The 72,089-nt window shown below is 35.3% G+C and overlaps 2 protein-coding genes and 1 non-coding gene across 4 annotated transcripts; 2 read left to right on the top strand and 1 right to left on the bottom strand.

Moving 5' to 3' along the window:
- Positions 1 to 17,747: 17,747 nt before the first annotated feature.
- LOC120087408 lies at positions 17,748 to 17,854 on the top strand. Its single transcript, XR_005484548.1, has one exon. It is a non-coding gene; the product is annotated as a small nucleolar RNA R71 (small nucleolar RNA).
- Positions 17,855 to 32,476: 14,622 nt separating this feature from the next.
- Positions 32,477 to 50,232, top strand: LOC120085567. Of its 2 annotated transcripts, none has more exons than XM_039041610.1 (15): positions 32,477 to 32,720; positions 32,808 to 32,885; positions 33,003 to 33,086; positions 33,181 to 33,351; positions 33,447 to 33,515; positions 33,606 to 33,732; positions 40,440 to 40,512; positions 40,797 to 40,913; positions 45,359 to 45,478; positions 45,590 to 45,608; positions 47,856 to 47,934; positions 48,014 to 48,303; positions 48,577 to 48,692; positions 48,792 to 48,885; positions 49,929 to 50,232. In XM_039041610.1, the coding sequence occupies exons 1-15, from the start codon at positions 32,631 to 32,633 to the stop codon at positions 49,992 to 49,994; spliced, it is 1,593 nt and encodes a 530-aa protein (XP_038897538.1). In that variant the 5' UTR covers positions 32,477 to 32,630; the 3' UTR covers positions 49,995 to 50,232. The 2 variants fall into 2 exon arrangements, with proteins under 2 accessions (XP_038897538.1, XP_038897539.1); XM_039041611.1 differs by having other exon boundaries at positions 32,657 to 32,720; positions 33,013 to 33,086.
- Positions 50,233 to 55,824: 5,592 nt separating this feature from the next.
- Positions 55,825 to 59,753, bottom strand: LOC120085568 (zinc finger protein GAI-ASSOCIATED FACTOR 1-like). Its single transcript, XM_039041612.1, has 3 exons — positions 58,912 to 59,753; positions 58,353 to 58,749; positions 55,825 to 56,908 (listed from the first exon to the last, which is right to left on the bottom strand). Exons 1-3 carry the CDS (start codon positions 59,084 to 59,086, stop codon positions 55,963 to 55,965), a joined length of 1,518 nt encoding a protein of 505 aa, XP_038897540.1. The 5' UTR covers positions 59,087 to 59,753; the 3' UTR covers positions 55,825 to 55,962.
- Between the last annotated feature and the right edge of the window lie 12,336 nt (positions 59,754 to 72,089).

Raw genomic sequence — 72,089 nt, 5'->3', positions numbered from 1 at the left:
AACAGGTTAATAGGTGTTAAGAATACAGGTTTTCAAGAGTATGTTGGACAGTGGTTGTCATAATAGGGTTGGCAATTATTGTCTTCACATCTCTTCTCAAATTAAGAGGGTAATCTGAGGAGTGTGATATATGTCCTAAAGTCTTGTAGTTAATATGTCATTTTAAACAATAGTGGATTATTTTATATATACAATTATCCACTAAAGAAAAATCCAAGGTTATTTTATGAAACTTGAATAGCATATGGTAGATATACAGGTGAATCATGTTCAAGTAATAACTGAAACGCATACAAAAAGTGTGTTTTCTAAGCTTAGAATTTAGTTCATTTTATGCTTAAATTGAGATCTTTGATGCTTTTATTGTTTGATTGTAGGAAATTGAGCAATTGGATGAGAATAAGCAATTTTGGAAGATTAATGACCAAAATACCCCCAATAAAGTCAATTTTTTTTCTTAGGGTAATGATCAATGGAGAAAAAGGAAAGAAAATTCAAAAATCGGTGGCAGGGTAGTGTTAAACAAACATTGCAATGTTGCCCCGTGACACTGCAAGGCAGAGCGCTCATGGAAATAGGGCAGTGTCGTAATGCTGCTTGCAACGTTGTGACGCTATGATTAGTAATGTTGAAATTACCGTCAGCGTTGCAACGCTAAATTGAAGTGCTGCAACGCTGCGACTGTTGTCTATATAAGCAATTTTTGGTCGATTTGATTTAGAGAAGTACTTTTAAGGCTATTTTGAGAGCATAAAGCAATATTTTTATGAGGCTTCCCTAGGGAGTGTAATTTTGGACAGAGGCGGCATCTCGGAGCTTCAAAGGATCAAAGATTTGAAGAGTTTGTTGGGTTGCGATTCCAAATTCGAGGATGAGAGTTAAGAACATGGCTTGCAATTTCTTCCCTCTTTTATTTTCTGTCCTTTTTGTATGGGAACCTCATGAATGGTCTATGCTTGTGTTGTAACCATGAGTGACTGATTTTTGTTTCTAGGGTCTTGATTTAGTTTTTATGGATTGTGAAAGTTGAATTAGTTGCTTCTTGGATTGAATTTATGCATAATTATTTTAGCATGTTTGTACTTAATGCTTTTGATTAACTGATCACTAATTGAATTTTCTTTACTTAATGTCTGTCTCAAGAGAGAAGGTGAAGTCGGATCTAGCATAATAAACTGTTAATCGAGTATGCACTAGAGTGATAGGAGATTAATAGAGATTGTTGACGGAGGAACTTAATGTTGTGGCTAGTCAAACAATAAAAGAGACTCGGGTCGATGGTTAGTCATTAGAAAGGGCTGAGCTCGAGAAAGGATACCTGGATAAAAGACTCCTAGTTCTATAATTTGCATGAATCAATCTAAGGTCAAAATAATTAATTTGGTTAATCCGTTTAACGAAATCATACCTTAGAATGTGTCTTTGTTTAGTTTCACCCCAGTTTTATTTTTTCTTGCTTTTTAGGATTAGATTAGTTAGGTTCTCATCATAGTCCGGTCCCTTAAATAAAATTAGAAGAATCTCTAAATAGCTAAAAGAGTCAAACCAATTCCTTAAAGGACAATACTCGTTCTCTTGACCGTTTTACTATATTATAATTTGACGCGTGCGCTTGCGTTACCATCAATAACCTAAGTGGTCTGTAGTATATAGATAATTTGAATCTCATTCAAATAAACTTTATAATAAATCATGTAATTAATTGTATCAAATACAATTAATATTTTCCCTCATATATTTGAACAATTCAAATTTTCTTTCAACGTAGTTGATCCTTGTTGGTTTGTGGTGAGCTAGCAAGGGGACCTTATAGACCTACAGATTATAAGCTCCAATGATACAAGATTAATTAATTAAACTATTTAATTAAATTAACCTTCATTCTTTAACTACAGGGCAAACCAGTATAGACCCATTGTTGAACTCTAATCTGCTGTAGGACAAGTTATGTCCATGGATATAATCAATATAAGCAAGTTGATCATTCATAAATTGTTCATAATTACAACTAGGCTGCATGTTCATTTTACCCCTGTAATTATCTCTTTTTCTTAAGTACCATTAATTTCTCTAATGAACAAGTTGTTTATGATCAAATCATAAACTAAGTCCCTCTCAAGCCAGTAAGAGGGTGAACCCCCTTATTCAAGACCCAAAATCAACAGTTAAGTAGAAGACTCATCTGCTTACCCTATGTGGGAAGTGAATTTCATCTTGTAAAGTTATGTTCTCAGCTCCTCACTTAGTCAACCAAAATGGTAGACTTATTGAGTCGACAATTTGGGTTATTCTCACCCATGCAAATCAAAGGATCGATTTCACAGATAGAAGTTCATAAATCACTTAGGATTAAGATCGAGTCACACGTGATCATCCTTTAAAATATTAATGTCATCAATTAACGGATTTACAAAGAGAGATTAAATATTTTGCAGTCCAGTCTTATACAAACTCTTTGTATAGGATACTTCCACTCACATGTCTCCACATGAACGATTTAGATCAAACCATTTGTAACTATTACAAAGTGGATTGTATCCATAGTGTTACCAGGATAAAGTGCCCAACCTTATCCATATACTATATGTTAGGATTGGTGTCCTAATTCTCCCGGAGTCTCGTTGTTTTGTAAAGATATACATTGTTTAATGAATAAAATAAGTGTTATTTAATTTTGGCATTTACTCATATCCAATAAACAAAGCTCCTTAGTTATCTCATGCGAACTTAAGCATGTATATGTGATATACAAGTGGATCATGCCTTAAGTGATAACCTAAATCGGTCTGTAGTATAAGGATTAAGGTGGGATACCTGATCCTAGTGACATTACGGATACGGTCCGCTTTGTAAAGGTTTACAAGTGTTGTGAATTACTACAAATGGTAGATCCTGACCATTCGTGTGGAGACATGGAGTGGGGGTGTCCTATACAAAAGGTTTGTATAAGACCTGGACCACAGATGACTAGACTCTGTATATAACGTCGTTGATACTAGAGACTTGCTTCTCACCTAAACGACCATAGGTGACACGACCTCCACCCTAAGTGTTTTGTGAACTTTTGCCTTTGAGGGCGGTCCTTTGATTAGTAGTGAGAGTGGCCAGATTGCCAACTTAACATGCCGACCTTTTTGGAGACTTGTCTAATCTGGGAGCTGGGAACTTAATCCATAATATGGAATTCACTTCTTTCCCAAAGCAGGATTAAGTAGAAAGATTGCTCCCTTAAGGGCTGATTCCGGGACTTGAACATAGTGGCCACAACTTCTCTTTGGAAGAGAAGACTCAGTCATAGTATGACTATGATTTATGTTCATTAGAGAATCAGTGGTACTTAAGAAGACAGATGTAATTATAGGGGCATAACGGTTATTGGCCCAGCTGTACTTACGAGCGATCTGTGAAGGGTTGTTACCCTGCTGATTGGTTAAGATAGACATATAATATATCTGTAGTGAGGAGAGTTCAGTTGTCGGTCTTTAATGGAGTGCCTGGCAGTTAATAGATGGTGAATCCCGTGACTAAAGAGTTTAGTCAATTATTCACGTACCGTTGGAGCTTCAGATCTACAGGTCCATGAGGTCCCCTTGGTAGCTTGGATTCATGTTGAAGGATCAATTCTTGGTGTTAATTTGAAATGTTCAAATTGACAAGAGGTATTTTGATTATATGTGATATAATCGGTATGACGTATGAGATACATCTAGTGGAGGATTGATGTAAATGAGATTTACATTAAGTACCATGGAATAGGAAAAGAACTATGGTTTATATGTTTCATGAAATGAAATATTAAAACTATAGGTTATAAATATAGTATGATAAGTTGGTTATCATTTATGTTTATAATAATATTAATTATTAGATAATTAATATTTTTTCTTTTAAATAACCAAATGTAATGGGTGGTTATTGATCATGGTAACCGTGAGTTTAAAAGGAAATCGGTTTCCTATTTCGAAAACAACAAGTTTTTTACTAAAGATTGAAAAATAATTTGAGTTTTTTTTCGGTGAAAAGAAACTCACGAAAGTCGTCAAGTAAATACAGATTTACTAAATGACGGTTGGGCTAGGTAAACGATCGTGCAGGTGCTAGCTAAACGATCACATAGCTTAGCTAGATGATCGCTGGCCCAAGGTAAACGATCGTGTAGAATTGACCGAGCTAAACGATTGCATAGCTTTTGTTAGACGATCGCATAGCTTTATCTAAACGATTGGGCATCGACCTGTACGATAGGTCTCCGACTTCTCCCACTTGCCCAGTCGTGTACGTTCCTTCGTTCGTCTGCCTCACACCAAGTCCGAATAGAGCCCACCCTCTGAATTCTCACACCGAGAATACCAAGGTTGCCTGGTTGGTGGTGTCAGACTCAACTCAACACCATCGAGGTTTTCTAGAGGCTATTCGTGGTGATGCGGAGGCCGTTCGCTGTTACGGAGGAGATCGTGACCGAGGAGACATTGAGGACGAGCACGAAGTGTTCATGCTATGTTCGTGTGGTGTTGCGCTCGTGTATATCGAGCGTTCATGGTTGATGTTATTCGATCAGAGTGCGCATCGGATTGTGGAGACCCTTCTGCCGTTGTTAGTGCAGTTTTTCCTTCTGTACATTTGATGTTCATGCTGTAATTTCTCTGTACATTGTATAACCGCTTGTTTTGAAATCGACTGTAAATGATTTGTTGATATGATTGTAATTTGGAATAGTCTTGCTTCCGCTGCTCACAGAAATAATCGTTCTGATTTCCTTCAATTGGTATCAGAGCCAGGTTCTCTGATATTCCAAATTACAGATCTGAATCGAACGGTTTTTACAATCGCGGTGGGTTTCTACATTTGTAGTTAACAGTTTTCTGCATTTGTGGATGAATGTGATGAATGTTTCGGGTTTAAATTTTCTTTTTGTTAAAGTTTTCGATATTACAAAGTGTTAATTGTAAAGGCCCCTACGTTTTTGGGCGACATTAACTTTGCAATCAAGTCTGTAATTCGAAAAGTTTAAGTTCGTCAAGTCGTTTGTGATGAAGCTTCAGCGCATGGCGATGCAGTTCTCAACGAAGAAGAAGATCAATCGTTAATCAGATCGTGTAGCCTCAGGTAAACGATCATAGGGATTTTACTAAGTGATCGTTTAGAAATTTTTCTAGAAGATTGTGTAGTATTTTCTAATCGACCATTTAGCTAATGCTAAGTGATGCTTAATTTTATGAAGTGGAAATGTGGATGATATGCATTGATGAAATTGCGTTGTGTACTCAAGTTTCCTCAGTGGAATCCAAGTGTAAATTCCTCTGAGTTTCCTGGTAAGTCTAGGGTCGAACACAGGGACTTATGAAAACAGATTGCGTTGGTAATTTTTATGAAAGCCTTGTGGTAACAAAATAAATAAATTGCTGGTTTGTTGTTGATTGCGTTAATGAAGAAAATAAACAAAATACGACGGATTTGAGAAAAGTCAGTTGGCAATGCGTCAGATTATGCGATCATACTACCACCATGCACAGCAAGTCATTTTCCAATGAAAATGTGATGCTCCTAAGTCTAAGACACATGTGTTGAATGCAAAAGTATCCATAGAGCTTATCCCTAAGCCTTTACTCTTGTCCTATGCGATAATGCAAGATGCATAAAAGCAAGGTGACCGCATACAATCATATCCTATCTCTAGGATGCATGTGATGCATTGATAACAAATAGTGCTCATTCCTAAGCTCCTATCTCTTAATTATGCGTTCTAATTTGACTTTCCCGAGCCTAGATTCTAACCTGACCTTCCCAAGTCTAGATCTTGTCCTTAGACTACCCTCTCAAGTATCTCTAATGGACGAAAGAAGCATATATAATACAAGATAATCGTATAGCATAAAGATTCCCTAGTTGTGCTAGCTAAATGCTTCACAACCCATTCAACTAATTTAGCTACTCATACGTAAATAACAAAGAGTGAATAGATATAGAGAAATAGATTCCATTTTGATAAATGAGTGGAGTACAAAATGACAATGGAAGTTAAAGATAGAGAGCCTGGTAGCAATTCCTTGCTGACCGAGGCTTTTACACTGTAATCTCTATTCGGGTTCTAAAGATGTTCCCGCTTCCGTAGGCGTCGACCCTCTCTTTGTCCTTGAAGCTTCTGGCACTCTCCCAAGATTACCGGAACGATCTATCAGCACAACCTTCTCTCTCGCATCTGCCTTAAAATGAAAGAAAACTATGAACAAGGGCGTGCGAACTTATGGAACAAAGAATAGTGAACTGGTGAACCCTTTTTTCGAAGGATGCCTCTGGTATTTATAGAACATCTAAGGTGAACGGCGTTTTCTGTCTCATGATTGTACAGATGGGACGTCTTTAATTACTAACTGATGCGCCGAATATTTGTCACCGAAAAGCTAAATGTACTTGTGATCGTTATCGGCTATCAACTTAATTCGGATTCAACTGTCATCAGCTTTCTGTCCCATTGTGATTAATTAGCCTTTCACCCAAATGCGCCCACCAAGTTGCACTGACCAGGTTGCAGCGATCCTTCTTGAGTGAATTTTTACGAGCACAATCATCGTAAAGCTTTGCGGTGAAGTTGCGCTCGATCGATGATTTCCTATGATCGCAATTCTTGCATTGCGTCAACGTATATTCTGAACAAAAATACAAAAATAAATTGTTCTAATGCGATGAACATATGCAACTGCAATATTATGAAATTGATGCTTAATGGATACAAATTAACATATTTCATCAACGCAATCCAACATTGTTTAAAAACTTAGCACTATGATAACGTGCATTTCTGCCCGTTATCATACCCCCAAATTTAAACAATGTTTGTCCTCAAGCATAAGCTAAAGATTCTTTTAGCAAGTCAACCACAATGTTCTTTTCCTAGATTTCTCAAGGATACTTCGTTCAAATCCTATATACCAAAATTTTCGTAAGTCTTATTCAAGTCTCTTCTTAAAATATTTCTAAGACCTAGGGACTGCAAGCTTAACCTTTAAAAGGACTTTACTAATTTCCAGAACATCGCATGATTTATTTCAAAAAGAAAAATTTTCCATCGGGGTGTCAAATGATTTTATCCTTGCATATTTCATGATATTATTATTTTTTCTGACCTTGCACTAATCCAAGTGTCTTGCCTTCGTTTTGGCTTGCCCCCACGAGTGTCATGTAGACATCCAATTACGAGCAATGCACTCTTTCTCAAACTAAACTCATACCTAGTTGGCAGTGGAGTTGCGGTCATTGATCTGTCTCTTATACACATCTAGATGTGTATAAGAGACAGGCACTTATGCGTTGATCCTGGTGACTTACATTCGTTTTGGCTTGCCCCCACGTATGTCATGCGGACATCCAACTACGGGTAAGTATCTTTCACAACTTAACTCTTATCAACATGGGTTTCCCATTGCATTGACAGTGGAGTTGTTATTCTCAAATTTATTTTTTTTTAGAAAATAGCAAGGTCGAAAATAAATACCTCACCCCCAAATTTAAAATGTTGCAATGTCCTCATTGCCAAAATATTGAAATGAATCATGCGATGTTCTTAAAATGCATTATAAAGAGAGTTTGAAAGAAAGCTAACAAACCCATAACTTCTAGAAATATTTTATGAGGTGACTATCTTAAAGTTAAGTTGACTCTAGTATATATGAAAGACATAGAAGCATACTTTTCATCATTGAAATCGTACTTGGCAAAGAAACAATATGCGATGATTCACTAAATTTATCTATGTCATATGATTACGGTAATCAAAGAGAATGCGGTGATAAAAATTGTAAAGACTAACATGTGATGCGATAGAGCAAAATTTGAAATAAGGATAAGGAAAAATACACCCCCAAATTTGCGTTGTTGCCCACATTGTGTATTGACGCATCCATCTTTGCGGCGATCTCTCTTCTTTGGATTGCGGTGATGGAGGGAGATAATTTGTTGCTTCATGTAGCATCTCCACAATCCTGTGCTTTAATCGTTATAAACAAACAAAGAGAGGGTCAAATGATTTTAAACAAAACAACAAGTTTTTTTTTTTTTTTTTGAATAAAAACAGTGTAGATAGATAGTCAGTAAAACAAAGTAATTGCGATAATAGATAATAACGAGTAAGATAAACGTTCATGAAGTATTTGATGCAAGAAAAGGATATTCAAAAGGATTGTGTGTCTGATGAGGTTGAATCATATAATACTCAAAGACCATTTATTCCAGGCTGGTTTGTTCATGTCCATGGTGGCTTTTCTCTCTTTTCTTTGTCCTCTGGGATCTTTACTGCCTTAATTCGGAGTTTTTCCCCATGAATGCTCATTACAATTTCCCCATTGCATACATCAATTTGAGTACAACCAGTTAAAAGGAATGGTCGTCCCAATATGATGGGCGCATCTTCGTCCGCTTTATAATCCAAAACGAGGAAGTCTGCCGGTAAGATGAATTTATCGATTGAAATTGCGACATTTTTCAACTCTTCTTCAGGGTGTATTCGGGATCTGTTAGTGAGCAGGAGAGTTTCCTTTGTGGGCGTAAGTGTGCTGGCATTCAATTGTTTGAAGATTGATAGTGGCATTATGTTTATACTTGCCCCAAGATCGCATAGTGCTTGGCCACTGTAGGTCCCTTCGATAGAGCATCGAATCGTGAAGATTCTTGGGTCGCCCATTTTAGGTGTGGATCATATATTTGCGTTGTAGTCACTATTGCGATCTTTCCTTTCTCATTTTATTCCCTTTCAGTTTTTGCGGAGTTGCTGATGGTTGGACTTCTTCTGTTTCAAGATCTAGAGGCTTAAAGGTGGACGCAACTTTAGGGTCTATTTTCTTGGGCTTCTCCAAACTATAGGTCAACGGGTCTTCGGTTATCACCGCATTCAAGTTGGTCGCGATGGGCTTCTTCCCTACTTTCGCAATCATGTTGTCACTTAGCAAGGAGACTACTAAGCATTGTTCCTTCCCGTTACCCGCAGCATTGCGGAGGGACTCAGTTGAGCTTGACAACGCTCCTTGCGGTCTACTTTTCAGCTCGCCCACAATTTGTCCCATTTGGATTTCGAGATTTCTAATGGATGTAGCTTGATTCTGAAGCACTCATTCGTTTTTCTCAATGTATTGTTTTAACAAGCTCTCTAAGGATGAAGATTGTGGTGATTGTGAGCTGCTAGCTTCGCTATGCGATGGACCGTTATTTTGCAGAAAAAATCCAAGTGGCTTTCCTTTTTGTGCCACAGGTTAAAAGTTTTGTTGTTTATTTTTCCACGCAAATTTTGGGTGGTTTCGTCACCTGGGGTTATATGTATTGGAATAGGGATTATCTCTCATGAAGCATACTGACTGCGGTTTTGTTGGGCATTCCTCCATCGGGCGAGCATCTCCGCAAATGACACCACTTGCGGTCGTTTGAGTAATTGCATTGACCTGCCCTTTCTTCGCTCTCGTATTATTAATTGCGATGCCTTGTATTAAACTCATCATCGTAGTCATTTAATTTTGCAGGGATACAATGGCCCCATTGTTTGCATCATTTTCTTTTATCCTTAATCTCTGATCGTTTTCCCGCCAATCCTCGTGATTTTTGGAAATGCGATCAAGTATACTCTTTGCCTCCTCATATGTTTTGTTGAGCAGGCCACCAGTGGCTGCCGCATTGGCAACGATCTGCGAAGAAGAATTCAGTCCTTGGTAAATCTTCATTTAAAGGCAGTCTGGTAAGCCATTGTGTGGACAGTCTCTTACCAGCCGCTTGAACCTCGTCCAAGCATCGCTGAGTGATTCATCATCTTCTTGTTCAAAATTTGTTATTAATTTCATTCTCCTAGCGTTCTCAGTTGGTGGGAAATACTTCTTCATAAACGTTTCCACCACCTCATTGGGTTTTATGTCCTAAAACTCGTAGTTTGTAAATTAATAAACATATTCTGTTTTGTTTTTCGATAAAATTGTTATTGAAATTGTAATCTTGAATCCAATAAACTAAGGTCCTGAATAAGGTTGGGCGCCTTATTCTAGGGACACTATAGATGCGGTCCACTTTATAGTTAGTACAAACGATGTGATTCTAAATCGTTTATATAGAGATATGTGAGTGGGGGCATCTTATGCAATAAGTTTGCATAAGACTGAACCATAAAATAGTCACTTTTTACGTTCTAAATGTCGTTTTATATATAAAACTGACTATTTCGTTAATTGATGACCTAGGTAACTTAATCTTAATCCTGAGCTAACTATAAACTCTTGTTCACTCAGAATTATCCTTAGATCTGCATAGGTGAGGGCAGCTCATCATCGCTGGCCCAATAAGCCTCCCATTTCAGGGGTAAGATCGGGTGGATAGCTGGGAACATAGGGTGCAAGACAGAATTCACTCCTACCCGTTATAGGGATAGTAGATAGGTTGTTCTCTTTAGTACTGAATCTAGGTCTTGAACAAGGGGCCTCACCCTCTCTTTGGCCTGAGAGGGATTCGGTTTATAGGTCGGACCTTAATCCAATTGTTCATTAGAGGATCAGTGGAACTTAAGGAACAAGATGTAATCTTGGGGGTAAAATGGTTTTTATGACCCAGTCGAGATTACGAACAACCTGTGAAGGATTAGCTTACTAATCCTGGTTATATCAAATGGACACAAATATATCTATAGTGAGGGGAGTGCAACTACGGGACTATAGTGGAATGACCCATTAGTTCACGAATGTTGATTAGCTCCGTCTAAAGAGTTTAGCTAGCTAATCTCGGATCGTTGGAGCCCATGAACTATAGGTCCATTAGGTTGCCCTACTAGCTCATATGGAATAAACTTAGAACAGTATGATAAAATAATTCGAATTGTTCGAATTAGGTGAAGAGAGAGAAATCGACAAGTATATGTGATATAGTAGTCGGGTTTTCAGTTTAGAGATACAGCTTTAACATTTAAATATGATTTAAATATCAAGAATATGAATACGTTCATATTCGGAAGCTCGGAAATAATGAAAATGGTCAAAGATGTAAAAAGTCGAAGAGTTGACTTTTTGACTTTGAAAAGTCAAACTTTGACCGACCTTATATTCAAATGTGATTTGAATTTCGAGAAAATAAATGCGGATTCATGCTCGGGAGGTAAAAATTAGTCAACATGGAAAAAATCATAAAATGTCAAAATGTTGACTTTTGGTCAAAGTTTGACTTTGACCAAATGACTATTTTGCCCTTTGACTATAGTTAGTGGGAAAATCCAAACTTTTGTTAGATAATTCCACTAACAAAATAGTGGGCTAGGTGTTGGCTTATAGTGGAGACATTAAACCTACTAAGATAGTGGATTATAGGTGTTGAGTTTTTATGGATTTGGTTCATGCAATTGTTGCATGGTTTTTTCTATAAAATGGGCTTTCATTTTGAATGAAAAGAGTTTTTCCAATTTTGCCAAATTGTTTTCTAAAATTGGGCTGAAAAAAAACCCAAACCCTACCCAAATTCCATCTTCTTTTCCATCTCTTTCTCTCTCTCAGGTTCTTTATCCACCGGGTCCCACAATCCGGTTCTGAGTCCAGAGGATAGTAGGTCAACTCTAGTGGTAATCCGGAAGAGTTCGAGTCAAGATTCAACGAGGAAAAGCGGTTTTCGGGAGCTTCAAAGGTAGTTTTTAATTACTATTTTTCCTTTAATTGCATGCATCTTTTCCTTTAAATTAAAAACAATTTGAGTGTAATTAGGTCTTTATTCCGCTGCGTATATCTCGAGTTCCATCACACCTGTTCCCATGAAGTTATCTCTCTCGGTTCGAGAGAATATGCCCATTTCCTAGCCTGATCACAGAGAGAAAATGGGAACAAAGTTAGTCTAACTTCTTCGGTAGAGATGTTCGGGAACACAAAAGTATTGCAGATTTCAATAAAGCTTCGGAGGTGGGCGTGCGGGTCTTCGCCACGCCTTCCTCCGAACTGTCCTACAGTCTGGATCATCTGCAGCATCACCGGGTTCATTTCGAATATACTTCCGTCGAGGGCAGGCCTCATGATTCACGAAGAGAAATCATAGAGATTTGGCGATGCATAGTCCCTAATGGGTCTATTGTGATCGTTTGCCAACAGGATTGGATTCGCCATGACATTGTTATCATTTGGTGCTCCATTTTCGGGCTACTCCACCATCTCTTCTTTATCTGATTGTGGTTGTTGTTGGCGGTCTCTCAGTCTCTGTCTAAATGTCCTCTCAATCTCCAAGTCGTAATTCGCCAGAGATTGAGAGTCTGCAAAGAAATTAGAAAAATTATCGTTAGCACTCTATTTTGCCGAAGTCCCCGGTAACGGCGCAAAAAACATGATGCTTAATTTTATGAAGTGGAATGTGGATGATATATGTTGATGAAATTGTGTTGTGCACTCAAGTTTCCTCAGCAGAATCCAAGTGTAAATTCCTCTGAGTTTCCTGGTAAGTCCAGGATCAAACACAGGGACTTGTGAAAACAGATTGCGTTGATAATTTTTATGAAAGCCTTGCGATAACCAAATAAATAAATTGTTGGTTTGTTGTTGATTGCGTTAATGAAGAAAATAAACAAAATGCGATAGATTTGAGAAAACTTAGTTGTGTGATAGATGTACTGAGTATGCGATGAACGGGTTGAGAAAATCTTTAGCTAGCGTTACTTGGGAGTTCGTCAGACTATGCGATCATGCTACCATCATGCACAGCAAGTCATTTTCCAATGCAAATGCGATGCTCCTAAGTCCAGGACACATGTGTTGAATGCAAAAGTGTCCATAGAGCTTATCCCTAAGTCTCTACTTTTGTCCTATGCGATGATGCAAGATGCATAAAAGCAAAGTGACCGCATACAATCGTATCTTATCTCTAAGATGCATGTGATGCGTTGATAACAAATAGTGCTCATTCCTAAGCTCCTATCTCTTGATTATGCGTTCTAATCTAACTCTCTCGAGCCTAGATTCTAACCTTACCTTCCCAAGTCTAGATCCTGTCCTTAGACTATCCTTCCGAGTATCTCTAATGGACGAATGAAGCATACATAATACAAGATAATCGCATAGCATAAAGATTCCCTAGTTGTGCGAGCTAAATGCTTCTCAATCCATTTAACTAATTTAGCTACTCATGCGTAAATAACAGAGAGTGAACAAATATAGAGAAATATATTCCATTTCGATAAATGAGTGGAGTACAAAATGACAATGGAAGTTAAAGGTAGAGAGCCTGGTAGCAATTCCTTGCTGACCGAGGCTTTTACACTGTAATCTCTATTCGTATCTAAAGATGTTCCCGCTTCCATAAGCGTCGACCCTCTCTCTGTCCTTGAAGCTTCCGACGCTCTCCCAAGCTTACTGGAACGATCTATCGGCATAACCTTCTCTCTCACATCCGCTTTAAAACGAAAGAAAACTATGAACAAGGGCGTGCGAACTTGTGGAACAAAGAATAGTGAACTGGTGAACCCTTTTTCCGAAGGATGCCTCTGGTATTTATAGAACATCTAAGGTAAATAGTGGCTTATCTCTCATGATTGTACAGATGGAACGTCTTTAATTACTGACTAATGTGTCGAATATTTGTCATCGAAAAGCTGAATGTACTTGTGATCGTTATTGACTATCAACTTAATTCGGATTCGACTGTTATAAACTTTCTGTCCCATCACGATTAATTAGCCTTTCACTTAGATGTGCCCATCAAGTTGTGCTGACCAGGTTGCAACGATCCTTCTCGGGCGAATGTTTGCGAGCACAATCATCGCAAAGCCTTGCAGTGAAGTTGCGCTCGACTGATGATTTTCTATGATCGCAATTCTTGCATTGCATCAACGCATATTCTACACAAAAATACAAAAATCAAGTGCTCTAATGTGATGAATGCATGCGACCGCAATATTATGAAATTGATGCTTAATGGACGCAAATTAATATATTTCATCAACGCAATCCAACATTGTTTAAGAACTTAGCACTATGATAACATGCATTTCTGCTTGTTATCACTAAGGTATGGGGTAAATCGTTTACCATATCGTGTGGCATTGGTTGCATGATCGTGTAGGCGCTAGAGGTAGGCGATCATAGTTGGAGCATACGATGATCGTTTTTTAGTTGAAGGCGCATGCTAGACGATCGCGTAGTTAGCAAGCTTCATCGCTTAGTAGTACCTATGCGATCACACGCTATGCGATACGGAGATGATAGCTAAGCGATCGCTTAGGCGATGGTGCTTCGCGGCATTGTAGTCGTTTAGACGATCATGGAAGGGGGCATCGTGCGGAGCGCGCTAAGCGATCGTGTACTTCAGGCTTCATCGCTTAGTAAAGTTACACGATCGTGTTGTAATGGCTAAACGATCGTTTGGATTTTTCTAGACGATCGTATAGTAATGCTAAACGATCGTTTAACTCTAGAAGCATTGGTAAGCAATAGAATGAAAGGTTTGTTTTATCGTGTAGACGATCGTAGGGTCTTTGTACACGATGGATGGTTGTAGAAGCGATGCTTTGTCGAGCGGTTCAAGACCCGATTCACCTGTTTGAACTGGAGACTCCTTGTCTTTGTAATAGTTAGCTTTTTCTTTTGTGTTTTAAGGCAATTTAACCCGGTTCATCAACTTTTATTGCTTATACATGTGATGTATGGTTCTTATATGTCAAAGTATTTGTCATATAGTTAAAAACCCACCTTAGTTTGTGCAATTACTCATGCATCATGTATTATAAATGTTATAATATTGTATGAAGAATTACTTGAAAGCATGCGCATGCATCATGAAATAAAAGAGTTATATTTTGCATGCATTGAGCATTATCATGCATCATCCTTTTATTATAAATGTTATAGTCTAAGGGTGAATGGAAGTATGTTTTGTTTGTTTCGTTGCGGTTTTGTATAAGTGTTATATAAAAGAAGTAACAATGAATGGATAATGCATTGAGCATGACATTTAGGCCGTTTATAAGTGTTATGAATACCTTACACGTGTTAGCTTCGTGTTGTGGTAGTTGTTTCCGTTTATAAGTGTTATAAAAGAAATTAGACCTAAAATCAATAATTCAGAGTTGCATGGAAACTTAGGGTGAACTCAAGTTTTTTAAAAGGGTTTTAAAATTGGATTGGGATAGACCTAAGTTCAAGTGGTTCTAAAGAGTTTAGTAACCTAGATTAATCTTTTAAAATCGGTTTAATGGGATTAAATTGGTTGGAATAAAAGATTAAATTTGTTCTAAACCTATCTATAAGGGATCTTTTATCTAAGGCAGGTTCTGGCTAGGCTGGGGTTCTTAAGTTGACGGAAACGTAACACCCCTATCCGGGAACCTCTCTGGAAAGGTGAATTAGATATATTTTCAACAAGCATGCGACGTTTTGGTCAAAGACTCCGTTAAAGAGTTTAATGGATGATGATCAAAAGTTGTTCAACTATCCAAAGTAAATGTTACTCTTCGGAAAATCTAAAAGTCACTTAGTTAAAATCCTTAGCCGTGTTTTTTTCTAAGTAAACTAAACCCTAGGTTATAAAATACTCAGTGAGAGGAGGAGGCGTATCAGATATATCTATGATTCCACTCACGTTTCTTCTTGTATGTTCATACCGTGAGATTAGTGCTTGGCCTCGAGATGCCCCAGGATGCATCCCCCTTCAGATGGTGTTTGCATGAGTCAATATCAAGGTGGACGGAGAGAGTATTTATAGTAAGTGGGTGAAGGGTGTGTGCCAACACGTCCTATGGTCTCTGTCATTGGTTCACACCGTGAGATCATTTTGTACGCCCTCGTGCCGCCTTCGATGTGGCCCCCTTCGGATGGGTTTTGTGCAGTTGGTCAATATCAAGGTGAACTCTAGAAATGGATAGGGTCGCTTTAGGTTTTGCCCCAATCGGATTTTTTCCCTTCAGATTGGCCTTTTGGGACGGACCTTTAGGGCTTAAAATGATGGGTCACACTTACGGGAGATTGTTAAGTAAGTAGATTCTTGGCCAAATCAATGATGGCTAGTTGTTATAGAAGCAAGAGTTGTTTTGGTATTAATGACTGGTTGAGAATTTCTCAATTCAGAGGAGGGATAACTGAACTCCCTTCGGCGGCTTTTGTCCTAAACCTTTAAAGCGTCATTGCGAAACTAGATGTCATACAGGGTTCATGTTAGTTTTGCTAAAACCTAATTGGATGTTGTTTTGTTTTACAACGGGTATTTACTTAAAACCTAACATAGGTCAATATGTTTTTCTTTTCAGCAACTCGTTAGTATTTCTGTTTAAAGCTTTTAAAAATGATCGATTTATTACAGTGGAAAGAATCGTGTGAAACAAATTTTGTGGCAAACGACCTCCATCCCACTACTCTCCAAAAGAGGAGACAAGACAGTAAATATGATTTATTGGTCTTGGAACATGTCTGGTAGAGAATGATGATTCTGCCTGGATCCTAGATTCAGGTGCTACCAATCATGTCAGTTCCTCTTACCAAGGATTTAGTTCCTGGCAAACGTTGCCATAGGGAGAGCTGACTCTTCGAGTCAGTAATGGTGAGGTTATTTCAGCTATTGTTGTAGACAGGTTGAAGTTATTCGTTGACAAGAACGTTATCTGTTACTGGATAATGTTTTTGTAGTTCCTCATATTAAAAGGAAATTAATTTCGGTTTCTTGTCTTATTGAACAAGGTTATACCGTCTCCTTTTCTGAGAATAAAGTGTTTATTTTCAAGAATGGAATGGAAATTGGTTCAGGTTCAATGGAAAATAACTTATATGTACTAAGGCCGTTAGTCATAAAAGTCTTGTTTAACACTGAAATGTTCAGTTCGACAACAACAGCTAAAAGACTAAAGGTTTCTCCAAAGAAAAACGCCCATCTTTGGCATCTATGGTTAGGTCACATCAACCTCAATAGGATTGAGAAGTTGGTGAAAAGTGGACTTCTAAAAAGTTTAGGAGAAAACTCCTTGTCGGTATGTGAATCATGCCTCGAAGGTAAGATGACCAAACGGCCTTTTACTGGAAAAGGTTACAGAGCCAAGGAAGCCTTGGAGCTTGTACATTCAGACCTCTGTGGTCCGATGAATGTTAGAGCTCGAGGTGGGTATGAATATTTCATCTATTTCATAGATAATTATTGAAGTTTTGGGTATCTCTTCCTAATGCAACGTAAGTCTGTAGCTCTTGACAAGTTCAAGGAGTATAAGGCTAAAGTTGAAAACTTGTTATGTAAGAAGATAAAACACTACGATCTGATCGTGGTGGAGAGTATATGGACCTTAAATTTTAGAACTATATGATAGAACATGGGATTGCATCCCAACTCTCGGCCCCAGGAACACCTCAGCAAAATGGTGTATCAAAAAGGAGAAATAGGACCTTGTTAGACATGGTTCGATCTATGATGAGTTATGTTCATCTTCCATCGGGTGAGCATCACCACAAATGATACAACTTACGGTCGTTTGAGTGATTACACTGACCTGCCCTTTTTTCACTCCCATATTATTAATTGCGATGTCTTGTATTAAACTCATCATCGCAGTCATTTGATTTTGCAGGGATGTGATGGCCCCATTGTTTGCGTCATTTTCTTTGATTCTTAATCTTTGATCGCTTTCCCTCTAATCCTCGTGATTTTTGGAAATGCGATCAAGTATACTCTTAGCTTTCTCATATGTTTTGTCGAGCAGACCACCAGCAGCTGCTGCATTGGCAGCGGTCTGTGAAGAGAGGTCCAATCCTTGGTAGAAAATCTTCATTTGCAGGCAATCTGGTAAGCCATTGTGTGGACAGTCTCTTACCAGCCGCTTAAACCTCGCCCAAGCATCGCTGAGCAATTCATCATCTTTTTGTTCAAAATTTGTTATTAATTTCCTTCTTCTAGTTGGTGGGAAATACTTCTTCATTTTTCACCACCTGTTCCCACGAAGTTATCTCTCCCTGTTCGAGAGAATATGCCCATTTCCTCGCCTGATCACACAAAGAAAAGGGAAACAGAGTTAGTCGAACTTCCTCGATTGAGATATTCGGGAACACAAAAGTGTTGCAGATTTCTATGAAGCTCCGGAAGTGGGCGTGGGGTTCTTCGCTACGCCTTCCTCCAAACTGCCCAGCAGCCTGGATCATCTGCAACATTACTGGCTTCATTTCAAACCTCGATCCATCTAACGTCAACCTCATGATTCCTGGAAAGAAATCGTAGAGGTTAGGTGACGCATAGTCCCGGATGGGTCTATTGCGGTCATTCGCCAAAAGGATGGGGTTGGCCATTATATTATTCGCGTTAGCGGCCCTTGCGTCCGGTTGTTTCGCCATTCTTGGTGTTCCTTCTTGTTGTTGTTGGCGGTCTCTTAATATTCTTCTAAATGTCCTCTCAATCTCTTGGTCATAATTCGCCAGAGATTGAGAGTTCTGCAAAGAAATCAAAAAAAATTGGCAAACTATCTTGCCGAAGTCTCCGGCAACAGCGCAAAAAACTTGATGCTTGTATTTATGAAGTGGAAATATAGATGATATACGTTGATGGAATTGTGTTGTGCACTCAAGTTTCCCCAGTGGAATTCAAGTGTAAATTCCTTTGAGTTTCCTGGTAAGTCTAGGGTCGAACACAGGGACTTGTGAAAATAGGTTGCGTTGGCGATTTTTATGAAGACTTTGCGGTAACCAGTTAAATAAATAAAGAGTTGGGTTTGTTGTTTGCGTTGATGAAAAGTAAATAAATGCGACGGAGTTTGAAAATAGTTGGTAAATGGGAGATGTGATGAATATACGGTGAACGGGTTGAGAAGGGTTTCGGCTAACACTCTCTAGAATACGTTCATGCTATGCGATCATGCAACATGCATACAATAGTAAACCACCTCTCGGTACGAATACCACGGCTTTTAAGGCTAGAACGCATGCGATATATGCGATAAGTCTACAGGGTCTACACATAAACCTCTATTTCTATTTATGCGATTACAACATGACATCCACACAAATATGCGACCACATAATATCATTCCCATCTCTAAAATGCATGCAATGCACAACAGAGCTTATCTCTAAGTCCCTATCTCTTGTTTATGCAGTTCTAATCTTGCTCTCTCGAGTTCAGATTCTAACCTAGCTCTCTCGAGACATTAAGTTCTTTCTTTAGACTCTCTCTCGAGTAACTCTAAAGGGTATTTTGCACAACATAAAACAAGACAATCGCAAGCAAAGGACTTCTAGGTCATGTTAGCGTAGTTCTTCTCAACCTATTCGACTAGCTTAGCTACTCATGCATATTAAGAGAGTGAACAGATGTAGAAATAGAACTTCCATTGTATAAGTATGAAGATGAAGTACAGAATAACAATGCAAGTATAGAATAAAGAGCCTGGTAGCAATCTCTTGCTGCCAGGCATTTACACTGTTTCTACTCGTGCTCAAAATATAATCTCGCTCTCGAGAGGGTCTGTCCGCTCTCTGCCCTTATGCCCCAAGGTTCTCTCTTGAGTTGCCCTAAGCGATCTCCGGCACCACCACTCTTCTCTTACTTCGCCTTAAAATGGAAAGGAAACTATGAACAGAAGCATGAACTAAACGTGAACTAATCAACTTGTTAACCTCTTCTCTAAAAATGCCTTTGGTATTTATAGAGTATCCATAGTGAAAGGTGGCTTCTCTCTCCTGGTTGTACAGATGAGACAGCTTTAATTCCTGACTGATGCGCCTGATAACTTGTAGAAATACAAGTTATTTGTGCTGTTTTATTTAGATATGGCGGCAAAAAGAGAGGAAAGTTGCGTCGATGGTGTAAGAATTGGCTAAGAAATACGAAAATTATGAAATGTCGTAAACACATCCACTAACCCCATTGCGATGGCGAAATAGAATGTTTCAGTCTCTATTTTGCAGGAAATAGGTCACCACATGCATTAATGGCTCGAAGACAAAATGTACAACGCATCTACATCACATGCGCCAATCGATCAAGAACGAAGAAACGATCAACGCAATGACGGCGCATGCGACGATCGATCATGGATTCTAGAGATCAGAGCATTTCAACCGTATATGGTAATAAAAAACAACACTGCATGCGGCAATCGATCGAAGATGTGAAGAGCAACGTATTCGCGGACGATTTTGACAAGTGTACAGCTTTTTGTTGTGCAATTTTGACAGATTAATCGTGGAGCAGAGAGGAATTTTCCATTATGCCATGGCAGAAATTATCAGAATTATACAGTGGGACCACAAATTCAAAGAGCCAAGGTCTTGTCTATAAATAGCTTCCTTTAACATACGGGAAAAGAGGTCTAGAGGCTGGTCTGAAGAGACTTTACAGAGTAAATTCGGGAGAACTACGAGACAAGGCTGAAAAGTGAGTCTCCGAGCAAGGAATTCTTGTAATTCCTGAAGCTGAAGCTCTGTGCAAAAGGTCAATTCTACTGGGAAAGCAATCCTGAAAGGGAAGCTTTCCTCTCCACTACATCCATACACCGGCAAGCACAAGTCTCCGATCGGGATCTGTGTCAAGACGTTGATCCTCTTTCCGTATTTGTTTCTATTTTTTAATTCATCTTCTGTGTTCATCTTCTCTAATCTTTCATTAACAATCATGTATCAATCGCTTATATTTAGAATTAAATGTTATCATCGTCATTATTATCATCTCTCTGTCCCTTTCCATATATTTATCATCCATTTTCTCCATGATGTGTTCTTAATCCCCTGGTAAAAAGGGAGAATTAAGCGAATGAGTTAATCTGTGTTAAGGTAATCAATTAAGTTTAGCTAAAGCATGCTCGACGACATCTTCACCTGTGAGAGCAGAAGTGAAGATGTTATTCCGCCTATCGAGAAAAGGTTGGAAGAATGAGTTAACTAAAGCGAGAAGTATTTCCAGAGATGGAAAAACCCTTGCATTCATCACGTTCATCTCTGTTTCACCATAGACGTATGAGAACGCGGCTAATCACTGAAAGGTGTACGCCAAGGGAAAGCGGAACTTTAGTTGCATCCTTAACGCGATTGACGAACTTGCGATGTTTTTACTCTTTACTCATTCTCTTTCTGCCTCATTCATAAGACTTGCCATCGCATTCATAGATTCTTTTGTACAACTTCACAGCCAGTCTTCGACCCCCTGTATCATAGTAGTTTTGGAATTTACTTTATCAACGCATTTTTATTTTCAGCGCAATTTATATTTCTGCACAAACCAAAATTCTTTATTCTTTATTATAACCGATCGCATATATCACATTAGTATCGCATTCAATGACAACAATCCTCGTGTTCGACCTCGGATCATTATGAGAAACTTGTGTTGGAATTATACTTGGTTTCAGCGTAAGGAAACTTGTGACACGTACTACTTCATCGCATACTATGAGCATATCACTATCAACGCATACACTTAGAACGTAGTATCGGATAATATCTTTATCGCAAAGCACTTGAGTACATATAGAGCACTTTCATTCATTCATCAACGCAATAGTTGAGGACATGAACTTGCATTACATTCATATTCATCTTGTCCATATGCTTAAAGATAAAGATTACTTTTTTTTATTTGTTACAAGTTTATGGCAACATGAGCTTGTATGATTCATCCATCAGTAGTGTGCATAAGAGATACAAAACATACACAACATAAAAAAAAAAATACACATATTCGTATCCGCACAAGTTTATGGCAAATAATTATCACCGATAAAGCTGAACATACTTTATGATCGTTATCGACTGTCAACTTAATTTGGATTCGACTGTCATTAGCTTTCTATCCCATCGCTCTTAATTGGCCTTTCACCCAGATGCGCCCGCCATGTTGCACTGACCAAGTGGCGGTGATTCTTCTTGGGCGAATGTTTGCAAGCACGATCAACACAAAGTCTTGCGGTGAAGTTGCGCTCGACCAGTGAATTCCTATGATCACAATCTTTGCATTGTGTTAACGCATATTCTACACAAAAATAAAAAAATCAATTGTTCTAATGCGTTGAACGCATGCGACCGTAATATCATGAAAACAATGCTTAATGGACGCAAGTTAACATATTTCATCAATGCAATCCAACATTGTTTAAGAACTTAACACTATGATAACGTGCATTTTTGCCCGTTATCAACTGCTGAGGGTTCAATAAGAGTTGTTAAACAAGCCGACAGATCAACAAGAGTTGTTGAGGTCGGGATGTTTAGTCAACTAACTCAAAAGTTGAGACTACCTTGACGTAGTGGGAGGGTTATGAACCCACCGGATTGCTACATGGGTTTAATTGACGCCCAAAATGTCATTACGAATGATGGGGTTGAGGATCCGTTGTCTTTTAAGAAAGCAATGAAAGATGTTGACAAAGATGAATAGGTTAAGGCCATGAACTAGGAAATGGAGTCTATGTATTTCAATAACGTCTGGGAGCTTGTTGATCCACCTGATGGGGTACGACCTATTGGGTGTAAGTGGATCTATAAGCGAAAGAGAGGTGTAGATGGAAAGGTGTAAACCTTTAAGGTTAGACTCGTAGAAAAGGGTCATATCCAGGTTGAGGGAGTTGACTATGAGGAAACTTTCTCACCTGTTGTCATGCTAAAGTCTATCAGGATTCTCCTGTCCATAGCCACATTTTATCATTATGAAATATGGCAAATGGACGTCAAGACTTCCTTTCTAAATGGTAATCTTGAAGAGACCGTCTATATGACTCAACCAGAGGGGTTCGTAGTTACAGATCAAGAGCAAAGAGTTTGTAAGCTTAATAGGTCCACTTATGGGCTCAAACAAGCATCTCGATCTTGGAACATCAGATTTGACACTACTATTAAGTTGTTTGGCTTTGACCAGAATGTTAATGAGCCTTGTGTTTACAAGAAGATTATCAACAGCTCAGTAGCTTTCCTAGTATTGTGTGTGGATGATATCCTACTCATTGGGAATGATGTAGGATATCTAACTGACATTAAGAGTTGGCTAGTTGCCCAGTTTCAAATGAAAGATTTGGGTGAGGCACAGTATGTTTTAGGGATCCAGATCATTCGGGATCGCAAGAACAAACGGTTAGCCTTGTCTCAGGCGTCGTACATTGATCAAATGTTGATCAGGTACAGGATGCAGGATTCCAAGAGGGGTTTGTTACCTTTCAGACATGGAATGTTGAGTTTGCCAGATTACCAACTCAACATGCCTACCTTTTTGGGGACTTGTCTGATCTGGGAGCTGGGAACTCAATCCATAATATGGAATTCACTCCTTTCCTGAAGGATAATCTCTGTCTCTTATACACATCTAGATGTGTATAAGAGACAGGTCTGGCAGTTAACGGATGGTGGATCCCGTGACTAAAGAGTTTAGTCAGTTATTCACGTATCGTTGGAATTTCAGATCTACAGGTCCATGATGTTCCCTTGGTAGCTTGGATTCATATTGATAGATCAAGTTCTTGGTGTTGATTTGAAATGTTCAAATTGACAAGAGGTATCTTGATTATATATGATATAATCGGTATGATGTATAAGATACATCTAGTGGATGATTGATGTAAATGAGATTTACATTAAGTACCATGGAATAGGAAAAGAACTATGGTTTATATGTTTCATGAGATGAAATATTAAATTATAGGTTATAAATATAGTATGATAAGTTGGTTATCATTTATGTTTATAATAATATTAATTATTAGATAATTAATCATTTTTCTTTTAAATAACCAAATGTAGTGGGTGGTTATTGGATCATGGTAACCATGAGTATAAAGGAAAATGGTTTCCTATTTTTTGAAAAAGAAGAAGTTTTACAAAAGTTTGAAAAAAAATTGAGTTTTCTCTTCAGTGAAAAGAAACTCACGGAAGTCGTCAAGTAAATATAGATTTACTAAACGACGGCTGGGCTAGGTAAACGATCATGCAGGTGCTGGCTAAACGATCGTGCAGTGTTTACTAAACGATCGCATTACATTGCTAGACGATCGCTGGCCCAAGGTACACGATTGTGTAGCATCTGTCGAGCTAAACGATCGCATAGCTTTATCTAAACGATTGGACATCGACCTATACGATAGGTCTCCGACTTCTCCCACTTGCCCAATCGTGTACGCGATCGTTCTTTTCTCCATTCATCTGCCTCACACCAAGTCCATACAGAGTCCACCCTCTGAATTCTCACACTGAGAATACCAAGATTTCCTTGTTGGTGGTGTCAGACTCAACTCGACACCGGCGAGGTTTTTCGGAGGTCGTTCATGGTGTTGCAGAGGCCATTCGCTGTTGTGGAGGAGTGACCGAGGAGATCGTTGAGAACGAGCACAGAGTGTTCATGCTGTGTTCATGCGGTGTTACGGTCGTGTAGATTGGGCGCTCGTGGTTGTTGTGATCGATCAAAGTGCGCATCAGAGCGTGGAGACGCTTCTGCCATTATTAGTACAATTTTTCCCTCTATACTTTTATTGTTTCATGCTATAATTTCTCTGTAAATTGTATAACCGCTTGTATTAAAGTCGACTGTAAATGATTTTTTGATTCATGATTGTAATTTGGAATAGTCTTGCTTCCACTGCTCACGGAAATCTCAAGTGTCAATTTCCTTCACTAACAACCATTTTTGGTGGAAGAATCTTGAATAATCTATTGGTTTCTTTCATCCAAGTGGATTTACTGATTCTGCGTATGCAAGTACAAGAGACTTAACGCTATAAAGTTGACTACAAAGAGTGAATGGTTTGATGTTTCGCTCTCTAGCTGCAACAATAGCATGAAAACACGAAATTTTTAGATAATCAAACTGTCTCCAGTTATATTCCTACGTGTTGAGACTAACAATACCATCCAACCCACTGTCCTTCACATGGAACCAATAACACTCAATTGAATTGACCTTGCACCGTCTCACTTTTGCACACTCAACTGACATTATCTTCTCCACATAATTTGAGTGTATTGATGTACTAGTCGACCAAAGATTCCATCGATCATAGAACCAATCTTGGATAAATAGTCTAATGAATTCAAGCAAAGAAACAATCGACAACTTCCTTCCTTCTATAGTAAGTGAATTGAAATATTCGGCAGCATTGCTAGTCATGTTATTGTATCAGCTCCCATATTGATAACACCGACTTCATTGTTCAATGCCAACATTTTCTAAATATCATCCAAGTCTACCATCTTCATAGTCCATTATTTGGTCCCAATATCTTTTGAATTCGAACTCTCGGAATGCTCTGGCCGCTTGATCAAACAAGTTATTCACTGTTGCGTCTTTGAAATTGGTATCAGCATTCCTTTTGAGATGGAAAGTATACAATCTATGAAATGCGTTTGGGATACAACATTAATAGCATGGGTTGTAGTGGGGACGATCTGAAACGAATACCAAATCGGGACAATCTCCAAGTGCATTTTTCAAGTTTGTCATAAACCACTTTCACGACTGGTTATCTCATTATCTACAGCTGTACAAGCCAGATGATACAATTGATTATTTTCGTCCATAGCAACATCAACCAACATCATACCGTTATACTTACCTTTCAAATGCGTACCACCTACAACTATCACTGGCAACAATTCTTAAATCCTCGCAAGCATGGTCCTAGTGCCATAAACATGTACTTGAAGTACTGGACATCTTCAATCTCAATTTCAAAAATGGTCTCAGGATTTCTATCTTTAACGCTTTCCCATAAGCATGCAACAAAGCATATGATTCCTCAAGAGTCTCCCTCGAAAGATTGAAAGCAGTTTCCTTTACATGCCACACCTTATCATAACTTACATTCACCTCGTACTCTTATCGTATGTCCACAATTATATTGTGCGATTTCTCAGCATGACCAACCCCGAACTTGTCCTTAATTAAATGGCCTACAACAAATGCACTAGTCTATCGGTGGTCATGATTCAAAACTTCAATGGAACAAGTGTGCACAAACGTAACTTTCATAATCTTGAATATGTCACATCCCTCCATCTTAACTGCACAGATTTCCCACTTACATGTATCGTGGATACACCACACATAATATAGTTTTTTATTTGATTTTTGAACACGCATCTCAAAATTCTCCTTGATGGCTAGCATTGACAACCACGTCTTCACATCATTCTTGGAGAAGAATGTTTGCCCTATCTCTACATTCATACTAGAAGAAGATTATGGCTGCATGACCAGGTCACTTCTAACATTGCTCTCAGATGGTTCACCTCTTGAACAACCACACTCAGCTATTGTATCAGGTCTTCATGGCATATTGCTAACACAATGACCAAAATCATTACAAAGGATTGAAGTTTCTTATCGTGTATCCAAATTAGCAGGCTGGCTCAGAGTTCGATGCAGTTCACTTGCCGTATTGTCTCCACACTGATTAACAACATTTTTGGTCCCAATGTCATTCCCAAAATCCTCACCGGTGTCATGACAATCATTTTCCACAAGTGTTGGGATTGATGTCCTAAATCTCGTAGAATCTTGTGGTTTGTAAACGTCTGTATGAACAAATGCTTGTGATGTAATAATATGAGATATTTTCTTCACTGTTGTCTATGAAATATGAGATATTTTAGTTGCATTTACCACAAACCAATAAACTAAGATCCCCGGTTATCGTTGTGACTTAAGTATGTATATGGAGACATACAAGTGGATCATGCCTTAAGTGATAACCTAAATGGTCTGTAGTATATAGATAAGGAGGAAAACCTTATCCTGGTGACACTACGGATACGACCCGCTTTGTAGATGTTACAAGTGTTGTAAAGTGCTACAGATGGTCTGATCCTGATCATTCATGTGGAAACATGCGAGCGAGGATGTCCTATACAAAGGAGTTTGTATAAGACCGGACCACGAAATGTTTAGTCTCGTTATATAACGTCGTTCATGACAGACTTTCATTTCACTAAAATGACTATAGGTAACATGACCTTAATCCTGAGTGAGTTGGGAATTCCTACCTTTCAGGGCGGTCTTTTGATTTGCATGGGTACAAGTGGCCAGATTGCCGACTCAAACCTACCACTTTGGGGGTTCGTCTGATTGGAGAGATGGGAACTCAACTACATAAGATGGAATTCACTCCGAAGCAGAGGTAAGTAGATAGATTGCTTCCTTAAAAACTAATTCCGGGGCTTGAACGATGTGGCGCCACACACTTTCTCATGGCCTGAGAGGTGTTCACTCATAGTAGGACTATGATGTATTGTTCATTAGAGGAATCAATGGTACTTAAGAAGTTCGATGTAACTACAGGGGGAAAATGGTAAATTGGCCTAACTGTACTTTTGAGCGATCTGTGAAGGGCTATCGCACTGTTGATTGGTTATATCCAATGGACATAGAAATATATCTATAGTGAGAAGAGTGCAGCTGTTGATCTTTAGTGGAGTGCCCAACAATTATCGGATGGTGGATTTCGTAATTAAAGAGTTTAGTCAGTTATTCACATACTGTTGGAGCTTCAAGCTACATGTCCATAAGGTTCCCTTGGTAGTTTAATGGATTCAAAGAATCAGTTTTTGGGTTAGTTTGAAGTGTTCAAATTAACAAGAGGGAATTTGATTATATATGATATAATTAAATTGGTTCAATTATATGCGATACAATTGATATGATGTATGAGATACATTAATTGGAGGAATTGACATAAATATGATTTATATTAAAAAAAGGAGAAAGGAACTATGGCTTAAATATTATATATGATGTGATATTAAAAATATAGGTTATAAATATAATATGATAAGTTAGTTATTATATTTATTTATAATTAAAACAATTATATGATAATTGTGGTTGGTTATTTTCTCCATTAACCGTGAAAATAGGAGGTTATGTTCCGTTTTCATAACTGAATGATAAAATGAAAAGAGTTTTCATTTGGTTTAGAGATTGCTTCATTAGTTTCATTACTAATCATTTTAACTCATGAGAGAATACACGATAGCCTTCAAGCGAGAGCCTAAACAATCATGTAAAGTGATTTACTAAACGATCATGTAAAGCGATTTACTAAACGATCCAATGTGTTTTACTAAAAGATAATGTACTAGCGAGATTTACTAAACAATCAAGCATTCACAGTCTATGCGAATAGACAGTACCTTCTCCCACTTGCTTGATTGTGTAGCTCGATCGTTTCCTTCCTCCATCCCTCTACCAAATTCAACAGAGCTCACACCTCCTAGATTCTCACTCCGAGAATACCAAGGTTGCTGAGTGGTAGTGTCGAAGGGTGTTTATTCATGGAGAAGACTGTTGTGATTACTAAACGATTAGGTAGGCGATCTAAACAAGAGCAAGAGATTGTTGTCCAATTCTTCACGAGAGCGAGAGATTGACAGAAGAAATGTTCTTCAAAGGTATGTCTCTCATTCCCTTTTGTATTTGATTACCTAAAGCATGTTGTAATTTGTTCTAAGATGCATAATTATTCTGTATGTTTGTGAATGCCTTTAATTATTTCACAATGGACTTGGATAACTCTTACTTTCGCTCACTGGTTCTCTTGAATAAGAGTTCCTTCAATTGGTACACAACTACGTTAAATGCATCATTACGATCCCGCTTTTTGCTAGCATACCGGTATGTCATTCATGAATCTCATGGGTTGATGTCATCATTTTCCATAGATACAACAGAAGGAAATATTTCAGGCTCAAACAAAGGTTCCTATGTTGTCTCAATGTCATTTGTGTTTTTGTCATCGTATATCTTCTCAACACTGATAAATATTTTAGGTTTATTACGATCTAGCTCAAGAAGTAGACACTAAACATCGTTGTCATCCATTAGACATACTATAGGACCATTTGAGTCCAACTTATATTGAACCCTCGTTACAATGTTGAACTCTAAAGATTTGACTCTTGCAATTTCATAAATTTGATCCCTCAATTCAACATACCTTAATGGCCTCGACACCATGATGCCCTTCAAACGACCTCCCTTATAGCATTGTTTACTATCATTCCATTTTCACCATATCGAACGAATAACTGCTTCTCATCCATCCTTCAAAATAATACAAAAAATAGACCATTAAAATCAATTCAATTATGTCATTTTCTCATTTATTTATCTCATTCATGTTCTTCACTCTCGTTCCATGTTCCCATTTCCCCATCCCGTTCCCCAATCCCATCACCCAATCTCGATCCCCATCCCCGTTCCCATATTTCATCTTGTTAGTGGTTGTCTATCTCGTTATATTTCTTTGACATTCGCTCGTTTTCATTAATAGCAGGTCACATACATTGTTTACGTCTTAGAAAATGTGATATGTGTAAACCTCTGTACTCGTTTTACTAGTTAAGTATGTTTAAGTTCCTTAAGTTGTGTGTTTAAATGCCTTTGTAAATGTAAATTTGTAAGGAATGTGATGTTTGTGATAATATGGAAATTTAATATTTGTGTTGTGAGATGTAAGAAGAAGGAAAATTTTCTAAGTAAGAAGATGTGAGTTTTCGAGTGTGATTTAGGAGCAGAAAATATTCTAAGTGTAGAAAGGTAAGGCTCTCGAGTGAGTCCAAGAGGAACCAACACTTAGAAGATTTCAAGGTGTCCATGCAACAAAAGCATGTTAAACAACCCTTTCAGGGGCCATGCAGCTAAGTGTTCATAGAAGGGAAAGCGTGCTTAAGTGTGGCCACGATATAAGTGGGAAGCCATGAAGAGGTTGATATGACTCCTACACAAGTAAGTATTAGTTGAGAGACTTTGAAGTTGGCATGTGGATCTACAGTGAACCGATTCGTTAATGGAGGCACTCACGTGATGCAATGGAATAAGTTCTAGAGGTTAATGAGGGAAGGAAACTTAAGTAAATCCAGTCGGGAATGTTTAAGGAGAAGTTATGTGATGATGGTCAGGGTCATGCGATGGATAGGGTAAAGGGCTTAAGGAATCGCAAGCCCTATATGATAAAGCTAAGCTAAAGAGCTCAACTTACTCACCTAGTTAAAGGGCTAAATGGTAGCCTTAGAAACACTAAAAGAGGATTAGCATGCCAAGTGACATTTAATAGAGATGAGTTATCATACAAGCTCAGGTATAAATATAGCTTGCAAAAAAGGAAATCAGTTTTGCCAAAATTTTCTCACACTTAAGAAGAAGTGTTGTGACATTAGGAAGTTTAGAAGAATTGAAAGGACTCTCGGCCAGTTCAAGAGTTTGAAGGGATTACAGCCCACTAAAATGGGAATTTGCAGCACAAAATTCTAAGGTAAGTATGTTAAAATGCTTTTGAGTAAATCCTTAGAAGAAAGTTTAGTTGAAAATGGCTGGATTTTAAGTTATGAAAATTAGAAGAGTGAAATCTAAATTTATTCTATGGATGAATAAGCAGGCAGTTGCATACGAAGAATAAGCAGGAAACTAACCTGCCAAGGTATGCGACAACACAAGGCGTAAAGTGAAGCGCAAGGAATGAATATCGCCTAGGCACAAAGGCATGTCTACGTGGTTGTGCATCTGTTTGAGAGGGTGGCTGATCTTAAGCCAAAGGAGAGGTAAAATGGCTAAGTATAAATGAATGTGATGGTTTCAATCATGATGCGATAAGAATAATGCTATGTGATGATGTTAAGCTAAGAGTTAAGTTAAGCTCAAAAGGGAGCTAATGAACTAACCAAGGGACCTTTCTTTATTTTAGAGCAAACGAAAATAGGAGAAGCGTACAAACCCCTTGGATAGATAGCTTAAGATAGTGAATGACAATGTTTTAATTAAAGATCTTAACGCATAGTATAAAAACATGTTGTTCTAATACCATGGTTTTTCTAACGCATGCTTAGTTTATATATTGATCGCATGATCCATATTTTCAAAGAAAAATGAGATTTTAATGGGAATTTAACATGCGTTTTCAATATGCTTTTGGTATGTTATGAGGCATGATCAGTTAAGGTATTTTACAAACATGTTTAATTTACAAAGCACCATGCGATGTTATGTTTATTGATGCATGATCATGTTTTTATGAGCATCTTGCTTATGTAATAAAATGTTTAAATGTTTGTGCCTTGTACAAGCCCTACTCCTATGTTGGTATCGAAGGTATGGTAAGGTACCTAGTACTCAGATATGTTAAGGACCCTTGACACCAAAGATATGGTAAGGTAGCCAGGTCATAGCTTATCTCTACGTGCACATATGACCTATGATGTTGACGTTGATGAGATCAAGAAAAATGGTTCTCTCTCAACTAAAGATATTAGAGATTGAGCAAATGGGCTCTACCGCATGTTCAGGTAGAAGAGTAGAGACATTTAATCATGCGATGATGAGTTTGATTTTAGAGTTCTAAATAAATAGTGTTTCTATGTTTCTGTTTTACTTTCAAACCCTGAATATGTTCATGAACAATATGATGCAATGTTTACTCATGTTTTATTGTATAAAGTATGTTTTATTTAAGTAGCCATTCACTGAGAAATTTTAAGCTCATGTTTTCAAATGTTTTCATTTCTCAAGTAGTGGTCAATGATCCGGAGCCGAGTAAAGCTACCGATCAGTCACTTTTCCAAAACTCTTCAAAGGATAGTTTTTGGTAGTTATTAAGTTTGTAAAACTTGGGTTGTGTCTGTACATACCTTGGGAGTTTGGGTAGAATTTTGTCTGAGATTGTAATTGAACGTCTTTATAAATATGGCTATCTGTATATTTAATATGAAAGCTATAAAAACGTGTTTACATCTGTTAGAGGAATTGAATTGTTTATCAGGTTAATTGGTGCTAAGGATTAAGGTATACAGAAGTTAGTTGGATAATAGTTGCCATAAAAAGATTGACAGTTACTATCTTCACATCTCTTATTGGATTAAGAGAGTAATCTGGGATGGGGTGTGACAATATGTCTTATAAATTAAAAAAAGAATAACTACAAAACAAAGCATGTGAAGTTCTGCATTTACTTACTTGTGTGTAACATCTTATATTTGATGATTCAATATAATGTTGATCCTCTATTCATTGGTGATGCTAGTCATAGCTTGAATGGACGTATGGGTTCTTCACAAAATTAAGATGTAATGTTTCTTTGTTAAAAATGGATATCAAACGAAAAAATATTTTGTGTTCTCTAAATTTCAGACGACGCTTCTAAAACAAGTTTCATTAAATTGATTTGATATGATTGTGTGATTTTTCAGTTTCGTATACCACATTAATTTCCACTGGGAATGGGAATCGAGATCGTGATCGAGAAAAAGGATTGAGAATGGGAAGGAGTATTGGGAACAAGATTTGGGACCGATTTTAATGACTAACATGTAGTCTAATGTGGATCAAGATCGAGGAACAGGAATCGATGAAGGGAACGAGATCGAAAAGCGTGGAGTTGGACCGCTGATCGGGATTGGGAATCTATAGAAGAGAATGAGAATGGGGAACGATTTCAGGAATCAAGGCTTGGATGTCGGGGGCCAATTGAGTGTATTTTCGAGGACAATTAAGCAAAAGGTCAAATTTTCGTGTTTCCTTCAACTCGCACCATATTTCAGTTAGCCCCCAAAATAGGCCATTCTTACAAATTTCCAAAATTTAATAGTATGGTTGCAATATGGATGTTTGACAAATTCAGTTGCAGCATCGTCCCCACTAATTCCCCCGTTTCCTCGCTCCCGGTAGGCGCAGTACTCGGCTCCCTCTGAGTTACATTCGAGCACACGAACTCCCGATCGATGGATGAAATTCTCCAAATCCAACGCTTCAAAGTTCCTCTTTCAGCCTTAGAGTTCGAGTCTCTCATAGAATCTCGCAACGTTCCCGCTGTAATCTTCTTGATTGTTCATCTGATGTTGTTTCGTAGGCAATTCCATTGTATTACCTTCCGTTTCTTATGTTCTATGGCTCCGTAGGTTCTTGTAGGATGCGTCAAGGACTGGAGAGTTTTATCGGAGTGGAATCCATACAGTGGCGGCCTTGACAATCTTCAGGTTGTATTTCAACTTCCCTTCTCATTTCAGTCAGCTTGAGCTTGCTCCTTGGTTATCCATTAGGCTGCAGGTAATTTTGAGCTGGTGATTAAATTATATTTGTAAATTGAACTATAGGAATGCGCAGGGTCATGCATTGTGGAAGCTATGCTCACTAGAACGGCTCCTGTTTTTTATGGCGACCTTAGAAGCCATGAGAGAGTATAATCCTTACCAGAATTCTTAAATTCTTATTTGAAACTGAAATGTAAGGATCTTTTGCTTTGATTCTGATGAATGCATCGATCTTTCATAGGTTCCGATTCCATTTTCTACCTTTATTCAATTTTGCAAGCTGCGTCTGCTAGAAAGGAGTCAAGGAAATTTCGTTTCTTCCGAATCAAATTCTAACAGGTTGACCGGTCCTGATTTGGAGAAAGACTGTTTGCCTTTTGAAGATGATCCTCAAAAATTGTACTTAGCACAGGTTGAAGAACTTTAGTACAACAGATAGATCATATATGTAATGCTTTATTCTGCTAATTGTTTTCCGAGCTTTACTATCTGATAGGTCTATTTCAGGTGCCAATTTTGGATGTTATAAATGAAGAACGGGCACAATTGGAACCGCTGAGAAAAAATATTCAAACAGTTTGTATATCTCTCCTCCGTATAAGTTACATGTTGTCAAATTCTATTTTTATATTGCTTAATTTTTTGATACCATTTGTTGGTTTGAAGCCTGTGTTTCTGGAGAAAAAGAAGGTAGCCTCTATAAACCTTTGGATGAACAGTGCTCAATCTAGGTCAAGTACTCACTATGACCCACACCATAATGTTCTATGCATAGTTTCTGGCAGAAAACGAGGTTAGTCCTTGATTATCTTCCCTTATCCTGATTCCAATTGCTCATGTTTCTCATTGCACCATACACTTATGACTCTTTTCTCTGTTTTTCCCCAATGAAAGAACGTGACACTTTATATTTCTTCATTTTCTTGTCTTGTCAACATCAATGTCAACGATAAAGATGATAGAACTCATATCTCGTCAATCTGACAATGCTCATGTATTAATTCTTTGTTTCCTTCTTGTTTGTTTGGTCTCCACTCAGTCACGCCTTATTATTTCTTAATTGTTTTAATTACTTTGTTTTGTTTTTACTTTCATTAGTCCCAATGAAATTTGTTTTCTTTTCTATTTTTCCGCTCACTAACAAAAAGGAAGATCCAGGAGTATCAATATTTGATAGGGCTTCTTTGCCTCACATGAAGCATTTGTGCTTCATGTTGAAAGTAGGGTTTTAACCTAGGGGTATTTTTGTAATTGTCTTCCACCCTAGGGTTCTCTACTGTCTATTTATTCGCCTTGTTCCCTTGTATTCAGTATATTAATTAAATAATAAGAAAAAGATTTGTATCGTGGTTTTTCTCCCTGTTCTAGGGTTTCCACGTAAACTGTGTGTTGGTCTCTCCTTTCTTCTTGCCTCTTTTATATTTCATCATGGTATCAGAGCATGACGACGAAACCCTAGCTGTCGACGAAGAAACCAACCACAGATGTCTTCAGCAGCCCCCGTGGGAACCGATGGAGCTCCAATCGTGGACATGAAAGCTGTCATCCAAGTGGCTATGAAGGAGTATCTTCAAGCCGCCATACCGCAGCTGATCCCAGCCACTGTAGTCATCCAGCCGCCACTGATAGACGAGACGCTCTAGACCGAAGCCATCTTCCATGGTCAGAGACGCTCGATCCAGCCGCCGCAGGGAGTGTTGTCAACATCGCTCCAGATCGAGGACCCATTCAATGGTTAGAGACGTGAGATCGAGCCAAGTCGTTGTTGGAATGACACAAAACCCTTCGTCCGCGCCGATCATGCTGCACGAGCCGATCAGTCCTGTCTCTGTCCAACCGTAGCCGTTTCGAGCGCCGATCATGCCGCACGAGCCGATCGTTCCTATCTCTGTCCAATCGTAGCCGTTTCGAGCGCCGATCCGAGCAGATGACCCGACGCAACCTCCGTTCGTAACTCCTCCAGCCGGCGGCTCGATTCCAGCATACACAGCTGGTTCTTCCCATACCCAGTTGTCGGTCAAAGCTTCCTTTCCAGACACGCCAAATCATGGTGGCTCGGTCCAATGTCCTGATGATGTCCGATGACGGTTGGCGTATCTCCAAGTGCAGATTTCAGATTTTGAAACGGCTCTTGGCACGAATCCTCAACCTGTCACCACAGAGAATCCGGTAAATTTGTTCTCTATTTTGCCCAATACAACTTACTTATCTGGCTCAATGGGAAATTCTGTAGGAATTCTGGTAGGAATAAAATTGAATGGCCATAATTATTTCTCCTGGTCTCAATCGATTAGAATGGCCTTAAAGGGAAGGCAAAAATTCGGGTATCTGACAGGAGAAATTCTGAAACCCATCTCGGACGATCCTCAAGAAAGAATCTAGAAAGGGGAGGATTCTCTTTTACGCTATGTCTTCATCAATAGTATGGAGCCACAGATTGACCGACCTTTACTATGTGCAGCAACTGCTAGAGATATCTGGGAGGCAGCAAGGGACCTGTACTCAAAGCGACAGAATGCATCTCGGCTGTACACACTACACAAGTAGGTCCATGAGTGCAAACAAGGGACCATGGTTGTCACATCCTACTTTAATAAACTGTCAGTGTATTGGCAAAAGATGGACCTTTGCCAAGAGATTGTTTGGAACTGTGCGCAAGATGGGGCCCAATACTTGAAACTTAAAGAGGCCAATCGGGTGTATATGTTCCTGGTGGGATTGAACTCCAAATTTGATAGTGTTCGGAGTCGCATATTGGGTCAACGACCTACACCCTTTCTCAGAGAAGTTTGTTTAGAGATACGACTGGAAGAGGATCGATCACAGGCTATGAACAATCCTGTTGTTGTTTCCACTGATGCATCAACCTTTGTTACAAAGGCATCTAGTGCCGATGGTGATAAAAAGCCTACACCTGTTTGTGAGCATTGTAAGAAGCCATGACATACGAAGGACCAATGCTGGAAGTTGCACGGGAGACCCCCAAACAGTAGGTGACGACAGTCACATTGCAAATCAAACTCTGGGCGTGCTCTCGTAAGTGACTCGGTTAATGAGAATACACATCATCAGCCCTCAGCCGATAATAAGACCAATTTGAGTGCGGTCGGGGTAAGTACTATTGCACAATCAGGTACATTTCACTCGTTTGGCCTTATTAGCATTAATGGCAAGAAACCCTGGATTGTAGATTCAGGGGCCACAGATCACCTCACCAGTTCTTCAGATTTGTTTATTTCATACTATCCGAGTGCGGGGAATGAACGTTTTAGAATTGCAGACGGGTCCTTTGCCCCGATTGCAGGGAAAGGACATACCTTCCCGTTTGATGGTTTAGTACTACGTGATACACTACATGTGCCTAAAATTTCATATAATCTTTTATCGGTCAGTAAAATTACGAGAGATTTGAATTGTAAGGCCATTTTCTCACCAGATTTTGTTGTGTTTCAGGACTAGAAGTCAGGGATGACGATTGGCACTGCCCGGTACGATAGGGGGCTCTACTTCCTTTCTAACGATGCTTCTTCTAGGGAGGATCATAGAATTGGTTTTATGTCTTTAAATTTCTCTACTTCCAAAAATGACTTTATGTTATGGCATTATCGTTTAGGACATCCAAACTTTCAATATACGAAATATTTGTTTCCGCATTTATTCCGTAATGTTAATATAGCCTCTTTAAATTGTGATGTGTGTATTCGTGCCAAACAAAGTCGTGTTACTTTTCATTCTCAACCTTATAGTCCCAGTCCTTTCTCCCTAATTCATAGTGACGTCTGGGGACCCTCACCTACTACTACCTCCACTGGCAAACGTTGGTTCGTCACTTCATAGACGACCACACCCGCCTCACTTGGGTTTTCTTACTTACTGATAAGTCTAAGGTGTCTTCCGTCTTTCAACAATTCTATACAACTGTTGAAACCCAGTTTCGTGCAAAGATTGGAATTTTGAGGAGTGATAATGGGTGAGAGTTCTTTAACACCTCTTTCCGAGACTTTCTTGTGTCTAAAGGGATTGTCCATCAGAGCTCGTGTGCTTATACTCCCCAACAGAATGGAGTAGCCGAGTGTAAAAATCGTCATCTGGTGGAAGTTGCCCGGTTCCTTAATGTTGTCTGCCACTCTTCTATCCTATCTGTGGGAAGATGCCATTCTTACAGCCGTCCACCTCATTAATCGCATGCCCTCTCGTGTTCTTGACTTTCATAATCCCTTGGACCTATTCAAAGAATCCTATCCGACTACTCGCTTGATTTCTGATGTTCCCCTCCGGGTCTTCTGCTGCGTCGCGTTTGTCCATTCCCATGGCCCAAATTGCACAAAATTCACTCCACGTGCTCAGAAATGTGTCTTTGTTGGGTACTCTCTCCATCGACGTGGGTATAAGTGCTATCATCCATCTTCTCGTAAGTATTTTGTCTCCATGGACATTACTTTCCTGGAGGATCAACCCTTCTTTCTCGTTAGTCCTCTTCAGGGTGAGAACTTGAGTGAAGAGACTAATTGGTCTTCCTATGCTATTCCTTTAGAATCTGCCCTGATTTCTTCTCCCAGTTCTGAAAATGCCTGTCCGGTCCTTCCTACCAACTAGATTCCATGGATAACCTATTATAGGAAGAATCTTAGAAAGGAAGGAGCGCTACCTGTTGAACAATCGGCTCCAGTCCATGAATCAGACCCTGCTTCAAATCCAGATACGTGTATTCCTGAAACTAACGATATTGATATATGTATGGAGACTGGAAAATGCAGAGAGGATAAGGACGAAGGAGGCGACAATACTGAAAATGTGATAGATGAGGAGACGGCTAAGAATGATAGCAGAAGAGGAAAAATGCCAGCAATTGGTGAGGAAGTGGAAGGTACTACTGAAAGATATACAGATGACCGATCATACTAAGAAACCTGGAGAGTTGGAAAATCATAATGCCTCTCTCGACCTTCCTATAGCGCTTAGGAAAGGTACTCGTTCATGTACGAAGTACTCTATGCACAGCTACATGACATATAGCAATCTGTCTCCCGAATTTAAAGCTCTCACTACCAGCTTGGACACTATCATGGTCCCAAGCAGTATTCGTGAAGCAATGGAGAGTTCTAAATGGAAAACGGCTGTTATGGAAGAAATGAGGGCTCTTGAGAAAAATGGAACTTGGGAACAGGTGTCTTTACCTGAAAGGCACAAGACAGTTGGATGCAAATGGGTGTTCACCGTAAAGTACAAGTCAGATGGGACGATTGATCGGTATAAGGCCAGACTGGTTACTAAAGGCTTCACCCAGACCTTCGGAGTTGATTACTCTAAAACATTCTCTCCCGTGGCCAAACTCAACACTATTCGCGTATTGTTGTCGATTGCTGTGAACAAAGATTGGCCACTTCACTAGTTAGATGTTAAGAATGCATTCTTGAACGGAGAACTTGAAGAGGAAGTCTATATGAGCCCTCTCCTGGGTTTGAGAGTCAGTTCAAGCATAGGGTATGCAGAATGAAAAAGTCGTTATATGGGTTGAAATAGTCTCCAAGGGCTTGGTTTGACAGGTTCACCACATTTGACCGATCCGGCAGAACAACTCAAAAGATAAAGTACAGGGATATAAACAAGGGCACTCAGATCATACACTGTTTACAAAAAAGTCAGGCTCTGGGAAGATTGCAGTCCTTATAGTGTATGCTGATGATATTGTTCTGTCTGGCGACGATGAGGGTGAAATTACGAGGCTTAAAACAAAAATAGCCGAAGAATTTGAGATTGAAGACCTCGGTAAGCTAAGATACTTCCTTGGAATGGAAGTGGCTCGATCAAGAGAAGGTATTTCAGTATCGCAACGGAAATATACACTGGACTTACTCAAAGAAACAGGCATGATTGGGTGTAAACCAGCTAACACACCCGTGGAGTATAATGCAAAACTTGGTGTTATAAACAACAAAATTCCTGTTAACAAGGAAATGTATCATAGGTTAGTTGGGAAGTTGATGTACTTGTCCCATACAAGACCAGATATTTCATATGCAATGAGCGTGGTAAGCCAATTTATGCAAGCTTCCTATGAGGAGCATATGACTGCGGTTGAGCATATCCTTCGGTACTTGAAGGGGACTCTTGGTAAGGGCCTAATGTTCAGAAAGTCCAGGAAAAGGACTATCAAAACATATACCGATTCTGATTAGGCAGGCTTTGTCGTTGATAGAAAGTCAACCTCCGGATACTGCACCTTTGTCTGGGGTAACCTTATCACTTGGCGAAGTAAGAAACAGGGAGTGGTTGCCAGAAGTAGCGCTGAAGCTGAATACAAGGCAATGAGCTTAGGGATCTGTGAAGAAATCTGGCGGAAGAAGGTTCTGTCTAATCTTCACCAAGATAGTGAGCTTCCCATGAAATTGTTTTGTGATAATAAAGCAGCAATAAGCATCACAAACAATCCAGTCCAACATGACAGTACCAAACATGTAGAGTTTGATAGACACTTCATCAAAGAAAGACTAGATAGTGGAAGCATTTGCATTCCCCATGTTCCCTCAAACCAACAAGTGGCAGATGTTCTCACCAAGGGGTTACTTAGACCAAACTTTGATTATTATATCAGCAAGTTGGGTCTTATTGATATTTATGCCCCAACTTGAGGGGGAGTGTTGAAAGTAGGGTTTTAACCTAGGGGTATTTTTGTAATTTTCTTCCACCCTAGGGTTCTCTACTGTTTATTTATTCGCCTTGTTCCCTTGTATTCAATGTATCAATTAAATAATAAGAAAAAGATATGTATCGTGGTTTTTCTCTCCGTTCTAGGGTTTCCACGTAAACTGTGTGTTAGTCTCTCTTTTCTTCTCGCCTCTTTTATATTTCATTCATAGTATAGGGCAAGTAAAAATTTTGGGCAAACAAGGGCACCTCACATCCAATGACAGGTGGTAAGGTTATAATAACGATGGAACATGTACAATAAATTCTATGCATCTCTCGGGGCATCCTTCAGCACCTTTTTATAGCCTCGTTTTTATAGTTTCATTTAATTATTTAATTTAATTGTATGTCCGGTATTATTTTTTTTTTTTTTCAATGAAAGTTCACTTATTCATTTAAAGAGAAGTGACTGAAGTCCTATTACCAGCTAGATCTCGCTAAAAGAAGGAAAGTTTGTAAAATAGATAAAATATCCTACATGCCAGTTGGGATTTAAAAAAAGCTTACTTCTGGACGTTCAGCTAATCTTTAATACTTAATTGACAGAAAGCTATTATAGTATAAAAGTTAGATCACAGTAGAGTTCTTGTTATAGTTAAAACAGGACGAGAAAACTAATTTACTGACAACCACACTCAATCTATTAATTGCAAAATGTTAATGAGGGAAATTGCAATTTTGTTATCAAAATGATGCTTGTGAATCTTGAAATTATTTCCTATTTACATGCACTAATAGGATTTTTTTTTTTAAAAAAAAATCCAACTCACTTTGTTGTAATATATATACCAACTAGCTTTATGTTTCCAGTAATTTTGTGGCCACCTTCTGCAACTCCCCTACTGTACCCGATGCATATTTACGGAGAAGCCTCTAATCATAGGTACAGTACCTCTTTGTTGTCGTTTTCACGTATATTTTCTCTAAACAGTTTAATATAGGAGTTTCCACCAAAAAAAAAAAAAAAAAAAGTTTAATATTGGAAGATATTTATTCTTGGCTTGAATAGATTAAAAAGACAGTTAATTCTAACTTACCAATTTAAAATTTTGGTTCTAGTATTTGTAGTTTGATGGATTGGTGTCATCAACAGCTTTAATTTATATTCCATGATTTTTTTTTCCATAATTGTGAACGGCCAGCCTGAGTTCTTGTATATTTTTGCAGCTCTCTTGCGTTAGAAAAGCCTGACTATTCACTTTATCCAAGAGCAAAATATTCAATGAAATCCTCTCAGACAGTTATTCTTCAAGCTGGTGATGCACTTTTTATTCCAGAAGGGTGGTAAGTAATGAGGTCCAGTATCATGTGTTTATTGATAACATCCCTAGAAGCCTATCCTCTATTGTTTTGATTTCTTGGGGTTTTAGATTACATTGCGGAGTTTTGTGTTGGAATATTTCTTCAAGCCTTTCAAGATTAGTCCCTTCCCTAAGTTTGGTTGGACATTTTGGAAGATCTCCTCCTTGGTTTATTACTTGTGAGGATGCTTCAGTTTCGTCCTCTCTTGTTTGATTTGGATTGTTTTAGTTCTCTGCATTGATCTTATGCTTTGTTGTTTTATTTTTATATATTTGTATCTTGAGCACTACTCTCTTTTCATCATTTCAATGAACAGTTATGTTTTTTTTTTAAAAAAAAAAAAAGGAAAAAAGAATCTAGGGGTCTCTTATTGCAGGAATGAAAATCTTTGATGGATTTCTTGTTCCCGATGGGGCAATTCGATACAATGAGGCTCATAAGTTGAGAAGATTGAGTCTTAAAAAGCCTATAATCATGTTGATTGAAATTTCCTCGATAGAGTTTTATGGCAAAAAGATCATGGTTATAAATGAAGATCTGTTAGTTCACTGCGTTGATCAAAGGTAAAGCCTAGGGGTGGGAGGTCTTAGGCAAGGTAATCCACTTTCCATTTCCCACACATTGATGTCTTCTGCTGATTAGTGTGTACTGGGAGTATAGAAGTCCCACTGAGAGTTCTTAGGTGGATAGGGTTTGTAAGCTCCTTTTTTGTTCTTTCATCTTTCTCAATCGAATCTGATTTCTTGAAAAAAGGATTAATCTTAGGGGAGGTGATATGACAACACTAGTGAACTGGTGTGGAAAACCTTTTCATTTGCTTTACACCTTTGAATCAATTTTATTTCAACTCAAAGAAAAGCTATAAATGGATTACTTTTAGGTCAAAGTCCTATATACAAAGAAAACTGATGTAGTAGAATTAGGGTAAATTAGAGTATCTTGGTCTAATCCTTAAGGGTGTGTTTGGCCCAAGGAGTTGAGAAGTATGAGTAGGGAAGTAGGACTTTGTGAACTCCACTCCTTGTTTGGCCTAAGGAGTTGGTGGATCTCGCTACCAAAAAACATCAAATTTATATCTTATCGACTCCTTACACCATGGGCCCTAGGAATTTACAATTTCCTAAACTTCGTAACTCCTTATTCCTCACTATTCCACTCCTTACCCCAAACACCCCCTAATTGATTAAGATTAAGATTAGTTTCTTTGGTTTATGTGAGACCACCAATAGTCCAAACGTACTGTAGGAAGGGTAATAGTGGAATTACACTCGTTAGTTTACCTAGGACTATGTAAGTGAGTAGTTGAACAGGAAGATACTTTTTTTTGGAAGATACTTTTTTTTGTGTAAAGAGGCTTATTTAGCTAGGGAAGCTTTTGTATGGGGATGTCATTGTGTATTTTGAAAAACAAACAGACTTGTTTGGTGTGGAGAGTACCAGCTCTCTCGAATAGCTGGGAAGGAACTGTTGTCATTTTGTGTTTTTGGCTGATTGAATGCATATTGTCCCTTGAGGAATTATCGTACTCTATCCTTCTCTTGATTGTTGTTGTAGGGAAGGTATCGTGATACCTTCCAGATTATTAGGATTAGGATTTAGTCTTCTTGGTTTATTAGGATTAATTTTTTTTATTAATTAGGATTAAGAGTAGTTTGCTTTCAAATTCTCTATAAATAGAGAAATTGTCTTCTTATATTGATAACTTTTGATTCATAATGAAGACTTTGATTTTATTATTGGAGATTTCTCTCCATTTATCCTTAAAGGCTACATCAAAAACCTTTCTTCACTTAAGACCGAAATACTCCCCAAGTTCGGTGACCACCCAAGTCTTGAATGTTTTCAATTCAAGTCTAAAGCAAGACTTGCAAAAGGGGAAAAATGCACTTGACCATAATTAATAGGAGCGTCAAATTTTATTTAATAAGTCTTCTTTCTAAGACTGAACATGGTTTATATATAAGCCTAGGGGTAGCCTTGAAAAGGGCAAGAAGGCCCAATTCTCCATATATTAAGATTTAATCAAACTTAAAAGGAATAAATATTCCATCTGGAATAAGAAAAATAAGTCTTGTAATAATTAATGGGGTGTTCGGCCCACCATCTTGAGTTGAGTTGGTTAAAAAAACCAGCTCAGTGTTTGGTCCACACCCACACTAACTTCACAAGTCAGTGTTAAATATCTCAGCTCTACCAACTTCGATAGTGTTTGCTATTGAAGTTTGCACATTTATTGAAGAACTCCATCTTCTCCTCGTTCTCTCTCCCTCCTTTCAATATTTCTAATGACTCCACCCACCAGCCATAGTCGATGACCAACTCCAGCGACATGCTCCAACAGCCACCTCTGCCGATCACCTTCGACGCCTAACTCCAGTAATAACCATCATCACTACTATTGCCGCCTTACTAGCATTCACATCATGCTCAGACGACTACCTTCAGTGGCCAAACTCCAACGACGACCACCTTTGCCAACTACTTCAGGTGAAGATCGCTTCCGACAACCATCTTCAGCGACCAACTTCGACATCCAACTCTACCCGACTACCATCTCCGGCGACTAACTTCGATAATCACCTTCGTTGACCAACTCCATCAATCATCTCCAACGACCAACTTAGCCAATCACACAAGAAGAAAAAAAAACTTGGTTGGTAAAAGTGTTAAATACAAAATTGAAATTATTAGTTCATAATGTTTAATAGTCTTCTTATATAGTAATTTAACATTAATAGAAACACTTTGAGCATATAACCAAACAAAAAAAACTTGTGTATAAGAACACTTTAGTGAAAATGTAACCAAACACATTTGTATTTTTATTTTAAATACTTCTTATAAAAAGTGTTTAAATTTAAATACAAATGACTTTTTTTGAACTTTTTTCTTAGACAATCCAAACAGATTTTAGCTGTCTTCTCTTTTATACCCATGATCATCCCCTTATCTAACCAATGTAGGATCTTTGATCGTATTCCCTACACAAACTTATATACATCATAAACCCTAACCTACAATTTGATATAAGATGCCATAAAAAGTCCTAAATCTCTTGATCCAGTACTTTTTTAATTTTGTGTAGATTATACTCATACATTTCACTAATGTGAAAGTATATTGTAATTTGGTTGTTTGTATGAAATAAGAGTATTTTGTATATTGTAAGTACAATGATTACATGTAAAAAATTGTACAATATAAGTTAAGGTTTTAAGTTAACTTCTCAATTGAGTTTTAAAAATTTGGGAAAATTTGTGTGCAATTTTTAGGGTTAAACAAAAAGTTTAGCAAACAAAAATAACCTCCAGAAAGTCTACTTTTTTAAAATTGCACAATATACTCTTGACATAATAATTGAACTCTACACCCCAAACACAAACTTTTGAACCCTGGCCAAACAACTCTACATCCTAAATAGATTTTTTAACTCCATAGACATATTAACTCCACAAATATTAACTCCAAACTTCATAACTCAACTTAGCGCTCCAAACAGCCCCTAAGGGAAACAAACTTATTTAAGTTAGGAACTGTCTCTTATACACATCTAGATGTGTATAAGAGACAGGTCATATGCATGTACACAACTGCAAGGAAGCATGCAATGCAGTGTTTGTGAGCATATGTGTGGACATATAAGGCATTGGTAGAGGCGAAGTGCACGGATATGGGCACGCATGAGCCTAAGTAGTAGACGAGTGATAGGCATGTGAGGTAGTGTCTAGGGGGAAAGCTGGTGCATGCAACATAGGTAGTTGGAGCAGATTACACGGAAAGGTGCATATCTGGGCTTGTGTTGTGAGCTTATTCTTGGCCTTGGCTCATTTGCAGGTTGGTGAGTGCATGATCGCATCAGGGGGTTTGGGCCTTGCTAGGTTCCATGCTTCTAACTCGGTGGAAATTTAGTGCTCTTTACTTTTATCTCTCACTCTTGTCATTCGGTGACCCTTTTAATTTTTTTTTTTTTTTTTTTTTTTTGCTCACGAGTTAGTTTCTGTTGTTTTGGGTTTCTAGTACTACCTCTTTGGGAAATGGAAGCTGATTTTTCCATAAAAAAGGGGAAAAAAAAGAAGATCCCACACATCATTCTAGAAAGGACATCCTGAAGAGGATATCGTCATATTATTGCATGGAAGAACCTAGGTGAACCAAATTTCTTGAATATGTCAAGAGTCTATAAGATACAAAATAGCAAGTTTAAGAAAGGCCTAAATTTCAAACCAACAAATACAAACCTCAAAGTTTAAGGACTAAACTTGTAATTTAACCTAAATATTTATGTCACTTGTTTCTCTGCAGAACTTGTTTAGTTTTTTTGCACTCACTGGAGAGCATGCTCTGCAATTCTAGTAGGCCATGCTATAATTTTGGTTTATTGTATTTTCCTAATATTTATGATTAGATATTTCAATCTTCTCCTACAGGTTTCATCAGGTTGATAGTGAGGATTTAACCATTGCTGTTAACTTTTGGTGGCAAGCCCACATGATGTCTAGCATGTCAGAGCACATGGACGCATATTACTTGCGTAGAATATTGAGAAGGTACTTCAGTATCTAGCTTCCTTAATTTACAACTTCATTTGGTAAACTAACCTGATGTCTTTTTGTTTCATATCTAATTTGGTTCGTTGAATGACTCTGGTAATTCAAAAGATTGATGGACGGAGAAATGGTATGTAGTAATATTTATGATCTTATTTCTTGGGAATGGTTCTCCTAACTTTTTTATGGTTATATATGCCATTTCAATCGTGTTTATCCCTGTATTCTTTCATTCATTCTCAAAGTTTTCTTTCAATTACAAGAAAAAAAAAATTACCCTCAGCCTCTAGATATAGATTTTTTTTAAAAAAAATAAAATCCAAAAAATTGTATCATGAAATAAAGACGACGGTGGCATGACATTTGAAAGGAATGTTTTTCTAGAAGTTGACTTCTTTTGCTTGATAAATATCTACCTCGTTTCTTTTTTCAAAAGAAAAGAGACTTTGCATTGATAAAATAAAAATAGATTTAACGCTCAAATTACGATGAAAGAAAATAAAACAAACTAGCACCAATTGACAATGGAGACAGACCATGATATAAAATCTGCAACCCAAAGATCAAAGACAACAACTATGTAAACGTGAGTACAAAACCAATAACTCAATCCTAGGAACCTTCCAATTAGAAAATCTGCTGCCAATACCAGGTTTAAAAGCATCAATAGAATCTACAGTGTAACCAAACCTTGCAAATACTTATCCAAAAACTAATCTTTATAGATGCATATCAATAAAAAAATCTTTCCCATGTAAGCTTTGAACAAATTCAAACCACTTTGACAAAATGCCTCCTATATTACCAAAGAGCTCCACAAAAGACCAGCCAAAATCCAGAAATTCCACAATAATTTAGTGGAAATTTGGTAAAAAATTCCTTTTATGTCACTGGAAAAAAAGCTTCAGGAGGTAACCTAAACCAAATGATGCTTCGCTTCATAAAATTGCAAACCACAAATCTCAATAATGGAGGAGAGATGTAGCAGAATTTTAGGAGATAAAGGAGGAAGACTTACAGAAGGGACTTGAACAGCCCTCCTTTCTTCTGACTTTTGTAACAAATTATCAAAAACTTCACAATAATTCTCAATAGAAGAATTATCCTCAAAAGCAGAAAACTCATAAATATCTACTACCCCATCTTATCCAATTAAAATGTTTGGATAGGGCCAGGTTGAATTTTTTAATTGAGTAAACTATGGTTGTCTTTTTTGGGGATAGAATGGATATTTACATAACTACATGTATATGTATATGTATATGTATATACATATATAGTCGATATCTGTGAGCGTCTGGCTAGCTTGTGACACCTCAACTAATCTCACAAGACAATACACGTGACCCTCTATATAAGATATTTACATAACTTATATAAAAATACTTTTTTCGATCTCACATTGTTAGGTAACAAAGCGACTTCATTGAAAATTTTGAATATCTTATGGATAAAATTAAATTGACATCTGCTGGAAAACACAAATATTTGTAAAGCCACTTACCCATCCAACAGTCTGTAGTATAAGGGGTACCATGCATATCCCAACCATCTGCACAAGCACAACTCATGATGTTCTTAAATGTAGTCATGGTGGACACTTTTTAGAAGGAAAAAATGATCCTTTGGCTAAACATCATTTGAGCATTTTTGTGTTCTATATATGGCTTGAAAGGAATTCTTGCATCTTCACGTATAAAGAGCATGATACTCAGTCTCTTCTCCCTTCAATTATATACCTATCTCTAACTTGGTGTAAATTGAATTCTCAATTGTGTAACTATAGTTTATCATCCCATGTAGCTCACGGGAATAGATTTTTAATCATTTCAATAGGACTTCCACATTTCTTTCCCTTTTTAATTTCATTGTATCGATGAAATGTTTCTTTCCTATAAAAAAAATGTAATTGTGACGGATACTTCTAATAGAGTGTGTATGCTGTATTATTGCATTAAGTAACATTTTGAAGATTACTTCACTTCAGTCATGGAATGGATGCAGTCCATTCATATATTTGTGAACTTCAGAAGATTGACCTTTGTGTGTGGTGTAAAGAGTATCCAGATTGGGTAGTATATATGGACATATTCTCTGGGACCTTAATGAAGCTCTGAAGAATTTAACACAACTATGATCAGAGAGACACCCTTGCTTCTAGAAAAGGTTTCTTTTGGAGTATTGTGCTTGAGCTTAAGCTATTCTGGCCTATGTTTTGAAAATTTGTAAGCTATGATCACTAGCTGTTAGATGAAAATTTATAGACTGAGTTCAAATACTCAGTATCCCCATGACTTTTCATTATGATTTTTTTTTTTTTTGAGACAAAAAGCAATTATGGTCGAGTTGGTTTTGACACCTTTAAAATTAAGGACAGAACAAAGTTTTGCGTGTGCCTTGCGCTCTTGCTGACATGGACGAAACAAAGACTGATGTATCGAGTATTAGAGGGATGGGTAAGGTTCTCTTCCCCAATTTGATATATTGATCTTTATAGTTAATCACTAGACCAAGGTGTTCAATGTTTGAATCCAGCACTTGAAGGTGGGGATTTGAAGGAGAAGGAGCTAAGAGAAGAAACTTCTTGTCATGAACTTGAACCCTGCACTTCCCAAGCTCTGCATGGGCTTATTAATTTAGTTCATGACCACGTAAGTGTTTCTGATCAAATTGGAGCCCTACAATCTAGTTCTACAAAAGGTTCTGCAGATGAGGAGGAGAGGATGAAGTTGACTAGTTTACCTAGCTTGGAGAATGATCAAGTAGCTACCTTTATTTGGAATTTGGAACCATGTATTCTTCAGAAGGTCCTTCTCACCATGGCGGTGAGTTCTTTTCACTTCCCTATTACATTTACAAGGTCGAAATTATTTTTCATTGAAGGCCTGAAGGAAATTAGTTTATTCCGATTGGTGTCTGGTCTAATTAATAAACTAAGGTGTCTCATTATTGTAATAGATGCACGAATATATTCCATGGATGTCAAACTATTTTTAGTTTTAGTCAGTTATAGATGTGTGGAATTGTTCCTCTTTCTTTGCTTTCCCCTTTGTTTCTTCCTTAGCTTGTCATCTTATACTACTTTCTTTTCAATCTAGAATAACTTCCCAAGAACTCTAGAAGCTCTTATACTGCACTTGCTTTCACCAGTTGGAGCAGAAGTTCTTACTCGAAAATTTGATCAGATGGATCAACGAAACACCAAGGAGGATCAGTTAATTATTTTATTACAGAAAAGAACTCTTCTTTTTTCCTCTTATTCTGGAGGCTCTGGGAGATATCTGACTTTTGGCTTTTATCTCTTTCATCTCAGGAAAAGATTCTACGAAGTTTTCTATGGTTCATTTGACGATCAATTTGCTGTGATGGATGCAATTCTAAACAGGAAAGAGTCTTTTGCCCGTCAGGTCATTGTAACTCTATTTGACAGCAATATTTCGATTTTCTTTTTAATTGTTTTATTTATTTATTCTCTATTTTACTTCAATCATGATATCTTACCTGTTTATCATATTCATAGGTATAGCTCTGTGCAATTTGTTTTATATAATAGGGAGGATATGCCCTTCTATTCTCCTTTTCTCTTTTCTCTCTCTTTTCTCAGAACAAAATACTGAACACACAAGTAGCTAGTAATAGTAATTGATCTCAAGGAAATTTTTGTGGGATAACAACAAAAGCTCTTCTCACATAGTTCTCATCCTCCATAAATTTGGCTGGTCACAAATTGCAAACGACACTCTGCAATTGTGTGCTCAGCTTTTGTTCATGTGAAATATCCACTTCTTTCTAGCTATCGGGCAACCTTAAAAATGAGAAGCATATTTACTCATCCCAAACCGCCTTTTACTTTGGCAATTAATTTGATTTAGGTACTGTCATATAAGTTGACATTTAAAAGATCCTAATGAAATATAATATTGTCTGCTTGCCTTCGAGGAACTGCAAATCTGTTTTTTGGTTGTTACACTGTTTAGTTTCAAAACGAGAGGCCGTTTATTTATTTATTTTTTAACAGCTTGATCAATTGCCTAAACCAGAGTTCTTTCTCCTCACAACTTTAAATATCTCAAATATTTTTTTTCCCTTCCGTGAATTTGACATCTTTTGGTAATTTTGAATCTCAATGTGCATGCTCTCTACCCATAGTTTTGTAATTATACTCTCACTTGTGTCTAATTTTTGAAATTTATTACGCCATTTCAGCATCTGTGTTTTGAAGGCAACATATACTTATTTTCATTCTACTTTTATTTATTTAAAAAACATTATTATTCTCATCGCCTTAGAATAGACAACTAACCTACCTTCTTATTCTTTTGTACTTTTTTTTATGCCTTCCCTAATAAATAAGCATGACCAACGAATATGCTGTTGCAACACTTTGAAACTTTACTTTTTAATGTTGTTGTGTTATTGTTATTAAACTTTACTTAAATTTCTGCGGCAGGTTTTCAAGAGTGTGCTGGATAAATATGTGGGAGTAAACTTAAATGGGCCAAATTCGGGAACTTGAAGAAGTCCTTTAAAGAAATTGGTCCTGCAGATTCTGGAGCATATCGATGCTATCCATTTTCTAAAGCTTTTCCTCAGTTGGTACTTTTACTTATAAGTTATCCACAGCTATATAGAATATTAATCTTTACCTACTCTAGGCATTACTTTGTAATTTATTTCAGATCCATTTTATTTTGTAAATTTGTATAGAGAAGGAAATAAAATGTTGCTTATAATCAGCGCCATTTAAGTTTCAATTTTGTACTTCCATACCTCCATTTATCATCTAGTTTTACCCATAAAAACTGCAAAGCAAACCAATGGCGAATGGACTTTTACATTTACTCCATTTCTTCTAGCCAAATAAAATTCCTTTAGTTATCCTATTAAAAAAAATCCTTTAGTTAACATGGTTAATGAGCTAAATATCGTAATTCAGGAATAATGACGTAAGCAGCAAGTGAGAACCTAAATGCTCCTGCCTGATACTTTAGTCGGTGATTAGATTACCTAGAAGCTTCTGTTTATCTACAGATGAGACTGAAAAGTACGTTAGGATCCACAACCAATGACCCTATTTTCAACTACTCCTATTTTGACCCTTGTTACCCCTATGATGTCGTCATTATTCTTCTGGCTGTATGTGAACTGAACTTTGCTAAGATGACGACAAGGATAGGAAACCCATTCTGATAGGCCTAATTAGAACGAATTTGTGGAGGGAGTTAGATGGGGAATGTAATTTGTATTGAATATTCGTTTCTTGTAGAGTGGGGAGTTCCAAGATAGGTTTTAGAGAAAAAGATTGAGGGTAACATAGGGGTCTGCAGTAGGAGGGAAAAAAGGAGAGAAAAGCATTGGAAAAGAAGGGTCTGTAAATAAACAAGAATGGAAGGAAGAAAAGAAGGAAAAGAAAAGTTGGTTGAGATGAGATTCCCTGGTGGATGATGACATGGGCAGGTAAATTTAATAGAAGAAGAGGGAGGGTAGAGAGAATAGAAGGCTTTTATTTTTGTTTGTTTGTGCAGCATAGAGGGGAGATTATAAAAAAAAAAGAAAAAAAAAAGATTCAGTCTTTTTTACCAGGCAAATGGCATATTGTACCTTAATCCTCCAACTCATGCACATACTTTCTAAAAGCTAGGATATACCATAATGCCCAACCCTCCTTTCATTAATCCCCAGGTTCTTTCTTTTTTCTCTCTCTCTCTCTCTCTGTGTTTTTGTCTCTCCCTGCTCTCTCTCTCTCTCCTCTGTGAATATCCTAACCTTTTCTTTGGTTGAGTTGATAAGCTTTACCATTTTTGAAATTTTATATGTGATTATTATTATTATTATTTTAAATTCCAAAACCCTTTTATCCACCAAAGTAAGCTGATTGCATTTTTACACAGTGGCTGCTGGAGTGGAATCATATAAAGGTAGATGCACCACTTTGCATTATCACCTTGGCTTTTACTCTCTCATCAACTTAGGAGAATATTAAATATATATGCACTAAATTGATTTGACCTCTTCTAAATTCCTGTGCTATGTTTTCTTATGTCAATTCGAACATAACAATTATAACATTGGTAGGTTGAATGGTTCACATTTCTACCTCAACGACTACACTGCTATATTCTCAAAGTATTTTGTTGGAATTGAAAAGTCTCTAGTCATAGAACATGAGAATGTATCCCTATAAAAAGAGAGAAAAAAAACTCCCTTTTTTGTTTTAAAGTAAAGTATATGATTTCTTTTCAAGCATGCTGAAGAATATATATGTTGCTGCACCAATGATTGATATGATGATCTAATAACAGTAGACTAGACCATATGAGAAAGCAGAGAAGGACAAGGTTTAACTCAATAATTGGGATGTTATTGCAATTCAGCAGGTTAAGCTGCCTACTAAAGGTTGTGATGTGGGGAATATGCACAGAAATTGATAAAGGCTTCTCTTAGCAACAACAACAACAAAAGAAAGACTCACCACAGAATTGCAATTCAAACTTCCAGAGCTCTTTGTTGGTATCATTTTCATCCCCGTTGACAATTTTCTTTCCTGTCTTTATTTTTTTTTTTCCTTCTTTTCTTTTCTTTTCTTTTCTTTTCCTTTTCTTTTCTTTTTCTTCCTTTAGGTTTTAGTTTGCATCAGTACCTAAGTCCCGGACCACCACCACAAACCATCACTCACCGAGGCACAAATTCACACAACACCGTCAACTTAGTTTGCCTTTATTTATTAAGAGAACCAAAAAAAAAAAAAAAAAAAAAGGACTCGCACTTGCTACCAAATTTTACTGCTCCTCCTTCTGACTTTACAAAAGGCTACTCTATTAAAATATTTCCAGTAAATTCTTAGTACCTCTAGAAAAGTTGTGAAGAAAAAGAAATTCTTGGGATTTGTTCTTTTCAACTCGAATTTCACCCATGGTGTGGAAAAAAGAATGTTTATCTTGCCATCCATTTTCCACGGTCTTCGAGCCTCTCCTCGCTTTTCTAGCTTATTGTCATTTGCTTTTGCCAATTCTTGCCTATGATTGTAATGGTAATAAGCTTCAGTCTCTGATAAGACAAATAATGCAAGTGTTGCATGCACGTATTGGTTGGTTTGATTTGGTTTTTCCCACTTCAACTTCGGTGGCTAAATTTGGATTTTTTCGAACAGTCTCCATTGAAATTAATATCGTCACTTTTTTATCCCGCATGCTTTTAACTCTAATTTACTATGTCATTTAAAAAATCGCATTTTCTTCATTTTCTTTTCTTTTCTTTAATTTTTATTTTATAATATTTGTTTTTTTTTTTTTAATTTCTTTTCAAGGGTGGTAGGATTTGACTCATAGACCGCGTGATTATTAACACACTCGTCTGTCAATTGAGCTATGCTTGGTTTGTTGTTTTATTAGTCCTTTGTGGAGAATCTCATATTGAAAAATGGGCCAAAGTGAGCATGACTCAAGTGACATACGAATGTTTTAGTAATCACGAGGTATTTAGTTCAAATCTTCCATCCTCAATTATACTATTTCACATTCTTTAAAATAATATCATTTATTTTTCTTAGTCTCTTTGGAAAAATGCTAATCCATGGCACTCTTGTGCTATGGCTCAAATCCCTTACCTTAAGTTATGTGAACCAAAAGTATTCTTTAAGGCTTAACAATTGCTTCCTTTCAATTAGCTATGTAGTAAAATCATTCCAACTTAGACCTCACTGAAACCAAGTACGGCCCTTGCTCTTATGCTCAAATGACTCCTCAACCTAGATGCAATAACTCAGCTTGCTAGCAAAGTAACAAGCTTAACGAGTCATAGAAACCTTCAAATGTTATCTTTTAGCTCTCTATTTGGTAGGCCATATACCAACAAAAACCTATATGTTATATATATATATATATATAATATATTCTAATATATATATATATTGGCACTATTAGGAATGATTTTCTACCCTTCCAAAATAGTCGACATTGTCTAAATGACTTATTTGGATTGACTTGAGAAAAAAAGTGTATTTCAAAAAACTCATTTTTATTTAAATACTTTTGGCAAAAATGATTGAAAATTCACTTCAAAAACTATTTTCAGTGGTTTTTAAACACTATTTTTTTTTTCAAAATGACTTATTTTTTAAATTTAACACTTGAAAATGCACATTTCAAGCGCATCCTAAAGTAAGTTTATATGAATTATTCAATTTATCATTTTCTACTTAGTCACCACAAGTCTCCTAACTTGACTATTGCCAAAAACCACACTAGTACAAGCCAATGCTCAATTTTTAATTTTAAAGTCTACGTTTCTCAACATATCATCCGTTAGTGATGTTTGACAGTATTAAATAAAATGTTACATCATGAGACTCGTTTGTAATATTCACTTATTACATTGGATTTTTGTTATTTTCCTAGTACAATAGGACATGTTAGACTATAATCTAAAAAGGTAAAAACTTCATTATATGCCAGTCAAATTTACTCAAAACGATGAACATGGAAGCCTTGGAGGCCCCTCATAGGTACAATTGAAACTCTCTTTTGACAACTCAACAAACATCAATCATTTCTTGAAATCCCTTGCTATAGACAAAGGAAAGGGTTCCATTAGCAAGTTTCATAACAATAAAAATAGTTTACATTTTTCCAAGTAAAAAGGATAAGAAAAAATTGATTTGGAAGGAGGGAGAGAGTGGCATCGCTATCGCACAAATGCTGGGTTGGGGGTCCCCTACAGAGCAATGGGGCCATAACCATAACCACATTCGTCGCTCTCAAAGAGTACACCCAGATGGCTCCCACCACCGACACCTCTTTCTCTCCACATGCCATTCTTCTATTCTCACGTCTCACGTTTCATTTTGGCTTCGTTTGAGGTTGATTTTTCGGCTCTTAAAAGTGATTATTGAGTTAATTGGCTCTATATAAATTCGGATAAGGTCACCTTTTCGTTTTGAGAATGGTCACTTAGAAAAATTTTGGTGTTTCTTTTGTTATTTTTTTTTTTTTTAATTTCTAGTTTATTTTACTTTTTTTTTTTTATCACATTTGAATTTTAAATTACCAAAAATAACTTACTTTGAATTATAGTTGATTTCTTTAAAGACAATGGATAATATTTAGTTATTTTAATTCACTTTTGATGGGTCTTTATTGTTTATGTTCAATTTTGGAGGTGGTAATTTGACATTTTACTTCTCTCGATCAATTTGCATATTACCCCCTCCCTCTCCAAATGAACGAAAACAAATTGAATTTATGTTTTAGGATAAATTTGCTCCACCTTGTTTTGCAGTGACATTTGTTCACTTTTTTATAACTCGAAGTATGTTAAAAAAAAAAAACTAAGTTAAGATTTAAATTTAAAAATTAGATCAACAAATCAAGATCTTATTGTGAATGGATATAACATATGGTCTAATTAGAGTATAAATTTGCACTAACCCAAAAAAAATAATAATAATAATAGCCATTTCCATCTAGCAATGATTTTCTTTTCTCCATCCTTTTCATATTACGTCTTTCAAACAAATGGTATATTGAGATGAAAAATTAAGAAAAAGTGAGACACAGCGCTTTCGAAGGTCTCTGACCGCAAATAAATGTTATTAAGAAGGGCATAATAGTAATTTCATTGCATGATACTATTGTTTTCCGTGATCAAGTAGGTCCATCATTCCATTATCACGGGAAGGAAAAAAGAAAAAAAAAACATCGGTTCCAATTTTAATAATTTGGTTTCTCTTTTCCTTTGGATTTGTTTCCTTCAAATAAAAATTAAATTACTTAAATTATAAAAAAAAAAAATGGGGAAAAATAATATAATAATATTCCATAATAATGGTGTCTAAGTTGAATTCTCCTTACCTACCGTTCTTTGTCAATTCTTAAATCATACTTGGTCGCTTTACCTAATATAAAATAAAGCATTTTCAATCACTTCTCTAATTTAATTTTGAATGATTTAGTTAGTTTTATAATCGTACGTTGTTTTAGAATATAATACCACAAATGTGAGTGATTCAAAAATTTAAATTTAGAAAATGTTATTATAAGATTAGAGCTTCTAAGTATGAAAGATTAATTCATGAAAAACGAAATTGAAGAAGCATATGCAGAATAGAATTAGACAAACAAGACATTATTATTTAAGTACAAATTTAATCAGAGTCGTCCTCGTAAAAACTTCTTTCACCTTTAGTAATCATTTTAGTACTTATAAATATATTTTAGATTTAATTACGTTTTATTTATTAATTTCAAGTTAATCTATTCTCAAATGGAATGTTATACCATCGACATTTTACCTATGTGATATTAAATGGCGATTGTTAAATGTACTACAAAAATTTAAAGAGCCAAGACTTTCTTGCAAAGTTTTATAGAGATTAAAAATAAGTCATACAAAAATAAAAATACAAAAAGTAACAGGATCAAATATAAAGGAAAAACATTCATAAAATTTAATAAGCTTCCAAAAAGAAGAAGAAGAAGAAGAAGAATTCAACAGTCTCCCCAGGTTTCATTGGCAGCTGGCTCCGCATATCCAAAATTATTATTATTATTATTACTATTATTGTTATTGTTGTGAGGCTTAAACATCTCCATTCCACCTGCGTACGATAGCATATCCTTAACTCTCATGCTAACTTGTACCACTCCACCGCCGCCAGATCCACCATCAGTACCGCCGACGCCGCCGTTCCCATCTCCAGTCAGACCGAGAAAGTCCCTGGTCAGCCGGTCAGTCTTCTGCCACGTGGTATAGTCGGGACCGAGTTGACTCAGTGAGTCAATTTGATTCGGTGGTCCGAACTCGGGGATGTTGGGCATGTTGAAGTGAGTAATGTGGCCCACTGACTCGGGCTGATGGTGACCGGATTTTGAAGCGCCAACGCCAACTGTTGCTGCCTTTTGGAGTAGGGCTGTCGCTGACAAGTGAGCTGACGTGGCAGCATTTAATCCTGGGTGGACTGACACGTGGAGGTTTCTAAAGGGTGAGGTTATCATGGAAGAGGAGGAGGATGAGCCTGCCCTTTGGTGGTGGTGATCCTGGATTAGACCAAAAGGGTTGTTGTTGTTGTTGGAAGAGGAGGAATTAGAGAGGGGCCAATTTGGAATTTGGTGAAAATTATGAGAATGTGAAGTATGAGAATTTGACTCCTCTGGCTTAATGATTTGGAGCGTGTGATTAGGGTTAGGGTTTTGGAGATGGTCCCAAGGGTTTAAAGACATGTGGGTTTGTGACAGCGGTGTTGGCAGTGACAATGACGAGTTCGAGAATTGATGGTGATTAGCATAAGGAAAGAGCGATTGAGCGGAGGTGGTCGAAGACGAGTTTATGTTGATGTCGGCGGCAGCCGCCATGGCCAATTGGTTAGCTGAGAGCCTTGCACTTTCTTCAGCCAATGCATCACAAAAAGCTCTATGGGTTATGAAGCTATCCTTCCTACACACATATAATATATTTCCCATGCAATGATTAGAGATTCACCAAACACAATTGAACGTCAAAAAGAAATAATATGATAAGAAAAGGCAGAAGAAAAAAAAGACACTCATATAATCAAATCTCTCATGTGACAATTCTATTTTCCACCCAAAGAAAAAAAGTGTTGAAAAGTAATTGTGTTATTGCATGAAGTTATATCAAATGAAAATATGTAATTTCAACAAAATTAAATTGTGTTTTTTTTTTTTTTTTCCTTTTCATATATGGTGGGACTTTGGTGAAGAGCTCAAGGAGATTCACACCATGTTCATAAAAATCTCACATTGACCCAAAAAGCAAACAAATGAAAAACTTCCTCTCTTTTGGTCAAAATAAAAAGTAGAGAAACAAATGGGACTGCCCAAAAAAAAACAAAAAAACCCACAAATAAGTAAACTTAAGAAGACTTTTATTTTATTTATTTCCTTTATTGTACTGTGCACATGCATGCAAACAAAGAATACTGAGTAATGTATTCATTTTCATTCATACACAAAAACAAAGGCCCTAAAATAATAGACTAAATCTTTCTTTCATTTATTTCTCTTTTTACTTCCATGAATCAAGAAAATAAAAAATGAAAAAAGAATCAGCAACTGATGAAATATCAGATTTTTTTGCAGGTTTATCCAGTTTTCATAATGATGAAGGGTTCAGAATTTCAGAGCTCTGCCAAGTAAATAATTATCTTGAACAATAATAATACAAAGTAGTCACGGATCCATATATCCTTAAACATCATTCGTCCCAATTTTTCACAATCAATTCAGTCAAATTTCTGCCCAAAATGTCAAAAAAAAAATGACCCCAAAAATATATATATGCTATCCAATTTAAAATCGGTGAGGTTTAATTCTTTCATTCCACATGATCAAGATTTTAAAAAATCACTTAAATTTCTTCCCTTTTCATTACCCTAAAAGAGTCTTATAAATCTAGATTACATACACAAACCCCTTAAAAAAAAAAAAAATCAAAATCCAAGTTTTCATTAATATACCATAAATCTACACCATACCCACTAAATATATTGAAAAACATCTTATTTTTCTTGTTTTGATTACTTCATTTGGCCCCCCAAAAAAATGGATGAATTATTCAAAGAGATGTGTATTTGTGTATTAATATTCTCCATGCATAGAGGGTTACCCATTTTAGTGAAAGAGATGATTGAATTAAACTTTGAAAATTTTGCCAAAATTAAAGACACTAATGGGTTCCCATTTAGAACAAAAGACCAATCCTTTTAGGTTACCTCCCACACTCAATAAAAACAAGAAAGAAAGAGTACAAACAAGAATTCAATAAAGAAACAGTCAGAAATAAGCATAATTCAACAATAATTGATATGTAATATTTCTGTTGAGATCGGAGGTTCAAACGAAAAGGAAAAAAAATTTACCTGGAGAAAAGGGTTCCACAATCACATCTATATTCTCTAGTGCCACAAGTTTTGGAGTGAGCTTTCCAATCAGATTGAACAGCATAGACTTTAGAACATTTATCACATTTCCATTTCTTTTCACCATGTTTTCTGCAATAATGTTTTTTGATTCCTGTGAGATCTCCTAATGCTCTTGAAGGATGATGATGAACACAACTTGGTTCTGGACAAACATAAGCTTTCTTCTTCACTTCTTTGTTGTTTCTTTGCTTCAATTTCCATGGCAAATTGTGCCCTCTCCTATGCAACTGCAAATTTTGATCCCTTTGAAAGCCCTTGTTGCAAATCTCACATACAAATCTATTTGTTGCTAGTAGTGTTTTTGGTGAAAGCACTATCACTTCCGCATCCGGGTCTGCACAATTCTCGATGGAAAAAACATTAAACATTTGGTTTTGGTAACTATTTCTTCTTTCTTATATGCAAGAAGCTAAAAAAAAAAAAAAAAAAAAGAAACAGGAAACATGAACGTTATTATTTTGAGATAAAGTAGGAAAGAAAGTGAATTTTAGCGTACCTGGATTACCGGGGAGGCTTCGTTTCTTCTTGACCTTTTGTGGAGGGTGATGAATATCAGAAAAAGATGGAAGGAGAGGGTTTAAGGAGGTGAAATCAGGGTGGATTCTTGTGGTAGAAGAGACACTAGCTTCTTCAGACAAAGAAGTTGAATTGGACATTGTTGCAGCAAACATATTACCAAAACGTGTTTTTTTTTTTTTTTTTTTTTTGGAAGTGAAATGCCTTTGAAGAAAACTCCAACAAAGATAAAAACAACAAAAAATACCAAAAACTGATAAATCAATCTGATCTGTTTTTTGTTTGTTTAGGGTTTTGAGAAAGAGAGAGAGATGTCTTCTTGGTGGTAGACTCTTGTAGATATTAAAATCCAAACCCTTTTCTCAGGAATAGAGAAAGAGAGAGAGATATATTAATACAAGAAAAGCCAAAGTTACAAAAAAAATTTAAAAACAAAAAAGAATCCTAAATGATAATCTCTTTGGCTTTGGAATCAAACTGAATTAGCCACAACAAGGAATTATGAAACCCTTCATTTGGTTTCAAAAGAAAAACAAAGGAAAGAAAAAACATCAAAACATGGGTACATATGTCTTTTGATTCTCTCCAAAATTAGTCACTATCTCTCTCTCTCTCTCCTCCTCCTCTTCTTCTTCTTCTTCTTCAAAAAACAACCCTCAAAGAATCTGAGCTCTTTGAAGAGATATATGAATAGCCTAATTGGTTTGAGAGAAATGGGAAGAAGAAAGAGAGGATGATATGATGAAATTGAAGTGGGAGAGAAGAGAGAATGAGAGAATTAAAAGGAGACCCATATGGGAAAAAGGCTATAAAAATACTCAAAAAGCTTTAAAAAAAATAAACAAAACAAAAAAAATTCTTCAAATGAGAGAGAAAGTGAAGAATGGCATAGCAAAACTTCAACCCAAAAAGACCTATCCCAAGTTTCTCAAAACTTTTTTTTTTTTTTTTTTTTGGTTTCTCAAAGCCACTTGATGATGATTGCTTGTTTTTTTGTTTTTGATTAATTATTCAGCTGCTAAAAATCATTTCCTTTCATAATTAATTATTTCCCAATTCTCTCCCTCTCTTTTAACCTATCACTTTGGCCACTTTCTGTCTTCTTCCTGTAATAAAATACCTAAACTCAAAAGGGTATGATTTGAATGGAATGATAATAATATTAAAAAAGATCAAGACGGGATTTCTCGTACTATCGTAGTATCATACATTTTTTTTTAAATATATATATTTTCATACTATTATGGTATTAAAATCTTTCCTGAGAGGAAGAAGTTTTTATACTATTACACTACAAAAATTTTCTTCAAGTGAAAGATTCTCGTAGTATTATAATACGGGAAATTTTCTCGACACAGAAGGAGAAAATAAATTTTTTTAGAATGAGATTCTCATATATTACAATAAAAACCATTTTTTCTTTTGCATAAAAACCCCTCACAAACCTAACATGATTGATCCATTGATCGACTCTCCCACTTCACTTCACTCCACTCTTCAAGATCATTATACCTTTTTCCTTTCCCCTTTGCCACTATTTTCCTTAATGATCAATAACATATTTATCTTTTCAAGTTTCATTTTCTTTTACTCTATAGCCCTAATCCCCTTTAACACCTCTCTCTTTAAGCTTTTTACTTTTAATATGAAATCATTTTATTTTCATTAGGTTTCATGTCCCAAAAGTCCCAACTCCATTGCAATGATTTTTAGGTGAAATATGCATATCCTACTTTCTCCTATATACAATTATTCTCTCTCCCTCTCTCTCTCGGAGTATTATTGGGGTTTTAATTTTTTCCCCTATCTCTCTCTCTCATCAAATATTAAACAGAAATATATATGATTAAAATACCATTTTCGTCCCTATACTTTAGAGTTTGTTCAATTTTAGTCCCTATAATTTCAATTACTCAATTTCAGTCTTTATACTACTTTCAATTATTCAATTTTAGTCATTGTACTTTCAATAAATCTTAGATTTAGTTCCTCAAAGTTAATTTCTACCAAATTTGATTAAACAATAATAATAATTTTCAATGTGAATATATTTTTGAAAAAATTATTGTGAAAATACTAATAAATAACAAAAAAAAAAAAATTAAAAAATCAATCATAAATTAGTGGTAGTCGACACCAAATTTAATATGTATTTAAAGTATAGAGACTAAAATTAGACAATTTAAAGTATATGGATGATATATATATTATGAAGAAAAATTAAAAGGGAATGTAGTGGTGAAAGCGATGAAGCTAACCCCACCAAGAGGGGAGGATTGCAGGCCTCCTCTTCTTCTTTCCTTTTCTCAACTTTCTTTATTCCAAACCTAAATCTAAAGGCAAATGGGACTATTTAAACACCCAAATTTTCCATTTTACCCTCCCCCATTCACCATACTTGGCAAAAGTTGGGTTCAATTTCCACCTTTATCAAAGGGTAGGGTTGTCTTTTCACCTTAAGCCAAATTCAAAGTTTTTTTTTTTTTTTCCTTTTCTTTTCTTTTCTTTTCTTTTCTTCTCTCTCTCCTAATTGCATGCATGGCCTAAAATATGGCAAAGAACATGCAAATTGGAAGAGAAATATGAAGAAAGATTTCAAAGGATTGGGTTTTGAGTTTGCTAAAAGGGACCCATTATTTTGCCATATCTTATGGTTGCCCTTAAATATCCTCAAGAATCCTATGTCTGAATTAATTATTTTTTATATTTCATTTGTAGGACTTTTTAAGGGGATATTCCCCAATCTTCTTTATTCTTTTGTTTTTTGTTTTTGATAAGGTGAGATTTATGCTTCATTTATTCACCTTTTAATGTATATATATCAAAAAAAAGATCCCAATCTACACACGTAACCTCCCTTAAAAAAAAGGGGGAAAAAAAAGAGAAAGAAAGACCCTTTCAAAAAAAAAATATTCTCACTTCAAAAAAAAAAAAAAAAAAAAACACTTTGTTATGTATATGTGTTTGGTTATAGTACAAAACATTATCCTTTGTTGGGATGGGAAATGACTTTTGTCCCATGTCAAAGATTATTGTTTATTAGAGGATTGACACATAGACTGATTTTGTTTTTCAAATCTGTTTTTAAAAAAATATTATACATCCAGCTGTTTTTTTTTTTAGAAATTTCGTACCTATAACCTTTCGCCTAGAATTTAATGCTTCAATTAATTGAAATATGCTTAGATTTGTTATAAAAATTAAAATTATTGCAATTTTTTTTTTAAATCAGCCATTAATTTACGAAGATGTATATAATTCTATATACACCATCTATATTTTTAGTCAACACAAGTATATATATTTCGATAATAACCAGAACTAAATATATTCCTTGTTTTGAGGTTGAATGACGTTCAAATTTCCATACCTTACATTTATAGTATTAAGAAATGTCTATATCTTATAGAGGTAAAAAGAGGTACAACTCTTACTTTTAACCTTTTAGCATACGTAATTTATTTTTTAGTATTTCAAAACCATGAGCGAGATTTATACTCATTGATCATAATCAAATTTTCACTTATTTCATTCCCACAAAAAATCATGTAAAAAAAAATCTAGTCACATTTTTATTAATTTTTGTAATAGTATATAACCTTTCAAATATAAGAGCAAACGTAAAAGATTTTTATTGATCACATAAGATAAAGAGAAGTACTTTAGTACTTAAGAAAAGTGAGCACGACCAATATAGAGAAGTTCACGGCTTAGCCGAACATTAGCAATGTTAGGTTAATCTCATAGTAAAAGTGTTTAAAAGATTATTAATACTTTAACCAATCCAACTATAGTTAAAAAAGGTAAAAATGGTGTAAACAAATTAACCCTGTGAAGTTTGATCCTCCAAATTATTGTTTAGTAAATGGTTAAAAAAAGCATAAGAGAGAATATAAAGAAAAATAGAAATTATTTACAAAAACCAACACTAGATTCTCTGCCACTCTCTTGTAACAGTTACCTTTTCGGAGAGAAATTGGAATGCACATGTTTGAGTTTAAAGAGAAGATATTATGACCGACTGACTTGGTAAAAAAACTTACTTCCCACTTCTAATTTTTACTTTTTACAGTTACTGATTTGCAAAATATAATCCCTATCTTAAATTTCTGTTTTTTTTTTTTTTTTATAATAAAAAATTATTATTATTGTTTTTATTCTTTAATAATATTTGATTAATAAAGAAAGAAATAGCTGGGTGCGGGCCACGCCTTATTCACGGGTTCTCCTATTACCAGATTCTGCCATCTAAGTTTTTCCCTTTTTTTTTCCCCTTTTAAACCCATATATTTAACTCTATTTTCCATTTTTACACTTTTTTTTCATCTTTTTTTCCCCTTAATATATATCTTTTTATGTTCAGTCCTCTAAATTTATGTAATTTGTGCTCAATACCCTCATAATGGAGCCCTTAAGTTAAAATCTGCTAGCTATGACTTTTTTTTTTTTTTTTTTTTTAAGGAAAAAACATGTTTAATTGATAGAATGAGACGTAAATATTCTTTTTTAGTATTGCCTTACCTCTCTCAAAAAGTCATTTGAAAAAAATTTTAATTTTTTTTTTAAATCAGTTTTAAAAACACGTTAACTTCATGTTGACTTTTAACGAGAGTTCTAATTGTTATATTCTCCTAAAATTAAATAGAATTTTTAATTAATATTATATATTTTTTACCTAATTAAATCTATTTACTATTTTAATGAATTAAATATATCATTGTTTTTATTAAAAAAAAGTATACCATACTCATTTTTTTTTTAAAATAAAGCTATTTTCCTTAATATTTAAAAATTGATCTATAACAAACAAAATCTATCAAACTACACAATTATTTAAAATTTTAAATTACACGAAAATATAAAAAAAAAAAAAAGTTGACTGTATAATTATTATATCTAAAATAAGAGGTTTTTATATTTATTTACCAAACGCTCTAACTCAAATTTACCAAACATTATTTTACTCTTTTTCACAGCTGATTTTTCTAAAATCATAATTGCCAACAATTAATTTAAAAGTTACAGTAATCCCAAACGAAGTAATTTTCGACTTTTAGGAATGAAGGTTGTATCAATGGTTGTTGAGTTAAGTTCACCTTGACTACTAAAATCCTCATTTGATTATAATTTTAGATACTAAAAATTAAACGAATGAAAATATTGGAGAAAGAAATCTTATTTTTTAAAAAGGTTAAAATGTCATTTTAGTCATTGTATCTTGTTTGATTTTAATCCCTACACCGATTATATGTTAAAGTTTAGCCCCAATACTTTTAGTATATTTTTTTATTTAATTTTAGTCCATCGAAGTTTTTTTTTTCTTGACAAAATTAGTTAAAATATAATAACAATAATTTTCCTGAAAGAAAAATATGATATGTAAATATGTTCGTAAAATTTATAGTGCAAATGCTAATGGATAATAAAAAGTTTATGAAAACATCAACAATACACTTGTGGTAGAGACTAAATTCAAGCTTTGTTAATATTACAAAGACCAAAAAAGACATTCGACTAAAATCAAACAAGTTTCCAGTATGAGACCAAAATGATATTTTAACAACTTTTTAATACAAGAATTTTTAAAATTAATGAAATTATTAGACATGAAATTAAATTTTGTACCTATTAAAACATTGAAATGTCATTTTTGTGCTCAATTAGTTTCATGAAAAAAAAAATTGAATACATCCAACAATTATTAGACACATAATTGAAAAAATTTAAGAACTAATGGGTTACAAAAACTGAAAAGTTCAAGGCCTATTATACATTTTTTTTTAAATTTAGACCTATCAGATACAAAATCAAAAGTTTAAGAATTTGTTAAGACTTTTTAAAGCGCAAAAATTTATTTGTCATGAAAGTTTAAGAATTAAACTTGTAATTTAACATTATTATAATTTATTAAATAAAGAATAAAAGTTAGGCTAAATTATAAAAAACGCCCTTGAACTTTGTAATTTGTGTAAAAAATACTCTAGAACTTTCAAAAGTTTAAAAAATAGTCTTAAACTTTAAAAAAGAGTTCATTAATGTCCTAACTTTAGTTTTGGATGAGAACCATTAGTGTTTTGTTTAAAAAATACCCATGATTTTTCAATGGTATAACAAAAAATTCCTTAAACATGAAAAGAAAAAGTTCAAAATAACTCTTATGGTTAGTATATAAACAAAAATCGTTAATGTCTTGTTGCAAAAATAACTCAAACAAAAAAAAAAAAAAATTAAAAATGCTCTTACAGTTAGTATGATAATCAATTCATTTAAAGTTTTCTTTGAATTTGAAAAGAACTAATTTCAAAACAAAAATTATATAGATAATCTCTTCTTTTTTTTTCCTTCACATAAATACGGTCATTTTTCTCCTATCCATCCAATTTTTACATCAATTTTATCAGCAACCAAAATAAAAAATAGAACTTCAAGTTAAAACATAAAATCCCACAAAATTCTAAAATCAAAATTTCTCTTTAAAAAATATCAAAATGCTAAATAACCAAATTCAAAAAATATATATACTTGACTATTAACACATATTCAACTACTAATATACAACATTGTTAAAACATTTAAACATGAGAATTAAAATTAATAAATTTCTTAAGAAATGCTAAATTTGAAAAGTTTATGGATATTTTTTTATACAAAGTACGAAATTTAGAGGTATTTTATATAATTTAGCCTAAAAATTATTACATATATAGATATATATTTTTTGAAATCCTCCAACGGAAAAATTAGTATTCCTTAAGAAATTAATTAATTGTAATTCTCATGTTTTTAATTTATGCGATAATCATTTGGTTATGTAAATCAACAGTGAATCTAAATATGTTTAATCCATTATAATCACAGCAATCATTGATTAAACTAGACATTGATTAATTATAATTGTACTACGAGTTGATTTATATATATTATTTTTCTAATCATATTTATAATTATTCTCTTAACTAATTATTATAAAATTATTTTAGCTTAATTATGAAACACTAGTAGCTGGTACACCTATGAGCTATGTGTTTATTTGGTGATGATTCTGTTTTGTGAAAAATAATATTTTGTTTTGCAACGATTTCTTTGTCTCATAATAATTTCTTTTAAAAATGTTCCTAAATAGTATCCTTAGCATAATATTTTAAAATTTGTTTTGAAAATCTATTTTTGTTCTTTTGTTATTTTAAAAATGAAAGTTTTTCCAATTCTCTCATAGATTTGGTTCATGTTGGTACCTAACAACTTTTATGTACCACATCAATTCATTAGCTTTGTCTTATAAAATATTAAATTTATAAACTATACTATTCCCATGAAAAGGGAAGAAACCTTCTGTTTATTTGCTATTTTGGCATGTTTATATTTGTTTGTATATGAATTTGGTAGGTTTTATTTGATAGTCATTTGTTAGTTTTTTTTTTTTTTTCAATTTTTTATGTGATTTTCATCTTTATAATTAAAAATTTGAATTTTTAATCAAATTCCAAAAATAATAACAAGTTTTTTAAAAACATTAATTTTTTAGTATTTAAAATTAACAAAACAAAAATTTATGGCTGAGGGTAGGTAATTAAAAAAAAAAAATTAATTATTTGATAGAGCATTATTAATTATTATATATAATCACGTTAAAATGTATGATTTTGGTTTTCTAATTTCATTATTTATTTTAAAGTTAGAATGAACCTAACTCAATTGATATAGTGGTTATATTGTCAACCTCAAAATTAGAGGTTCAAGCTCTATTCAAGATTTTATAAAAAAAATTATTATTTTAAAGATCTAAATAACTAATAAAAAGATTTATCTTCAACTTAATTAAGATTCAAATGTTATTTTATTTATATGTATATTTTTATTATTATGTTAATAATTGTAGGGTGGTAGATCGTATTTCTAACCTTGAAATTAATAGTACAAATTCATATCTTAATCATTAATGTTTGGCAATTAGTTATATATTTGAAAACAACTCATTATTTTGATGAACCTCTCTATTTGTACGTATTTTCTAATGAAATTCTCTAATTAATTTACTAATATATCCTCTCATAATCTCATAGTCAATAATCCTCACACACATACTTTCATTAACCAACATTCACATTGCCAAATCGAGTTTGATTAGGCATTAAATTATTAACAATATTTTTTTAACATTATAATAATGAAAAAAATATTCACACTGCATAATCCAGGACAAAATATATACTTTATTCTTTAAAGTTTGGAGTTGTGTTCGGCCCTTAAATTTGAAAATAAACACTTTAGTCTCCATTCATGTATGTCGTCGTCGTCACGACCTATTTCCATTGTTGTTGCGTGCTCCCTGGGGAAAATCTACCTGATTGACCTCCTTCATTTTAAATGACGAACTATTGGAGGTATTGGCAATGACAATTATCGAAGATGACGGTGACGCTGAAGGAAGAAAAATAAGTATAGAGGAAGGAAATTAAAATGTCTAGCAACCTAAAAATATACTATTAAATTTATTATTTTTTTCCAGAATGTATCGTTCAAATCATCTTACTGTCAACTAATGATCAAAGGAGTTTTGGGACATTCTATTTCTCAAACCTCATGAACTAAAATCTTCGTAATTTGAATTTTTATCAAGGACTAAAATCTTCGTAATTTGAAATTTTTGATCTTCTTATGCACATACCAACTTTATTGTCAATTAATTAACAACACACACCTACACTATAATTAATAATTCATGACATGAAGGATCTGTTTAGATTGACTAGATAAAAAAATGTTTTTCGAAAAATTCATTTTATTTAAACTGTTTAAACAATACTTTGAAAGTGTTTGAAAAGCTATTTTAAGTGATTATTAAACCATTCAAATTTTTTAAAATGATTTATTTTTAAAATTAAACACTTGAAAGTCAAACCAAACACACTTGAAGATAATGATACATCGAAAGATATTACACATATGATCACTTGCACAAAAAGTCAGAATAAGATTAAAGGCAAACATTGCCAAAAATCTTTGAGCATTCAAAGCTTGGTAAATGTCTATAACAAGAAAACCTGTGTACTGTCATTTTATATTTTCTGTCATTGAAGGGTTGTATTACAAAAACAACACACACTGACTGAGTTTGAAATTTACTAAAAATAAAGGGACTAAAAGCAAAAGGAAATTTAAAACATTTGGGACAAAATTAGGATTGAAGTTGAAATTGAAGGATAAAAATGATATTTTAATAAAAATGGAGAGAGAAGAATGTGGGGATTTTTTTTTTAGTGAAGAATATAAGATAGAGATAAGGGGTTGGTGTGGTTGGAGTTCAGATTTGGGCCAACCATGGCTCTGTTAGTTCATGGGATGTTTCTTGGTCAATGTTCTTTTGTGGTCCCTTCACCATATACCCTATTTATTTTGCCTATTCTTCTCTTTTGTCAGACATTTTGCTTCTTATACCAAAAATATTGGACATCAATTTCTTCATTGGAAAAATAAAAAGCTTAAGAATTTTAAAATATCCGACTCGTTTGATAATCATTTAGTTTACAAAAATTGAGCTTATAAACATTACTTAACATTACTTTGATCAGTAAGTTTTTTCATATTACTTATCTATTAAACTTTTTGCTCATGTTTTCTTAAACTAAACCGATGTTTGAAAACGATTAGAAACATAGTTTTAAGAACTTGTTTTATTTTTTGAGTTTGACTTGGAATTTTAAATTGTGTTTGACCTAAGGAGTTTAGAAGTCGGAGTTAGGAAGTAGGAATCGTAAACTCCACTTCTTGTTTAACCCAAGGAGTTCTTGAGTCCCAATACTAAAAAATATCAATTTTATATCTATCAACTCCTTACCCTGTAGGTTCAAGGAGTTCACAACTCCTTAGATTTCATAACCCCTTACTCCTTACTATTTCATTCTTTATTCTAGTAATGTGAAAATTATAATAGAGAAATTGGGAGAAAACGAACCTAAATTTTAAAATTTGACAAGTAAAAATGAAAAATTGTTATCGAATGGGTGCAATAATTTTATTGTCTTTTTTTCTTTCCTTCCAATATCAAACCATTCATGTTAAAGTTCACCTAGGAATTGGAGGGAAAATATATGGTGGTATCCTTATTGACAAAATTATAAGTTTAGTTACTTTTACCGTAGCGTTTGATAAGTTCTTGGTATTATGCTTGGTTTTTAAACATTTAATTTTGTATTTAAATATGGTTCTTGCTATTAACTTCTCAGCTAACATAAAATATTAACTCTCGATCAAGATCCAAGAAGTTTGATGTTATCAAATCTCTCCCACATTGCATTAGCTTGCATCACGAAGATCAAAACTTGTCTATAAAGTTAGCTCAGCATGTAAACAATATTAAATGATGAAATAGAAGCTCGTTGACATGAAATCGTTCAATAAAGTTCAAGGACATATAAGGTATAGAGAGATCAAACATAACAACGAATATTAGAAACTTTTTTTTGGTATGTTTGTAACAACTTATTAGACATAATTTTAAAATTTGATGGTTAAAAGTAGAATTCCTTTTTGAATCTTAGTTCGAATTAAATTAAAAACTTCGTAAATTTTAGAAAATAACATTGTATTTTTAACTTAAAAGAAAAATTGAGAATAATAAATACATCATGTCCATGCAAATATATATAACCTACAAATATTTGCAACTTCTATTTAAAATCCTTTACATGTAATAATAATTCAATGTTTTTTTTTCTTTCTCTTAAATATATTAATGCTCCCTAATAATTTATTTATTTATTTCATCATCTACTTTATAATTATGAACACTTTAAAAATTTTAACCACATTCAAAGAAAGTTAATAACATTTTTATAAAAAAAAATTAGCCACAACTTTAGAAGTAATATTAGAAAACCAATAAATTGTTAATAAATAAATAAAAAAAAAATAGAATCCAAGAAAAGAAAAAAGATTTAGAAATTATCATGACAAACTGTCAAAGAGTATGGAGATTTATTATTTTAAAATATTTATAGAAGAAAAGGTATGATAAGAGGACAAAAATATAAAAACATTCGACGTGATATTTTTCTTTTATTTTAAAATGATATCAAATGAAAGGAGCAAAAAATAAAATATATATTACTATGGGGCATTTTTTAATTTTCTAATATTAAATGAGAAAAATAACCCTACATAACTTTTTTAAAATGTTAAAAAAGAAAAAAAAATGACTGGAAAAGGCTGGTAAAGTTTATAAGCCCACATAAAAAGCCCAAAAAGGCCCAAACAACAATGATAAGTATACAATAGGGGACCTCTTCCACTAGAAGTTATGGAAAATGTAACCAATGATTTTTCTTTTTGGGCAAAGGTAACAAATGGTATATAATGTATTAAAAAATTGATATATAATTGGTTAAAATACCGATTTGGTCAATATACTTTAGAACTTGTTCAAATTTTATTCTGTATTTTCAATAAATCTTAAATTTAGTCTATCAAAGTTAGCTGTATGGACAAATTTTCTCCTCACATTTATATAAAACATAAGTTTTTTTAAGTTCTTTATTTAAAACATATAAGTAATCAAAGATTTATAAGACAACGTAGCTAGTAATACGCAAGATTTTGTTGTATCTTCGGAGTGGAAGTGTCAAATAACATTACAACCTTTGAGAACATTAAAAATCTTAGAAAAAGATATCTAAGTTTATTCTACCAATAATTAATTTATATAACCTTCACAAAAAATTAATTTCCAAAGTTAATTGACACTTTTCAAAGGTTAAGTTATCCTTCGAAAAAAAGATTGAAGATCGATCCATTACTTTTTCAAAGAAAAAAGTTAGAATATCATAAAATAGTCAAAACAAAACATGCAAGCACAAGAGATCTACCATTAAAAATAGAGATCGAAAGTAGAATTTAACGAATTTAATTTATTTAAAATAAAAAAATAATGAAAAGGACAATACTTTTAGGGACCAATTTTATCAGGGTTATGGAATGTAAACACTTTAAGAAACATTTTGGAACAGTAGATTGAAGTAAAACAGAGAATTTTAGGGCCCCATGTATGCTATATGAACATACACATAATTTAAAATTGACCTAAGAGATATGGTACACCCTGTCCCCAAACATATGCACTATTTCATTATTTTGGCAATATATGAGACTGCCAAAAGCTTTAACATTCTGTTGCCTAAGCAGATTGAATATTGTATATATTACATAAATCATCATTACTACTAAATTCAACCAATAAAACAAAACTCAATCATTATACGTTCAGTCATGCCCCATATTATGTCACTAAAGTTTATAACATTGTTTCTATTTTATTTGAGGTTTATTATTATTATTATTATTTGACATTGTGACGGTCACCGTTACTGTTACAATGTAGTCGATCATTTTATATTGTTAGATGTATACAAAAGAGAAACAGTTAAACAATATATTAGTTGTTATTAGTTGTAACAAGTTTTTGTTATTATCCTCATTGGTAGGTAACTGCTCCTTTTTCTCCTTTATTGTACATCTATATAATATATCTTTACTGTCATTACATAAATGAGAGAGAAAAGTATTATTTACTTTTGGCTTTTTCACTTTCAATATGGTATCAGAGGGAGAAAATTCCCTAAATCCCTAAATTCCCCCCCCCCCCTCCCTTTCCAAGTCAAAATGGTTTTTTCCGAGACACCTCTTCGTCCTCCGACCAATCCATCTTCCTCAGCCGATTTTTCGACTACTGGGCTTCCTCTTTCTCATCCCGATCAGTAAACTCCTTACGCTCTTCATCATAGTGATACTTCCAATCTTGTTCTTGTTTCCGAACTTCTCACCGACGACAACTACGTTTCTTGGAGTAGATCGATGGTTCTTGCCCTCTCCATCTGAAACAAACTTGGTTTCATTGATGGTTCTCTCCCTCGACCCACATGTGATCTTCTTCCCTTGTGGATTCGCAATAATAATGTTGTTGTTGCTTGGATTCTCAACTCTGTTTCTAAGAGTATTTCTTCAAGTATTCTCTGCACCGAATCAACTCAAACAATCTGGCTTGACCTTCAAGATCGTTTCCAAAGATGCAACGGACTTTGCATTTTTCATCTCAAACGCGAGTTATCCAACTTCAAGCAAGATCAAGACTCCGCCACTATGTATTTTACTAAAATGAAGAGT

This window comes from Benincasa hispida, chromosome 9 (assembly GCF_009727055.1).
Source record: "Benincasa hispida cultivar B227 chromosome 9, ASM972705v1, whole genome shotgun sequence".
NCBI classification, from domain to species: domain Eukaryota; kingdom Viridiplantae; phylum Streptophyta; class Magnoliopsida; order Cucurbitales; family Cucurbitaceae; genus Benincasa; species Benincasa hispida.
This window is presented reverse-complemented; position numbering and strand designations above follow the sequence as displayed.

Coding starts and splice junctions, on each gene's coding strand:
- LOC120085567 (XM_039041610.1), top strand. CDS start 32,631: ATGGATGAAATTCTCCAAATCCAACGCTTCAAAGTTCCTCTTTCAGCC. Junction 33,087..33,180: donor ACCTTAGAAGCCATGAGAGA/GTATAATCCTTA, acceptor GATCTTTCATAG/GTTCCGATTCCATTTTCTAC. Junction 48,886..49,928: donor AAGAGTCTTTTGCCCGTCAG/GTCATTGTAACT, acceptor TTTCTGCGGCAG/GTTTTCAAGAGTGTGCTGGA.
- LOC120085568 (XM_039041612.1), bottom strand. CDS start 59,086: ATGTTTGCTGCAACAATGTCCAATTCAACTTCTTTGTCTGAAGAAGCT. Junction 58,750..58,911: donor AAGCCTCCCCGGTAATCCAG/GTACGCTAAAAT, acceptor AGAATTGTGCAG/ACCCGGATGCGGAAGTGATA. Junction 56,909..58,352: donor TGTGGAACCCTTTTCTCCAG/GTAAATTTTTTT, acceptor ATATGTGTGTAG/GAAGGATAGCTTCATAACCC.